This window comes from Salvia miltiorrhiza, chromosome 8 (genome assembly GCF_028751815.1).
Source record: "Salvia miltiorrhiza cultivar Shanhuang (shh) chromosome 8, IMPLAD_Smil_shh, whole genome shotgun sequence".
Classification (NCBI taxonomy): Eukaryota; Viridiplantae; Streptophyta; class Magnoliopsida; order Lamiales; family Lamiaceae; genus Salvia; species Salvia miltiorrhiza.
In genome coordinates, this window is record NC_080394.1 from 8,078,973 (window position 1) to 8,151,061 (window position 72,089).

General features: G+C 31.9%; 4 protein-coding genes across 7 annotated transcripts in view; all 4 read right to left on the minus strand.

Annotated features, from left to right (window-relative positions):
- The window catches only part of LOC131000641 (homeobox-leucine zipper protein REVOLUTA-like), a 6,073-nt gene extending 3,790 nt beyond the window's left edge, over window positions 1–2,283 (minus strand). Inside the window, exons 1-4 of one of the 4 annotated variants that reach the window (XM_057926653.1) lie at window positions 1,312–2,283; window positions 728–1,027; window positions 290–443; window positions 1–23 (exon numbers count right to left, since the gene is read on the minus strand). The exon at window positions 1–23 is cut by the window's left edge and continues 63 nt beyond it. In XM_057926653.1, coding sequence (XP_057782636.1) covers window positions 1–23; window positions 290–443; window positions 728–957 — 407 coding nt within the window. In that variant the 5' untranslated portion in view covers window positions 958–1,027; window positions 1,312–2,283. Of the gene's footprint in view, window positions 24–289; window positions 444–727; window positions 1,046–1,129 lie in introns of those variants that run through there. The other 3 variants (XM_057926651.1, XM_057926652.1, XM_057926654.1) reach the window with 3 other exon arrangements.
- A 24,432-nt stretch (window positions 2,284–26,715) lies between these two features.
- LOC131000642 (double-stranded RNA-binding protein 6-like) lies at window positions 26,716–30,058 on the minus strand. Its single transcript, XM_057926655.1, has 3 exons — window positions 29,578–30,058; window positions 27,653–27,872; window positions 26,716–27,565 (listed from the first exon to the last, which is right to left on the minus strand). Exons 1-3 carry the CDS (start codon window positions 29,821–29,823, stop codon window positions 26,922–26,924), a joined length of 1,110 nt encoding a protein of 369 aa, XP_057782638.1. The 5' UTR covers window positions 29,824–30,058; the 3' UTR covers window positions 26,716–26,921.
- A 5,952-nt stretch (window positions 30,059–36,010) lies between these two features.
- On the minus strand, window positions 36,011–42,090 carry LOC131000643 (vacuolar fusion protein MON1 homolog). The gene is made up of 14 exons (XM_057926656.1): window positions 41,307–42,090; window positions 41,005–41,084; window positions 40,773–40,844; window positions 40,645–40,684; window positions 40,330–40,431; window positions 40,094–40,215; window positions 39,274–39,406; window positions 38,708–38,799; window positions 38,104–38,185; window positions 37,884–37,948; window positions 37,444–37,746; window positions 37,246–37,337; window positions 36,649–36,713; window positions 36,011–36,378 (listed from the first exon to the last, which is right to left on the minus strand). Exons 1-14 carry the CDS (start codon window positions 41,907–41,909, stop codon window positions 36,283–36,285), a joined length of 1,947 nt encoding a protein of 648 aa, XP_057782639.1. The 5' UTR covers window positions 41,910–42,090; the 3' UTR covers window positions 36,011–36,282.
- Window positions 42,091–58,650: 16,560 nt separating this feature from the next.
- Window positions 58,651–59,542, minus strand: LOC131000644 (protein S40-4). Its single transcript, XM_057926657.1, has one exon. It carries the CDS (start codon window positions 59,329–59,331, stop codon window positions 58,840–58,842), a length of 492 nt encoding a protein of 163 aa, XP_057782640.1. The 5' UTR covers window positions 59,332–59,542; the 3' UTR covers window positions 58,651–58,839.
- Between the last annotated feature and the right edge of the window lie 12,547 nt (window positions 59,543–72,089).

Genomic DNA, 72,089 nt, shown 5'->3' on the forward strand with positions numbered 1-72,089 from the left:
GCATCAGTGGTGGGAGCAGGCGTCTGCAGAAATTTTCAGAATTTATAAAGGTGATAGAGTAGCAACAGAAAAAGATTCAGAATCCATAAAACTTCATTTCCTATGTCTAGCATCTCAAGTGAGCTATAATAACCAATTTCTCAAAAGCATTAATACGCATTTAGTGCAGATAGAACATTCTATAAGATGCACAATACAGCATTAAACACATCTTCTGCCCAAACAATTGTAATGTAGAAACAGCAGTGAAGAGGAAAATAATAAAGCAAAAGCAGAGAAGACGACATACTAAGTGTTGCCGCATGTATCCATTCTCGCATACCAGCTGCGACACCTGCTTCTGAAGGCGATCATTTTCCTCCATCAGCAGCTTATTCATTGCAGTCAATTTTCTGTTCACGCTCTGAAGTCTAGTAGATTCCTTCCGCTGCTTCTCTCGACACCTACATTCGTTCACAAACACTTACCTCTCGCGCCACAACAAGTCAATACATTCCAACATTGCGCCGTTTATAATTACAATTCACCACACAATAAGACCTGAACCTCAACAGCTTCCTAGATTTCTACAATCAGCCTACATAATGACGTTCATTCACATTCACATTTAAAGTCATAACTACCAAATTCAGCCATTCTTAACAAGATACACAAGAATCAAAACCGCATAAAATAAAACACCTAAAAAATGTCCAAAAAAAATGAATATTAACCAAGACCAGTATACCTCCGATTTTGAAACCAGACTTTGATTTGCTTGGGTTCAATGTTTGAAAGAATAGGGCATTCCCGAATGAGCTGCTGGCGGCGTAGAGAGCTGGGCTTGGGACACTCGGCATACACCCTCTCCAACGCCTCCACCTGCTCCGCCGTGTAACGGACATACTTTCCGGCATCAAGATGCTTGCTAATGCTCCCACTGCTATCCTCCCGGTGATGATGCGCCACCATAGCCATTTTTGTAAAACTTGAAGATACTCCAAAGCTAGTATCTTGAATAAACTGAGCAGCTCTTGACAAAGATTCTCTGAAGCAGGGGAGAATTCTTGGATATTATTTAATAGTAATAAGAACTTTCCTAGTTATCTTGATTGAGGCAGAAATACTGTTAGCCACTTCTAGAGCTCACCTCACAAGAGAAAAAAGGTAAACAGCCAAAAATTGCTCAACGAAATCTAAGTAGCCTTGCGTGTATGAATCATATGCATAGTGACAAAATTAATCTGTTCTCTTCTCCTTTTTCACACAAGAAACCACCTTCTTATACGACTTGGGCGCAAAAAGCAGTTACAAATTACTATAATTGCTCACCACTAAAAGGCCCCGAATTTTCACCAAATGAAAGGTGAAACCACCAACTTCTGGCACGCAGAAACCCTGATTTCTTACAGAAAGCAACAAAATATATCCCTTCTTTTGCACTGCCTACTCACAGAATCCTCCACAATTTTTCCTTGCTTCAGAATAAGTAAGTCCCAAAACTGAAGAAGCAGCCGATGCTCAACCGAATAAATTTTCTCCTGAAATACCGAAAAAGAAATGATTTTTTTCCACAAGGGTCTCTAAATATCACACCATATCCAAAGGAATCTCTCTCTCTCCCTTTTCCAAGAAGAAGAAGAGAGGCAGGCGATTTTTGAAAGCGTTAAAAGATCTGCAGGAGTGAAAACTAAAAAGAGGGGATGAAACTGTAGACATGTCAAAAGGGCTCAAAGAGATACATGAAGAAACAAAAATGCCACACTAAACACAACATCTTCCTTTTTCCTTTCTTTCTTTTGGTATACAAACGCACAAGCACAACAAGAAACGGATGGAGGAGGGATTGCAAATTAGAGGAGATAAAAAATTTGGAAGAGAGGAAAAGGAAGAGAAACAGTGCGATCAGGTAGTAGTAGTAGTAGTAAGTTTGCACAGCTACGAGGGTGTGGTGCGTGTGTGGCTATGAAGAGAGAGAGAGAGAGAATGGAAAGGAATGGTTATAGCTCGGAAATCGGAAATGGGGCAGAAGTGTGTTTAAATTTATATGGTGATGATGGTGGCTACTGCAGAGTTTGCACACTGCTGCAGTGCCCCCCCCTGCGTCTGCCTGCTGCCTGCACCTGCACCTCTCCAATTCTTTTTCCTCTATTAATTCACTTTTTTATTTTTTAATTAGTATTTCTGTTTCTAAGCGTAGGCGTAGGCCACCAAATGAAATGAAATTCCATACTGTACGAGTACTATTGTTTAATTAAATAAAATGAAAAGGAAAACTGAATTATAAATAAAAGATTGAAATGACGTGTTAAGACGACCCACAGAAACGAACGAGACGAGATTTTCCTCCGATTGTCTGCCTTAAATGCTTTTGTCAAATCACACCTCACCAAATCTTCTGCCACCGGCTAACCCCCTTCCACATTATCCCACATCTTAAATTAATCAAAAACTTCATTTTAAAATACGCCTGTCAAACGTTGAACGATAGTTGTCAAATCGACCAAATATATAAGACTTTCACATTGAATCAAATAAACTAAAATAGATTCTTCACTTAATTTAAACATAAAATGCTTAAGTATATAAAGTATGTCATTTTTAACATACAACTTAAATAACAGGGCATTTTTGCCTATTACTCCCTCCGTCCACAAAGTATTGCCCCATTTACTGTTCGGCACAGGTTTTAAGAAAGCTGATAAAGTGGTTGTGAGTGAAATATAAGGGTAGTTGACTAAAGTGATAAAGGTAGTTGACTAAAGTGTTAAAGGTGTTGTGTGGTGGGTCCATTAGTAATAAAGTGTAATAAAGTAGAATATAAAAATGAAATAAGTTGTTGTATGGTGGGTCCATTAGTGGCAATTGATGGTAAATAAATGAAAGAAAAAAGGGTGTAGTGGTACAAAAAGCAGAGTAGGGCATTACTTTGTGGACAAGGAAAAATTGGTAAGTAGGGCAATATTTCGTGGACGGAGGGAGTAACACTTAACTAGCATTTGCAACCCGTGCGATGCACGGAAAACGTTTTTATATTTTTATATATATAAATTAATACCAACTCAATAATCATATTTATAAATATAAGAAAAAAAATAATTTTCACTTAATATATTTGTGTTGAATATTTAAAAAAATAAAAAAATAAAGAAAAGTTCACAATAATAAAAATTGATATTGTGAAAAGGCATAAATAATAAGTAAAAAGAATAAAATAGAAAAAATTGATTTATTCAAAAAAAGAGGAGAGATGAGAGAGAATTTTTAAAAATCATTAATCTTTAAATAAATATAACTCTCCGTTTTAAATCAAATATTTACATAAAATATATCAAATTAATGCTCTTATCATGATATTTAATTTGATATATTTTATAAACAATTTTAATTTCACAATTTTAGAAAGAAATAATATTAAAAAAATAAGAACACGAAGAAAAAATTATATTGTACAAATAAAACTTCAATTTTTTATAACTACAAAATTGTCACTTATTAATTTTGAAATCAATTTGAAATTGAAAATTATCTTCTTAATATATTATAAATTATTGTATAAATATAAATTTATAAATTATTTATAACCAATGCCTTATAAATTGTGTATATATACACATATAAACATATAATTCATTATGGAATTATAAACGTGGGTTATGCAATTTTTCTTTTTAAACGTGGGGTGGTGTGCATTTTTTTAAAAATTATGGGTTATGCAATTTTAATTGAGTTAGTTACTTAATTTTTGAATATATACAATAAGTCATTATTTTTGTAAGAAATCACAAAATTGCCATCTAAATCAATTTGAAATCAATTTTTAATTGAAAACTGCTGTTTTAATATAGTATAGATTTATTCTAAACTTGATATGCCTATCTTATATTTTTTCAATATTTGGGGAATTCACACATTACGTTTGCGCTTAATACTATCTGAATTGAAAGTGTTGAGATGCTGAAACAACACTTCGTTAATTTTGGCTTCATTTGGGCATGTCACTTTAATTTTACGGTGATAAGAAAAGCATTCCGGTATTAATTTTATTACACAAGTTTGAAATTGAAAAACAAAATTCAATTTTAAAATTTTATTGTTTAAATTATCTCTCATTATTATCAATTTCATCATTGTAAATTTGTTAACTAAAAAATTGAGATAGAATTGGCGCAAAAAAGTTATAACTATTTAATAATTTGAATTGTAATTTCAAACGTCCAACTATAAAATTGATTATGAGGAGGACAATTCAAGCAATAGATACAAAAGCTCCTAATGAAATTTGAGATTAAAATTGGATAGATGTCTAAATTTCAATGATGAACTTGCACAAAGTAATAAAAAAGGACAATGTTATTATAAGTTAAAAGATTTTTTTTAAACAAAACTATAAGAGATATTAATGCTATCAAGACGTTAAAGCTGAATTCGGACAATGGTGTGGATGTTTGCTACTGGAAATTTGATGAGAAAGGACGTTTTTCTGTGAAATCAGGTTATTTTTGCTGCATTAACTATTATTCTCCTCATGCTCATTTGACGTCGACGGCAAGGGGTAGTACCTTGGTGGAAACGGCTGTGGTCTCTTAAGCTCCCCCCCCAAAGTCAAGCACTTCGCGTGGCGTGCTGGAAATGATCTCTTGGCCACTGATTTGAATTTCCTTCGACATCATGTTCCAGGGAATGGTGTTTGTTCTTGGTGTAGAAGATGTTGGGGGTCGACTTCTCATTGCTTTCTCTTTTGCGAGACTGTTCGGGAAAGCTGGAAAAGCATGACGTACTGGCAGACCTTAAAGAATTTCGAAGTTATGACGATAGAGCAGATCGGTGTTCTGGTCTTTGAGAAGTGGGGCTCCAGCGGGCTTGAGGATTGGTTTTTTAAACTTTGGTTGAGTTGGAAGTACCTTTGTGAACTCAAGCATGGTGATTGTGCAAACGGTACTTCTTTTGATCTTCATCAAAGCAAGCATATGCTCCAGGGTTTTTGCGAAGCAAGGAGACAAACTCTGATCCAAAACAGGTCGTTACCACAGGAAGGTTTGAGTCGATAGCTTGCTCCGGCAGTTGGGGTGCTACGCCTGGACGTGGATGTTGCTTTTCTAATGGGGGACAAAGAGTGGGTGTTGGCATTTTGCTTCGGGATTATCTTGGTAAGGTGGTGGCAGCTGTTTGCCAGAGAGCCGAAGCGACGACGACGATGCTTTTGGGTGAGCTTCATGCTATGATCCTTGGGATTGGTTTTTGTTTGGAGCACGAGTACGGGCCTATTATTGTTTACATGGACTCTCTTCTTGCGGTTCACACTCTTCACGATACCTTTGGGGGAGCCGATTCATTATGTGATGATCTTTGGGAAGTGTTCGAGCATGCTCGGAATCACTTGGTGCTGGATTTCTGCCACGTGCGTAGAGTGGCAAACAAGGCGGCTCATGAGCTTGCTAAGTTCGCTTTTGTAGATCAGGATGTAATGATCTGGAAGTCCGATTTCCCGTCTTGGCTTCTTGATATTGTACATTCAGACTTGGTTTAATATATCTCTTCTCTCATTTCAAAAAAAAAATAGTGGATCTATGTGCAAGTTCCAATTTTTATTTTTATTTTTTTTATCTATGTATTATATTTACAATCTAAAAGAAATAAGAAATTAAAGCAATGTTATTGTGTTTGTAAAGTGTACGATGCGAGTGAAGAAATCAAACTGAATACTTCATCACGTTCTTCTTTATTTTCTCTATTAGACTCTTTTGATCACCTCAGTAACATTGATAACATCACCGATCGAGGTGTATATATTTGGGCTCAACCTAGTATCAAATATTGAACCTGTTCCTTAATGCCATTGAAACACTTTGAAAATTAGTATAGTTTACGACAAGGTTTAAAGTTTGAGATTTGAATTGTAATTATAGAGCCTGAGTTATTGATGCATACGTATATGCTTATGTTTGTTCAGTTCAGCCTATTTCTTTTGTTTGAATGTGATTGCTTGAAAAAATTTACAACTTTCAACACTACTAACTTCATCTTTCTGCTTTTGAATGTTTGCTCTAATTACGGTACTCATTTTTTGGACATTTTAGTGAAGTTATTTATGTAAATTATTTTCAACGCTAGAAAATAAAAATGTTGAGTGCCTGCCAGCCATAATTTTTTTTTTTTTTTTTGTGCATGGTACAACAATCCTGTCCTACACTAAGTTTTTCTTTTCTTTAAACCCCATCAATTTCAATGAAATCAAATTAAACTAACTTTGTGTTTAATAAAATCGACCTTGTTTGAGAATAGTGTCACACAATATTTTTCATCAAGGATTTTGACACTCCACATTTGAAGTTGTTGGATTTAGATCCAATAGTAGATTTTAATTCAACGTCATAATTGAGAATTAAATTGATAATTTCCAAGGGTCCGGACATTTTATAAAATAGATACTGTATTAAAAATCATGCTAGAAAGATGTATTTACAAATTATTTTTTAAAATAATTTGTCTTTTCCTTTTCTCGAGTGGCTCACTATTCAAATTACAATATCTGGCTATATATATATCACTAGTTTAATTCATCCAGTTCGCTGAAATCTCAATACGGATCATTAAATAAATTGTTCTGATTGGCAGTAGTACTCTTTTAATTAAGACCATTAATGACAATGCTAGTCCTATTGTACTACATTAGTATCGATTGCATGTATACAATACATTTGATCTATCAATTAATAGAGAGCAATCACATGAAACATAATTACTTCCCCCGTCTTGCGAAGCTTGATCAGTATTTATTTTCGGGTTGTCCTGCAAAGCTTGGGCACTTTTCTTATATGATAATTTTTTTTCCTTTATTCACCTTTTCATTTTTCTATATATCACACTTAACACACAAAATATTAATTCCTTAAAATTCGTGTCAAAAAGAAATTGTTCAAACTTCGCGGGACGGAGGAAGTACCTTTTTTAGTTTTTGTTACAAATTCACTCAATTTTGACCATTTTTTTAGGGTTTCATTTGATATGAATATTGGGAGCGCGCGGCCGGATTAATTGCACAACATTTTGACTAAATGAATATAATGTATTCCCTCTCTCAAAATATATACCTAAGATGAACAACTTGAACATAACATAAAGAGTAGTGAAATGTGTCAAAATCATATCCCACATAAAAAATGAGGTTAATGAGACTAAGCACTTACTAAGAAAAAGAAAAATAGTAGAAAGTAAGTTTTCATCCACGACGATTGATCGTGTAATGACATACTCCCTCCGTCCCGGCCAAGACGCTACATTTACCTTTCGGCACGGGATTTAAGGAGTTGTAGATTAATGTTTTAAGTGTGTAATAATAAAGTGATAAAGTAGGAGAGAGAAAGTGATATAGTAAGAAATAGAAGGTAATAAAGTGATAAAGTAGGAGAGAGAAAGTGATAAAGTAAGAAAGAGAAGATAATAAAGTGATAAAGTAGGAGAGAGAATGTAATAAAGAAATACTTAATTAGTGTTAATTAAGTGTTTAAAATTCCTTATTTTTGCCAAATATAGAAATGTAGCATCTTCGTTGGGACGGCCCAAAAAGGAATATGTAGCATCTTGGGCGGGACGGAGGGAGTAGTTGTTAGGAGTTCAATTTCACCTAAGTTTATTAACATTAATAATGTAGTAATATGATATGGTAAAAGAAAAAAATGGAGTAGTACTTCGCCTAAGTTTGACTAATCTTTGGTACATGAATTGTAGTGTGAATTCAACAGTACATAATCTTGCAAGATAGTATGTTGCACTGTCGTCTACTAGTATCAAACGGTCTTTTGATTTTCTAATATGAATATAATAATTAATAATTATAATTTGTTTTTTTTTTCCCTAAAACAGAAAAGAACTTGAACTAGCTGATCGGAGTTACTGCAACTCTTTTCCATGCAGAAATTCTTTTACATTCTTTCTTTACTTCTAAATATATATACATATATATGCTGTTATTAATTGACTAAACATACACAAATTGACTTATTTAATGAAGTACTACATAGATTATCCATCACTAAGCCAAAAATATTTGGGGAAGAGCAAGAAAATTTATTACTAGGTGAATAGCGATAGTGGCCTCATGTCTAGTTAGTTAGCGAGCGATTATTAATTAATTTGCTGTACCAATCTTTGTTTTTATTTACTTGATGATATGACTTATCAACACACACACACACACACACACACACACATAATTATATGTATGTATATATTGAAAGTCTTTCATACATAGCAACCTCAACTTAATCTCTGCAGCTGATATTATGTGCAGAGAATTTTGCACAAATGGCTGAAACTTTTTTGGCTTTGTATGCTTGTACCTTTCTCCCTTTTTTCTTTCACTTTTTACTCGTGTAAAGTCTCAATCACATTCAAGAATGCATGCCCATCTCAACCATTTATTTAAATACCATTTTTTACTGCTAACATGAAATTGGGGTTAACTCAAACTCTGGCTACCCCTGGATGTTTTTTTGCCTTTAGCATTGTTTAAGCTTAATTCAGTTGTACCTCATTGCCATTGCCATTTGCCAACGCTGCTTTTGTTGAATTTGGGTGTTTATTCCCTTTTATTACATTGTTTGGGTGCTTATGAATTTATAGTCCCCATTTCTTTTCATGGTAACTTCATTTAATGCGAGGAACGGTATTGTCCTCATCGGCATTAATTGCACAATACTAAATATTCTCCAAACATTTACACACTTGATCCTTTTTTCTATGTATTTTATTTGTATGTCATATTGCTTTCATTTGAAACAATTCACATAATGTTTCCCTTTTGGTGGAGATAAATTTACGCCTCTATTTACTAACTGTCTTCTAAATTGATTAACTTAACTTGTGATATCCTATCCCTTTGAAGCACACCATATTCATTACTTATAATGAGCGTGCATTGATGTTATGGATTTCTACATTCATTCAACTTTTAAATGTATTGATGTTGTGAAATAGTACTGTATTTTTTCCTTTTAACACTTTCTCAAACTTATAATTCTACATTTTTTCTTTCAATTATAACAACACCTTAGGTGTCTCGTGCTATTTCCGATCAATTTTTTTTCCGGGGCTCTTAATCAAAACCTCTTGCATTTTCTTTTACCCATTTTTCAGCTCAAAAGCAAATAATAAAAAAGGAAAAATAGTTCCAATAGTTGAGGTTGTCAGAGATGCATGAAAGCATAATAAACATAAAATAGTTGCTACAAATAGTGTGGATAGTGGTACGAGAAAGATATTTAATAATTGAGGATGACAATAATAGAGAGATAACTGTATTAATGTAGTCAGATAATGGAGATAACTTGAGTGCGCCGCTTGTTGCAATACCGTTTTCATGTCATTCAAATTACAATGAAAATATATACACGGAATAAATATTTGGGCATTTGAATTATATGCATTTTTGTACTTTCATTCATTACTAATGTACCACACTTGCGACGCACAAACATTATCGTAGAGTTGTACAATACATGTAAAACATATTTTTTTTAATTTAATATAACAATATTAAAATTTATAAATCTTTGTACTTTTCTTTTCATCCTGTAACATAATAAATAAAAATTATACTACTATATTTGATTATATATATATATATAGACTATACATATTTTTGAAAAAATGTACATATAAATAATAAATAAAGGAATGGGCTCAATTAATAATATTAAAAATTCTAGTGTGCAAAACCAATATAGACCTACTATTTATTAAAAAGTTTAAATAAGTATACTCCAACGTCCCAAAAAAATGGGTCACGTACATTAAGAAAATATAGATAAAATAGGAGATAAGAGAGAGATTGAGAGAGAGAATAGATAAAGTAAACTATCCCAAAAACAAAATTTGGGACGAAGGGAGTATAAATTTGTATCTTTATTTAGTAAACAGATAAGTTGAAAATAATTCATTATCTTTTAATATTTATGAAATTTGTAAAATGGCTCTTTAAAAAAATGATTCACTATTATATTTTTAAATAGAGTAAGATGTTATAAATATATGCATCTTATATATTATATACACATTATATATCGAGTGTAGTTTTCTCTTAATTATGAACAAAAAGTTTTAGACTATCATTTATAATTGGGTTATTGGTGCCTAAATACACCAACTTTGGGGGTAGTTTGGTTTTGCACATGAACTTTGAAAGGTGTAAAAAAATACATGAACTTTAATGTTGTAGCAATTTTATCACAAATTCAAATATTAGATATTCAAACTCCATAAAAAACTTACGATTTACGAATTTAAAGATATCTTATACGATATCTTTTAGAGATGTCCTATACGGTGTCATTTTTTAAAACGTCCAATAAATACACGTTGATATTTTGATTTGTCACGTTAGCTTTAATTTGAGTATAAATTGAATTTGTGACATCGTATTGGACACCTCTAAAAGATATCGTATAATACATCACTAAACTCGTAAATCGTAAGATTTTTATGGAGTTCGAATATCTTATATTTGAATTTGTGATAAAATTGCTACAACATTAAAGTTCATGTATTTTTTTACACCTTTCAAAGTTTATGTGCAAAACCAAACTACCCCCAAAGTTGGTGTATTTAGGTGCTAATAACCCTTTATAATTCATAATACTCTTGGTTGTGAACAAGGACGGAGGGAGACAATGGGGTGATCACTGGATCCCTCGGGACTTTGTAATTTTCGTAGATGTATTTTGGTAATTTACATATATATATATATATATATATATATATATATATATATATATATATATATATATATATTGAAGTAGAAAATAGAAAATATAAATTTTGAATTAGTTTCTAACGGAAAATGAGATAGAATAAAAATGCCAAATATAAAAGTTGGGAGATGATGTCAATTGATATTTTTAAGTTTTGTAGTATAAATGAGATAGAAATGTCACATTCGAGAAATAGGAAGATGTAGAGTTAAGAAAACCAAAATCTTCACCATTGTCGAGTTGACGTATTTTACCCTGTGATTGACATACAAATTTTAGAGTTTAATCAATATTTTAATTAAGTCAATACATAATTAGTTTTATGCTTGTCATGCTTGAATTTTAAAGGCTTAATTTTTGGAATGATATTAAAAATATTCATTTGTCTTTTAGAATTTTATCCGTTTGAATTTTCATAAATTATTTTGTATAAACTTGAAAATCAGTTTGAGAACTTTATTATTAATGTGCGCATAGATGAAATTTTTTTAGAACTATCAGGAATTGAACATCTTGCCGAGAAGATGGTGTTTATTTGACAATTTGTTAGCTAAGTTGTCGTTGACTTTATCAGAGATAATATTTTGATTGATGACTTAGTACCTTACATCGAAAATATATAATGTATTTGTAAATGTTACTAACAAAGCTATTATGTAGATGTTTCATAATATGAAAAATACGAGAGAAATATTGTGATTTATGAAACAATCGTGTTTATTTATTTTTAATTTATTATGTAATTAAAATGACAATACTCAATTTAATGATTATTACTTATTTTTATTTAATTATTAAGTCTATTAAAAAAAATTGAAAGTTTGGCTCCCTCACTTTTTACTAATTTGGGTATTTTTGATTTCCCGCATCTGCAATTTTTTTTCCAATTTTTGCTTCAAGGTTTGACGTTCCTATATCTAAATCTGAAAGTAGAGCAAACTAGAGGAACTCCGATCTAAAACTCGTGACTCATTTTTTTGATTTATTGTTCTAATATTTCAATTGATTTTGATTTATTTCCAATAAATCACAGCATAACAAGTTTAATAAATGTGTTCAACTTAACTCTACTAATTTGACAACGAAACTCGACTGAATTAATCAATTATAGGTTCGAGCCATCATAAAAAAAATACAAAACTATTAATTATATTTCTTAAAAAATTAATTATTTTATTCTTCTTTTATCAATAAGATGAAAAATACAACAATTGAGTGTCATGTATGTGTTCGGGTAGCTTTCATATAATACGATAATATTTATTTATATTAGAGAATCCACAATGGGGTGACCCGATAAAGGGGGGACCACATTAGGTCAGGGAAGCTGCAGTGGGATGACATGATAGCTGACTTGATTTTTTTAGTTTAGATTTTTGTATTTTTCATTTAATTTTAATTGCACACATTTAAATAACACAATTTACTTAAAATTAAACTTCATTAATTTTAAAAATCCTAAAAATTACATTAAAAAAAAAACCTAAAGACATAATTTAAAATTACTTAATTAAAACCTAAAAACATAATTAAAAATTACATAATTAAAATCTATCTAGTCTCCACCGCCCCTTCGCCGTGTTAGGGTCTCTGCCACCCCTTGTTTGTGCCATTCTAGCTGCTCCGGAGTCATGTCGGAAGTCTTCATGAATAAGATCCAATCGTCGTGGGTCTCCCTCTTCAGCACGTTCTTCTTGGCGTACTTGCTGATCATTTTTTCCAGCTTGTCGTCTGATCTATCCAACCTCTCCGTTTATTGCGGTGGAGGCTCCGAGCTTTGCGACGCCTTCCCATTCCCCTTCGCCGCTCTCGCCGCCTTGTTTCCAACTGACCGGGAAGACGTGATCTCCTCGCTCGACGCCGAGGTGGTGAAGTCGCTCGTTTCCGACGTCTTCATCCGCTTGGAGGAATGGACGTCGCCCTCAAGGTACATGGACTTGAACCTCCGGTTGATTCGGAGAGTCCTCCATGCATTCTAGTAGTTGAAGGGGCCTGAAGTGGGGCTCCTACCTTGGAAGATGACTTGGGCCTTCTGTTGGAGCACTTCGCGCAAACCTCCACCCAAATATTCTCCCACAACTTCACCTCCGCAGCCACTCGGGTGAAGTGTCCCTTTATTTGGCGGGGTTTGAAGGCAACGCCGAAGAGGGAGTTCACCCGCTCTAGAATACAGCCCCAATAGGCCTCTCCCTTTTGATCGACACCCCTAACGGCATCGTTGGTCTCCTCTGCCCAAACACGGACAATAAGGTCCGTCTCCTCCAAGGTGTAGGTGTGCCGAGTGGTTCTTCCTTCCTCCGGCATAGGAGCCGGCGCCTTCTCTTTGAAGGCCATTGCCTTCCGCCGCCCTCATTTTTTGAGCTTTGACGTGAAATGGGCGGCTGACATCTCCTCCTCGCCGCTTGGACGAGGTTCCTTCTCCAAGTTGGTACCCGTCAAATCGAAATGATAATCGTCTTCGCCGGAGAGGTCGGGAACCCAATTTGAATCGTACCAATTGGGATTGTGTGGATCCATTTTTTTCTTGAGAGAATGTGTGAAGAAAAAGAAGAAGATAGAAGAAAGAAAAAGAAGATATGAGAATATGTGTGAAGAAGAAGAAGAAAAAGATAGAAGTATTTATAGAAGAGAGAAAGAAAAAAAATAAAAAAAGGAAAAGGAATAACGGTCAAATGACCGAATTAAAAAAAAATTAAATTTAATAGACAACAATCGAATTTTTTGAAAATTTTGTTTTTTTTTTTAAATTCACGCGTGTTGAGCACGCACGCATGCCAACAACCATAAGGCCAAGCCTGATAGAATAGGTCAGCCTCGAGTCCCCCAAACCTGCAGTGGGTGACCCGATTTTGGGGGTGACTCGAGTTCCCCCATCGGATTCCACTATAGATGCTCTTAGATCTATTATTAATAATTGATTTCATAATTATAATTTGTGCCGTGTAAATTTTTTTTTAATCATGTTATATCGTTATATCGTGAAAGGTCGGTTTCAGATGTTTTGTACCGTTCTCATATCGTAGTTGCATCTATTATATAATAGGATTAAGCCTTAACCTATGTGGCATATCTAAAATCTCACCATTTCAAAATTTACCATATATAATCTTCATCATTTATTAATTAATTAACTATTACATTCTATATAAAGATTCATTAATCATTAATAAATATAATTAATAATAAATGTGTGTGTATATATATATATATATTAACATTACATATATATAATCTAAATTAATAAATTTTATTATTTATTTTTTCTAGATAAAAATTAGATTTACATGTCTGATAAGAAAAAAATTATAATCTATATACGATAAATTATTTTAATTGAATGTTAGTGATTAGATGTATATTTGATATTAATTTTATATTTCTCAATAGCGTACATATTATATGTATATGTTGCAATATATTATATTGTATGAATATATATATATATATATATATAATATTTATATTCTTAATTTTCAATAAAATTAATTTTGAATTAAGTTTGAATTGAGACATGCACGTATATGTAAATTATAAACGGGTCCGGTCATTGATTTACATGTTTGCATAATAAGGCAGAAATTCTATAAACTGATGACTTTAAAACAAAATCTTATTTTATGTCTATCAAAATAATTAAAATTTTATTTTTATTTTTTATAAAATAAATCCATACATTTTATTTATATAGGGAAGAAAAATATATTTTTCATTTATGCAAACTTTATTTGTTTCTGTTCATCCATTACTACAACAACAACAACAACAACAACAACAACAACAACAACAACAATAATAATAATAATAATAATAATAATAATAATAATAATAATAATAATAATAATAATAATAATAATAATAATATCTATTCTATAATACGATTAGGCCTTAGCCTACGTGGCAGGCCTCAAATTCTTTCTTTTCAATCTCAATCTCCCACGTGGTATTTGAGAATCCAATCTATATATTCTCATTCTCACTTTTAAAACAAAAGTCACGCCTCCCTCTTCCTCACGCCTCCCTCTTCCTCGCCCCATCGCCGCCGTCTGTAATGCCTATAAATACCTATGATGATGAAATAAAGCACACGCTCTCTCTTTACCCCGACTGTAATGCCTATAAATACCTACGATGATGAAATAAAGCACACGCTCTCTCTTTTACTGCTTTAAGAACTCTTCTCTTTCCTTTATCTCTAGAGTTTGAACTAATAAAATTACATATATAAATAAAATATCTAAATTGTTAGAGTTATGTTTGTTAGATAGTTGACAATTGGAGTCATGGTTAAATATAATTTCATATTTGATGATGCTCTCTCAAACTCTAGATGAGATGATGCTCAAAACTCCAAACGAGATGATGCTCTTTCCAGTTTTAGACGAGATAATTCTTTTTCAAGTTTTAGACAAGATGATGCTCAGAAGTTAGAGATCTGATCTGTCAAGTTTGCGACGAGATGATACCCACAACTTGGTTGGTCTTAAAACTCCAAATGATACGATGTTCGATAAATCAGTTATGTCTTTTAAATATCAGGCGATATTATTTTCATAATTAGTTATGCTTTTAGAAGTTCAGAATTATATGATACTCACAATTCAATTATGATTTTCAAACTCCATATAAAATTATGGTCGAATAGCAAAATAAAAAAAAATTAAACAAAATTAATAAATCTTGTAACAACAAATGCAGCAAATCAATCCTCCATCATACCAATGTCAAATTTATATGTATGTATTTCTACTCTCTTTTTTTTTCTTACGCGTCAACTTTTTATAAAATTTCATATGAAAACTAATGGGTATTTTTATGATCTCAACAAAATTAATAATTTAATTGCTAAAAGTTGTCGAGATTAATATAATTTAAAATGTATGACTAATTTAATTTAATGTAATTAATTATATAAATAATTTACATAAAAATTACTATTTTATATAATTATCATAAGAATAACATAAAATATATAAATTACACGAAAATATGTACCCGTCGAATTTCGACGGGTAATACACTAGTTGTGTTAATATGGACAAAATCATGTCATCTTTGTGCTCTAATCACGTCTACACTTGTATGAATACAATGGTACAAACTTTTAATGGATCATGTGATATTTATATTTGATCTTATTATGTTGGATAGTCGTTGTATATGACACATGAATTGTTAGTTTAGACAATTCAGTGCTTTGGGTTAAGGAGACCTAATTTAAGAGGTAAAGTTGAGGCATTAAATTTTTTTTTTAAATAAATTATTAATTCAAATCCTATCAATAACGCGTGAATATTAATAAAATAAGAGTCAAACCAACAAAATTTTCCTAGCATATGAACGAGTTACAAGAACTAAAATAAGTATAATATGGAATAAGTTGGTAAAAATATCCACTTCAAAAAAAGTTAGTACACAAATATATTAAGGGTTAATACCGTAAAAAACCATGAACTTTGGGCCGATTTCCAAACTTTCCATGAACTATTTTTTTTATCCAATTTTCCATGAACTTAAGGACTTGAACAATTTTTCCATGATTTCTAAAATTCCCAAATTCAAAGCTGACATGGCACATTTTAAGTTACTGGAAAAATGACGTGGAATTGCCGGACGATTAATAAAACGACGCCGTTTAGGTGTGATAAAACGACGTCGTTTTTCATGTGTGTTGTCTCTCTCGCTCTTCTCTCTCTCTCCACTTTCTCTCTCCTGGAATTGACGCCGCCGCCGCCGCCGCGAATCGGAGCTGCTGCTGCTTGAAGATGAGACGCAGCTATTGCCGCTGCCTACCGCGAATCGGAGCAAGGGATGGGCCAGAGTTCATCTATTAATTGCTTTGATTTCCTCCGTCTCCTCCGCGACTAAATCGTCTGCTTAAATTGGGGGCAGGGACGCTGCGAATCTTGTGTGGTGGTGGGGAAAGGCAGCGTAGGGGTGGTGGATCTGGTGCCTTCGCACCCCTTTTCCTTCTCGCCGGCCCCTTCACGCCCTCGTCTCTCACCACCGGCGAGGAATTCTATGGAACCAGCAGACGTTTGGTGCCGGAGGCGGTGGTGAAGGAGGCGGCGGATCTGCAGGGTTGGTGTGGTGGTGGATCTGGTGTGGTGGTGGTAAAGGTCGCGAATCGGAGCAGAGCGGAGAGGGCGGCGACTGGCGTGGCGGCGGGAGGGGCGCCGTATCTGGTGCGGCGGCAGGTGGGCGGCGACTGAAATTAGGGTTTGGCCGGTGGGGAAAATGGAGGAAGGAAAGAGGGAGAAGAAAAGGCGCCGGCCTCGCGGCGCTGGAGGCGGCGAAAACCGGCGAAGTCCGTCGGAGGAGAGCGAGAGAGAGATAAGAGAGAAGAGAGGGAACGTAGGGAGAGAGAGAAGGGTGAGGAAGAAGAAGAATTAGCTTTTTTTGTTTTTTTTTTATATATTATTTTCCATGTGGCAATTTTTGGTCCACATAAGCGCCATATCAGCTCGTATTGCCAAATCATTGCCATGTCAGCCCGGAGTTTCACCGGAGGAAAAATTCGTGAAAAAATTGTTCAGGCGTTTAAGTTCATGGAAAATTGGATAAAAAAAATAGTTCATGGAAAGTTTTGAAATCGGCCCAAAGTTCATGGTTTTTTACGGTATTAACCCATATATTAATAATTCACAAAATATTTTTTTTGGGGGAGGGGGGGACCAGTATATTTGAAAATAGGAAATGCAAGTCTGGATGCGGTTCCTTAATTCCAGACCAACATTTTATTACATTACAAAAAGATAAAAGCTAAGTGCGCATGATAGTGCAGTGGACCTTAATTTAATCAAATCACCTGTCCTAACTATTTTCGGCGCACATTAGTTCTCGGTCGGTGCCGCATCGGGATTCGATAACGTACGCCACCTATGTATTTCACTTTATATATTTATATTACTATATTATATGCGTACAAACATATCCTACATATTTTAGTGACGATAAAAAAAGAGAGATATAGATATATACTATAGTATGTGGTGATTGAAATAAATAATTTGATAGCGTAGCGTTTTCATATGCCTTTTGGCATGCGCAAAAAGGGCCATCACGTGCTTGCCACGAAAATCGCTCTGCAAAAAATGAATTTCAGCGGGACTGGATCTTTTAGGGTCTGTTTGGGGAACCTTATTTCTGGAATTTCATTTATCAGCTTCAGTTTTCTTTGGCGCCAACGAATTCCACATAAATTTTGTTTCTGATTTAGGGCTAATCAATGGACAATAGCTGAAGCAAATTGTGAAAATTAAGCCAATGAGCAAGTAACAAAGAACAACACATGTACGCTTAGAAAAAATAAAATTAATTAACAACACATCACTTCAAATTGTGAAGAATACGTGTTAGGGGAGTTATTTGAGTTATTATTAAATATTTTTAATTATTATGCAAGACATTAGGACATATTGATATTTGCTTGACCTTAGTAGTTCACATCAAAAGAGATCTATTTATTGTTGTTACATAGTATAAAGTTATATACAATAATTTTAGAATAACGAAAAAATATACATGGAAGAAAAATGTTGTGATAGTCATTTTTATTTATTTTTTTGATGGTGCAATATTAAAAAAATATACTTATGGAGAAATTGATTTTTTTTTTCTTCTGAAAGTTAGGAACGTTGAATATGTCAATAGTTTTTTTTATGAACATAGCAATAGTTTTATTGAACGTTTGGGGATCGAATCTTGAAGTGCGAAATTTTAAGCAAATACATATTTTCAACAAATACGTCCGTTCATAAAAAATTACTGACATGTTCATCACAATTATAGATATATTCATCAAAATCTGGACATGAGATTTATTCTTAATTCTGAACCGATTGATTGATCATGATCAATGGATGAGATTGTTTCTCACTTCTTTAAATATTTATCTTTCTCAATAGAACTTTTCCCTATATATATATATATATATATATATAATGGGGTGGGCTATCATGAAAACAATTTTAAGTGTATAAAATAGGAACAAATCCTATCCATTAGATCATAGTGAATTAATGGCTCATATCAAATTATATGGAGATTCGAAATTCGTAACTGTTTCCCTTGCAATTCATACATTTTTCTTATTACGAATTGAAAGTACTTTTGTTACGAATTATATTTTATGCACGAATTTGAAGTTCTTTTGTCATGAATTATGTTCCGATTAGGTAAATTTCAAGCCACAAGATCAACCAAGACTAATGGACATGATTTGTTCCTATTTTATACACTTAAAAATGTTTTTATTTTAGCTCATCCCTAAAATGATTATAAATTGGATCTCCTCGATGTGAAATCTTAGTTACGTCATTAACTATAATAGCCGTTAGTGTCTTTGATAACCTTATAATACTATCATCAATTATTTTATAATAACATTCATGAGATACAACTTATATAAATTAAATATCTACACATTATTATATATTTTTGAATATTTCACAAACAATCAAACACAATTTGCATGATTATCTCGCACATGGATGGACCTACTACGAGGGGGGCTTAATCTCCCAATAAGTAATTCTTCATCTTATAAAATTGTCAAATTATCATATTTTTCACAAATTGATGTTCTAAAACTTTTATCATCAAATTATATTATAGAAAAAATTAGTACTTTCTCAAAATTAAAAAGTTCAGCCTCCACCACTGATTTTTGTGTGTATACCATACCCCCTACTATCACATACTCGGCCATCAACTTGGAATGCAAATCATAATTCCTTTTTTATATGTTAGCATACAATCGTCATAATTAATTTAGATTTTTCAAGACATATTTGTTGATTAATTAAATACTACTACTACTGAATGTGGGCAAGTGCGATCGTAGTTCCAGCCCACGAGCTCCCCAAACACGGTCTTAAACAGGAAATTCAGTCAGAAATTATATGTATATTTTTAAACACAGCTTCTGCTTTTTTAAAGCAGCAGAATAGTATAATAAGTCACGATTGTTTATCTTTTGTTTGGCAATGGCATTGCATCCTAAGCAATGAAATAAAATAAATAAATAAAAAACACAAAAATGCAGAAAATAAAGTTGGAGATAATAATCTAAAAGCACTACTTTTAAGCGCATCGGGTTAAATTGCATCTTTGAGGTGCAATCATTGATTAATTTTTTATTAACTAAATCTCTGCAGATTATATTAATCCACACCACCATTATTTAATTTAAGAGTGTGATTATACTGAACCGCTTGTTGGACCGGCCAATTTACTATTGGGTTTGACCTCTGTCAACCACTGCTCCAATATATGACATCATATGACGTCATAACTTATGTTTGTACAGATTAGGGCATACGACAAACTATTAGTAATTATCACTATTAGATAACTTTTTCCCATTTTCATCAATTTATACAATTCATAATTTTTAAAATATGGCCTGCTTCATTTGGTGGAGGGATATGGAATTTGAATATCTATTTATTTTGACGAATTTGGAGTTGCGAGTCTTTTTCTGTCCACAATAAGAAATTCTCTAAGCTGCATTTTATGATCTGATTTCTAATAGTTTCACATTAATTTCTCAAGTATCTAATTCAAATTGTTTCATCCGAATGCAATAAGAAAATTTAAATGTTAAATTAGAATTCCCAAGAAAAATTAAATACCAAAACACAAGTCAACATCTGAAAAGTATTTGCACTATAAAAGTTACTAATCTCATAAACATGAAAGATTCTTGTTGGCATGAGATGAAAGAAATTTCATCGGCATGATAATTCTTTAACAACTTTTGGGTTTCACCTTTTTCACCCTCCAACCTTTTTAAAGAATTTAATAGTTAATTAGGAATATTATGCACTATTAGTGGGTAAAAGCAACATGCTATCATTGAAATTGAAAAATGTTCCTTTTGATAGAGGATTCCATATTATGAAAATTTTGGATTTAACTCAAATGTCAAAAGGAAAGATATTATCCAATCTCCCCAATATTGTCTCCCACTCTCTCTCCCTAAGACTCTCTCTCCCTAAGGGGAGAAAAGGAAGCCAATAGTCCTACGTGGAAATTTCACGTATTAGTATTCCCTTCGTCCCATGAAACATGATCTAGTTCTTTTTGGTACGAGAATTAAGAAATTGAGTATTTTGTATGTTAAGTGTGGTAGATGAAAAAGTGAAAATGTGAATAAAGGGTAAATTTTTTGCCACTTTTAGAAATAGGTCAAGTTTCGTGGGACAAATCAAAAAGTAAATATATTGTGTCATGCTTTATGGGACGGAGGGAGTAATATATTAACTGTAGTTGTTTTCGTTATTGGAGTTACTCAGTTACTCCATTTAGTAGATACGTACAAAATATGAAAGTGGATTATATATATATAAGCTTTTTTTAGTTTATGAACTTGGATCTGAATTATTGAATCTACATACGATATAAGGTTATTATAGAACAAACAGAATTCCTAATTTACATGCGTACACACGCGGCTGAGTATGTGTCGTATATTGCACCCAATACGATTTTATAATTACAATGGAATTTCCCATGTCTTTTTTTTTTATTTCTTTCTCTACATGGTCTTGGATCCTGTATTTCAATAGTTTTTTTTTGAATAAATTAACAATTACTCCCTCCGTCCCACTTCAATTGGCACTTTTGAAGTGGGCACGGAGATTAAGAATAAAGGATAAAGAGTGTAAAGTAGGTAGGGTCCATTTCTTTTATGTGTGTAGAAAAAGTGAAAGTGTCAATTGTAGTGGGACAAAGAAAAAAGGCAAATGTGCCAATTGAAGTGGGACGGAGGGAGTAATAATTAATAATTAAATAAATACGCATTAAATTATAGTGAGAATGCTATTTTCTGTGAGAAATGAGAATAATGCATAAGTCAGTATATATATAGTGTTGCATAAGCTGTTTGTAATGGATAAATAACGGTATTCAATTAATTGATAAAAATTTTGCTCCCACCATAATTTGTACCCAGGTAAATTTTCGTCTCCCTTATATAAATATCAGCCATAGGACTTGAAAATCTAACATTACAAATTCATTGTCATTTCTCCTCATATCTGTCCTTGTCATTTGATCTTATCCTTAAACAAATAAATTTAAATATCGCACCATGATGGATTCGAACCCAATACTTTCCACTTTATTGTTAGACCACCAGACAATATATTTCTATATTTTGTATCGTATAGAAATAATTCTTTTAATAATATTTTTTACAAATATAATAATACTATAATGTACTATAATTAACATTCAACACTATAAATTAATGCTTAATAAGTTATATACTCTAGTTATGAAATAATTAGCCTCATAATCAGTTACTAAATTAAAAGTTGAAATTACGTGCTAATAATTAAATGTACACTCTAATTGGATAATTATAAAATTAAACTAAAACACAAGAAATTGAAATTGAAGAAAAATGGAGAGGAAAATGATTACATGGTCAAGTTAAATGAGACTAAAGAGAAATAATAGGTAAGACACATGTGTACAATACCGAAGACCCTGGACAGATGATTCCAAGTGAGTCATATTGCCATTATTTATGTCGCAAGAAACTCAAAATTTTACATGTTTAAGTTTAGTTTATCTTACGTCTCAACAAAAAATAGTTAAGTTCAACTTACTATATATATTTGTGTTCACTGTTAACTGTTCACATACACAGTTAAAAGGGATAATTAAGGGAAATGCTTGACATGAAAAATCTATGTTATGTTTGAATATGTTATCTTAGTTGCTATTTAAGTCAATTTACTAATTTAATAAAAGTTCCATGATATGAGAAATGATATATTTTTTTCAATCATCATATGAATTTCAATTAATAGTAATTTGACTCAAAATATTGTGAAAAAACAAGCAGAAAAGAACACCCCCCAAAAGACCAAAAGTTAAGAAACAAAGATTGAAAAAAGAAAAACACACAAAGATTGAGCAGTATGGATGAGCATGACACAGACAACATTAGGTACAATCTAATATAGTACAATCAGTGGTCCATTATGAGCTTTCTTACATATAAACCAACTCAAATTTCTTCCCATTTTTCTCAATTCCCTTTTGTTCTTTTGGGATCATGCAATTTAACATTCCTCCACTTTGTCCCCCCTAACCCTATTCACTCCCTACTTTTCTTTTCTTCTTCTTTTTCATTTTCAACGCATATATTTTTCCAATCAAATTGTTCTTTCACCACATTTATTTTGAAACTAAATTCTCTAATTTCTAACTCTCGAGAAAAAAAAAATAATTTTATTTCGAAAAGTAAATTTGTTTCCTTCTGTTTTTACTACCTTGTTCTTTTTCTAGTATTTTCAACGTACTTGATATAGTAGTTGTTTGGATCGAGTTATTTCAAATTGGTGTTGATCTCATATGATATTCGATTATTTCAAATTGGAGTTATTTCTAAATCTCTCAATGAAAATTCGAATTAAAGCTCTCCCGAAAACAATTTGAGCACTCTTTTTATTTATTTATTTATTTGTGTTGGATGTGTGTGTTCCTATAATGGGTGGAGGGTTCCATCTCTGTGTCTGTGTGTTGCTTTTTTGAGTGAAGGAAGGATAGCCTAGGGGAAGGGAATAAATCTGGCAGTTACTTCTTAAATCCCAAGTGAGGCGGCCCTACTCTAGTTGTGGGCCCGATATGTCTGTATGGACTTGGGCCCACCTGAAATATTTGTTTGCGTAAATCAATAGAATAGTGACGTGGACATGCTTTGATGGGTTGGTGGTAGTGGAGTGTGAGGCCCACCACCTTTCAGCCCATTTACACATAGTAATTCAACAACTCTCTCTCTCTCTCTAACTTTGCTTGTCCAGCAGACTTGCTATTGTAGAGCATGGCAAACAAACCCACCACAGAATCCCCATTTGCATGCCCTATTCTTTTCACCATAAAAGTTTATACCCACAAATGGCATGCCACTCCGCTACTATTGTCTCTTGCTATTGCTGCTGCTCAACTAAACAATTTTTTTCTTAATTCCAAATGGAAAATGACAAAATGTGTTTTTCGTCATTTTATAATTTTAGCCGAGTGAAAAAGGGAAAGCCAATTCAATAGTTCCGAGTTTACGAAGAGGCCCAACTAGCTTAACAGTATACCCCCAGAATAGATCAAATATGCATACACCCTTTATCATACTCATAATTGCCTTTTCTAAAACTAAATCTCAGATTTTCTTTTTTTTTCTTTTTAAGGCGACCATGTCACACTTATTAGGACAATAATATATGTGATTGTTAATTATGTCAATTGAGAAAAATTCAAGATAGCCAAAATAATTATTTTTCGTCGGATAAAATCGAAACACTGCTAAATTACAGTGTCAATCATTTATAAGCTGACAAAATCTTCCTTAAAATTGAACAAAGGAAACATGATGCAATAAAACATTCATTGACTATGTGAATATTTGAGACTTTATTATTGGACTATAATTCTCAAGAGCTGGATATGAACCTCAGTTGTAAATTGAATGAAGATAGTGACTTGTGGAGTTGATTTATTTGGAAATTTAAGCACAAGAAAAATATATTCAAAGCTCATCATGATATACAAGAGCATTATGTTTCATGTTTTCCTTGCTACGTGGACATGCTATAGTAAAAACACAAAATCTTAGGTACACTTGGGTGTACCGTACAATCAGGTTGACTCGTATCCATAATAGTATTATTTATATGGGTTGGGTCAGTATATGGATTCAAATAAAGATATGGGTCAAAATTTAAGTAAAAAAGCCGCATTCAACCGGATATTTTTAGATTTTTATTTTGTAATCTGTAAATTTTATGTTAATAGGTATTGAATCTTACTATATCTTAAACAAACTTGATAGTATATATTTATAATACGAAAGAAAATACCAATTAGATTTTTATTTATACTGTTTTCGGTATACGCTTTAGTTCTTTACATAACATTTTGCAGTAGAACCTATTTATTTTACGTAATATTTTTCCACTATATAGATTTATATTCCCCGTCCCTTATATGAGAATGATACATATTTTAATAAATTGATTGAGTGTGTATGAGTTAAATAAGAGTTTTATTTTTAGTGTGAGTAAATTGTGTGGGGTATACTTACTAAAAAAAAAAAATATAACGTTTCGATTGAATAAGCCACTTCTTAAAATGGAAGTCAATACATAACAAATATGCTTACATAACTCATTATTTACACCAAATGTTATTGTAGCTCACACATAATTATATTTTTCTTATTTCTTTTATATCCTCAACAAAAGTTACTTCATTTCTTCTATTTTATTATAAACTAGCACACGCCCACTCGTGCGATGCACGATCAATATCGAAATTGAACGATATTTTAAATAAATAAATATGCATATTAAATATATAGTATAATTTAAATATAAATATAAATCTAAATAAAAAATTTAAATTATCCACGATATAATTTCAATAAAAAATACGAATTTGAAAATATATAAATTTTCAATTTTGTATTTTCAATTACCAATTAAATGATTTTTATTGATAATTAAAAGAAATTATAAAAGAGAAAGGAGAGATAAAAGATGAGAGAGAAAAAAAATAATTTTGTAACTTTAATTGATAATAACTTATTCGTTTTAAATTTATTTTTTATAATTTTTATATCAAATTAAAGATCTTTTCGTTATCTTTAATTTAACATCCATGTTGAATATCTTTTTATTAATCAAAGTTGACGATTTTTATAAAAGAATCAAAATAAAAAAAAGAAAAATGAGGAGAGATAAATTTTGGTGGAAAAAAGTAGCCGTTATACTGCTCTTTTATATAATATATAGATTATTCATTTCTTAAACATCTGTGTCCAAGACTTGTGGCCTATTGAATTGAAATGGAGAGAGTATATTCTAAAAAAACACAAACGTATAATATATAGACGCAACAAACTATTAAAAACATTATCATTAAGAAATACTTTATTCATTCAACAATTTGGCAAATAACAGATGGGCCAGAAATTAAGTTCTCGGTTAGTAGTTTTTCTTTCTTTCAAAAAATAATACTCCCTCCATCTCACTCCAATAGGCTCATTTTCTTTTTTGAGTATAACAGTTGTACTTAATTGGTGTGTACCACACCACTTTACTACCACTTTCCTACTAAAAAGTAAGTTTTCTTAATCTCCGTGCCCAAAAGAAGTGAGTTTATTGGAGTGAGACGGAGGGAATAGTAATTATATTTTAGTATAAAATTTATTAAATGAATTTTCATGTAAATTACTTTGCAATTTTAAAAGTTTATAAATAATTAGTGCACGTCCTACAATTGACTGTTCCTCAAAAAAAAAAAAAAACAAGAAAAAAAGAAGAGAAAAATTGAGAGGAGTTTCGCCTTTTGCTTTGGAGGTTGGGTTTTAGATCCAACAGGCCATAATGAGAAATATGGCCTTCTGAAACTTTCTGAAAACCAGACCCATTGCCACTATAGCAAATACAATATCTATGATATCACTTATAAACTTATAATAGTAATATCTAAAATCACTTGGATTGGATCTTTGAAATTGTGCAAACCAATAAAGGATCTCATGTCAAGATTTGTCAGGTGATACCTAAATTTAGATACAAAATACTAATAACATCATATATACCATCAAATGAATTTGAACATTATTTTGAATGACAATGCACGGGAAGACATTTCAAAGTTTATAGTGATATTTTTTTCCGAAAAGGTGTCTTGACATGTTTTGAACATGATTGACAAGTGAAGTATAAGCGAAAGAATGTTGTATGGTCTGGGTTAAACTATTTACACTACTTTGTTGTTTAGTTACTTATGATTTAATCAATATATATACTTCACAATTCACATGTATGCAGATTAGGTACTATTATGAGGTAGCAGGTTTGTTTACAGTGCAGAGCAGGATAACGGAGATTCAAATTCACATTTACACCATATAAAACAGCAACATTCCCACCAGAAAAAAGAGGATAGTTCTTGCTATTAATCATGTGATGATATATAATATATATATATATATATATAATATATGCTACAAAAACCAGGCTTTCTAATATATAGTTCTTAAACTTGAACAAGCTAAATGTGGAGCTGCCCACCGCTGCCAGCAACAACAGTACAGAATATCTTGAATACAGAGATCAGAAAAGAAAATTACCACTTACACCATGAAGACGCGGAACAGAATATCTTTGCGCGCCATTATCATATCTCGAGCTGCTCCAGACACCTGACGGCTGTGGACTCATCTACATCGCAGGTTCCAATTACCTCGGCCTCAGCTGCAGGCGCCGTCTGTAATGGCGATGAACAGGTTGTAGCGGCCTGCCTGATGCATACTGGTGGAGCAAGTCGTGCAGGCCGAGGTTGCATGGCTTGAGGGGGTGGTGGTGATGAGAAAACAGGCACTGCAGTTCGTATTGTTACAGGTGGAGCAATGCCTTGGTATGGCGATCTACATGATCTGAACGGAACGTAAGGAGCTGCCTCGACAGCAGGAAACCTCTGAAAAACGTGTGGCGCTGTCCTAATTTCTGGTGATGGCTGCAGTTGTGGTAAGGTGGTGCTATGGCTGCTGTTTACCGGAGATGGTGGTCTAGTTTGTGAAGCACTTCTCTGGCAGAAGAAGGGGAGGATTTTGGATGTTGGCACGGTGGGACGCTGTGGTCTCGAGGGACGAGGGGTTGGAGCCAAGAATTTCTTTTGGAATGGTATGGAGGCATTGTGTAGGTTGGGCATCATCAACTTCTCCTTCAAACGGTAGTTCTGTAATGCCCTTGCTATCCGTATCTGTTCCTGCTCGTCGCTGCATTCGTGCTCAGACGGAGAGCTCGCTTCTTGCTGTGCCACTGATGAAGGAAAAACATAAGCTCACATAGCAACATAAAAGAATATATATATATATAGATGCAGTGAGAAAGGAAAGCAGCACTCACATAGTTTGAGCGACAGCCAAGCTGCCAGTGCAGCATTCTTTTCAGCTTGCTTCTTGCTCTTTGCAGGCTCTCCGGTGAATATGATTCCGGCCAGCTCCACAGTTCCAGTGAACACGGGCAGGTGCCCTAAACCGGACCTGAAAGTTGTGTACTGTGGCAATGGAGATCCCACTCTCTGTGCAATCTCCTGCAGCAGGTTCTTATAAACCCCCGTCTCATCCTGAACACGAATTTACACGACAATCATCAACACAACCATCACTGAAACTGCAAATGACCGCAATGTAGATAACATCCGGTAATCTTTGGCTAAGACTTTCACCTTAAGATGGCTGTAATATTAAGATAATTTGCACACACACACACACACTGTCCATCCAAAATTTCTTTTGTTTTGATCACAAATAAGTCTTAAATAACCATCATCCATGCCAAGAACCATAATCCTCTCTATTTGACAACTTAATATGATACAATGAGGGGAAGTAAATAAATCTCTTGTCCAGCTAAGTATATAAACATAATTAGAGGGCAAATCACGGTATTGAATGTTCGGTTTCGTGCTTATAGAATTTATGCATAAAAGTAGAACTAATTAGAGCAAATACCACATATTAGCACAACGTTTCACTATTTTTGTGATAATGTCACAAACCAAAAAAAGAAGTTCTTGAGGTAAAGAAGAAAGATGATTTCTTCAGCTTCCAACTATAGTGTTGTTACTATTTAATACTATATTGATGAAGATGGATGAAATATAATAAAGATTTGGGTTAGAGAGTAAGTCATAGTCAGCCCATGGAGGTGGACAGGCACATGCATGATGCAGAGCGCTCTAGTTAACCACATTAAATTGAGGGAGACAACACCATAAATTGTACCCTTTGCAAACGCATTTATTTCTTCCATGTGCTATGATAACATGTAGTATTTTATTTTTTATTTCTAAAATATATTAATATGTAGTTATGTTCTGATTGCCGACCCCTCAACAGTTGATTTAATATCTAACCACGCATGAATTAAATGAAATATGCAAATGAGAGTGTGTTTGATTCATCATGTAGCATTACTATACATAATGGTATACTGATGAAATTAAAATGTAGGATGAATTTTATATGATAGTCAGTAGTCAACAATGTCAATCAATCATGGCCTAAACAAATAGAAAACTTGCATACTAAAGAATTGAACTCCCCCACAAGAGCCTAACACCCTACTGGTCCTAAATATAAAATTCAACCCTATGTTATTAAAATAAAATATATTAGGTGCACAGAATAAATTTAGTAATGACTATCAGTCATAAACCACCTTTTGAAATGATTTATAAATACTATAGAAGACAATAATAATAACTTGAAAATGAATCATACACGATGGTCCAACCCACATTTATTTCTGCATGATATTATCGCTGAATTTCAAACCAAGCAGGCTGCAAATATACACATTGTATGCTTACCAAATATTAATAGTATATGATATAAATGCAAGATTCAATAACACGATAATATAAGTTAAAAATGAAGAATTTGATGTTGAATGACGAAACTGCCCTCTAATTAATACTCCTAGTAGAAGTGATTCCAAAGACAGCTGTGGCCTGTGACTGTGAGTGAAAGGAAGGGAAGAGCAAACTGATGGGTTTGGTTTCCACACAATTCGTTTTACCCATAATACCCCTGGCGGTCTTTCTACTTTTCCCACCGCGCTTCATTCATCTTAACTTCTCAAGTCTGAACTCTAGACTTTAATTAAATACAAAAAGAAATAATAACCACCGCCACAGGGGCAATCCGGTCATTTCACCAGTCCCACCAATTTGACCGGCGATTAGACTCACCGGAGAAACGCACACACACGAAATAGCAGATGAATGACTACACAATCATTATATCCGGAAATGAGAGAGAGATTACGAGGATGCGGGCGGCGAGGGAATGGGAGGGGCCGCGGGAGGAGAGGGAGGCGAGGGCGGCCTCGGCAGCGGAGTGCTCGGCCTGGCGGAGGGTGGAGCAGTAGTTGGGGCTCTCGAAGTTGTCGCCGTTGAAGTTGACGATAGCCTTGAAGCGCGGCGCGTGGTCGGGACCCTCTCTGATGCAGGTGTAGGAGGGCAGATTGAAGCAGCTCCTCTGCGCTAGCTCCTGGAGCTGGTTCTTATACATCTCTCGAAGAATAGAGAATTGGATTTGATGGAATTAGGAGGGGAGATGGGTGGTTTTTTCAGAGAGAAATGCAGCTGAGATCATATTTGCAGAATGGTTCGTTGGTTATGACACTCCACATTTCCCCTTTCTTCTTTTCTATTATCTCCTTTTCTTATATACTGTATCTATTTTCTACACCCAATTTTTCCTATTTATTCATTATTATTCGTACCTTCAAATATACTAGTATTATTTAATTAATTTTGTGTGTCTGTCTATTTATTTACTAATTTACTTATTCAAAAATTTAATTGGACGCCATCTTTACCTTTCATCGTTACATTAAGAAGTAATGTGGTATTGAGCTACAAAGTCTAGTTATTTATGAGTAATTCTGTAAGTCCTAAATAATTCTGGAATAAATTGTCTCAATGCAAATATATTTATTTTATATAGAGTCTCTACTTAAAAGAAAAATAAAATAAGAAATAAGGTAAAAGTAGTTTTTTTTTTATGGTAAAGTACATGCTTCTAAAAGGGAGGAAATTTAATATGCCCATATAGCTATATCAAAAATTAAAAATACTCACTATTATAAAAATTTGATTCATAAAAATACCTTTTTAATAATATTAAACAAACGTCCTCAAATGGAACATCAAAGCGGTGCAAACTTTTATCTGTAAATAATGAGGTCTAGAGTTCAAATCTTAACGCTCTCATTCTCTCAATTTTTCTTAAAAAAATACTTCATTTTATTCCAATAAAAGTACTTTTTTCGTTTGAACGAGCCTAGCAAATACCAACCAATAAGTGTGTCTTTAATCTTTATGTTTATTAGAGATGAAAATATTGTAAATATTGAAAAAATATTTTTACACTATTACCTAAAGATAATATTATCCAATATTGAAGAAGTGAAAAGGAGTTGCTCGAAAAAATATTTTATTTTGTCGAAAGAAAATTTTATATACTATAAATATATGAAAATGACAAGAAAATAATAAAAATATACTGTGTTTGCTTATTTTTCATCAAAGTAAATGGACCGTCAGGAATTTTAACTTTTTTTCTTATACTTCTTTAGCTATATGTTAGAAAAGTGATGCTCGTAAATTTCTGTTCATTTGAAAATTAATTAAATTATGCTAAGCTTGCGAATGAATTTCCAATTAATTATTGTGAGTTTCCATGTAATTTTTTACGCTCATAAGTCATAACACAATTTGAATAAGATGTAGTATATAATATTAAATAATAATATTTTAAAAATTAATAAAATTTTCGTTTTTTCAAAATTCGAACTTAAGTAAAAAAAATTAATCTCAAATAAATTTGAGCCATTGAATACACTAAATCAGCACCTACAAATCAATCTAAAATCTCATCATATATCAAAGATCTCATTGAAACCATTCCATAAAATTAATGCACTCGAAAAAAAATAAATTTTTTATTTTCTCTAAAATTTGAACTCAAGTGATGCATTCATCCAGAAAGATGATGAATTTTATCGTCCATGTATATTATGAAAAGATAAAATACATCATCTTAGGAGATCAAAGCTCAACTTATGTCTTTATTGGGACAACCCAAATGGCATGATCTTTTTTTCTGCTTTGTAAATAATGAACGTAGAAGACGTTTATTTTGAAGGATTGACTTTAATAGATAAAAATAATTAATTATACAAAATATACGCCCCTTAAGATTCAAATTTGATTATTCTCTTCCTTCAAGCCCCCCCACCCCCCTCACACACACACGAGCATACCGGTTAATTGGATATTACTTTTTTTGATATTGAAATAATAATAAATCTTATGTAAAATTCAACGATGGGACACGAACATGATATTTTATTTTCACGTTTTTGTTATGAATTTATGATAAATACTAGATCGATGTATACAATAAACTCTTTATATAATGGTGTACTATTTTTTTCTACTTTATTTAACAACATTCTCAAGATTTTTCTCTCTTTGGAATAAATTCCACCAATACATATCACTAACGATAATTGTCAGTAAATATAGTTGTCTATAAAATAAATTTTAAGATAAAAAAGAACGTGAAATTGGATCGAATTGGAGGTTTAAGGTACAACAAAGACATAAATAATGCATCAATTATTGGAACGCTAACCATCTCACATTAATCAAATGGCATAGTTGATTGCTGTAACAAAGTCGAAGATAATTAAGGTTAATTACTCATAATTCATAATTGCATCATTAAATCCATAAATATTTTGGAATAGACGACATCTTGGTATGCTACTTTCAGTCGTGAGATGAGATCCAGTGTCCCACAATTTTATGTGTGTCACTGTGTCCCATTCTTATATCTATTATTTTATAAATATTTTTTATAAAAATAAAATTTATTATGATACTATGAATTATATTTAATTTTTATTTTAAAAAATTAAAATTTTTAAAAAATATATACCATGACTTTGAATTTATCAACCTATTATTAACTAATAAAAGTGAAATTAAATGATAAAAAATAATTATATACCCTAGATTGATGGAATAAACCCTAGTTAATAATCACAAAATTAAACTAAAGCATATGAAGTTGAAATTGAAGAAAAAATATATAAGAAAATAAATAAAATTGAAAGTGGAACACAAAGTGGGACATAAAGTGTGGTACACTGAATCTCATTCCTTTCAGTCGTAGATGATTTTCCATCATTAATATCAATAATTGATAACTTGAATATGCTCCCTCCGTCCCATTATTCATGGCTCGTATTCCTTTTTGGGCCGTCCCAAGCTACTTGACTCGTTTCCTTTTTGGGCAATAATTAGGGCTAGATTAATTGCTTAATTAAAGAAAAAGTTCACTGCTCAGTTCGCTCATCTCTTTCTCTCTTTCCAGTTCGCTTCTCTATCTCTCTCTCTCTCTCTTATTTCATCGATTTTTTCACCGCCTTTGTCTCTCTACACTCTCTCTTTGACGCTCTCTCTACACAATCTAGCAACGGCGAGACGGTTCACGAGCTTCGTGCCTTACAGCCACAGATCTCTTCACTCGTGGCGCCTTTGACGAGGAGCTTTGGCGGCGGTGCAGAGGTGAACCGCGACGCCGACCTCCCTCCACCGCGACGCCGAGGTTGCTGCAGATCTCGGATGCCAAGGGCGGTGTACGAAAAGGGTGCAGCAAATCTCTGAAATCATTATCTCTTTTAGGTGTTGCTGTTGAGTTTTCTGTTGTTGGGTTTGTGGGCGAAGGGAGGCGGCGTTAGGTGGGTGGCGTCGCCGTTGGCGAGAATTAGAGGAGGGAGATGAGACGAAGGGTGGTGTCGATGGATTTGGTGATATAGAGCTCTGGCGGCGGCTCTGTTGCTATAAATCGGAGCAAGAGGGGGGCGGGTTTCAGGATCCGGTAAAGAGAGAAAAGAGACGGTGGTGCGGTGGTTTTTGCCGGTTGTTTCGCCGGTCGGACTGTGGAAGGATATTAGGGGAAGGAGCTGACTGTGGAAGGAGATTAGGGAGGGAGAGAGAACAGTGGCAGCAATTCCTAACTAAAATTAACACTAAATTAAGTTTGTGGGATATACACTTTACTTCTTAATTTTACTCTCCTAAATACCCGTGCCGAAAAGTTTTGAGCCATGATTAACGGGACGGAGGGAGTAATTCATTTACATGACAACACATGCTTTTCTCGTATATGATAGTATTTCTTTATATAGTATTTCTCGCAGTATAATATATGATACTAGTATTTAGGTACTAATAATTAATAAATCCAGATTTTAACTTTTACGTGAATTCCATTTTGTGTGTAGTCTATTTATGAAATTCGGGTACGTAATTAAAGTTTAGTGCGCATTGAGCCAAAATTGTACTCCTTGATTACAGAAAACTACAACGATAATAATAATAATAATAATAATAATAATAATAATAATAATAATAATAATAATAATAATAATAATAATAATAATAATAATAATAATAGTCAACGGTTTGCGAAACCAAGTTTGCATAAAATATGATTGTAAATTAATCACGTGACTTTCTAAGATATGGTCCATCAGCAGGCCAATATTTTTGCGAATCAAAGATTTATTTTCCATTCATCCATAATAATGTATTCTTTTAGTTAGTCAGTTTTACACGCGCGACCTTTTTACTCGAATAAATTTAATAATAATGTGAAATACTATCTAATTATCCATTTCACCAATACCACGTCGTTTTATAGTATGTTTAGATTTTCTTTTCCCAATTTATTAGGCGTATTATTTTAAATAGTTACTTATTGAGTGGTTTGAAAATTCAATATATTACTAGATTAATATTGTATGTTTACCCTATTTCAATCAATAACTTGATTAATAGTAATTTGCAATTTATATAACCACTACAAACTACAAAGTGCCAAAATGTTATCAATAATATTATTGAGATAATTACTTTTTTATTTCACTGGACCAGACAAACGATTGCTGTCACCTTTTCCATACATGGATAAATTATGACATTTTTTTTAAATTTTATTGTTTCATGGGAATTCACATCTTTTATCTTAGATGCGCATTAAGTAAATTCATTTTTTCCTTAATAATTTGCAAATCACATGGGACGAATTGACCAAATTTGACAAATCAAATATAAGAGGCTCAAGTCCATAGTGGCGTTGGTGAATAAATAATGTTCATATTGTATTAGGGCTTGGTTGATACGGAAGATTAGAGTGTATAATATATTTATGACATGTTAATATCTTGTTTGAAAAGAAGTAATACGAGACACATGACACTTTATAAATTGAAAGTCTGAATGTATACCACCTACGAAGGTGGTATACGTAATACATATCTTAATTATAACTATTGTTGATTTTATATAATCTTAATACATCATATGGAACAACATATTATATTTTACATATATTTTAATGCATTATATTATAGCAAACATGATAGTAATGTGACATATAGTAAAAAACATCTTAATCAAACATATCATACTTTATCCCATACCGCGTACCAAACAAGCCCTAAGAGACTCATTTGATACGAGTTATTAGAATGTATAGTATATTTATGACATCATGATATCTTGTTCAAAGCCCGAAAATATTATACAAATTTAAGGAATTATGTATGCCGCCTATGGAAGTAGTATATGTAATACAAATCATAATTATAACTATTATTAACTTCATATAATCTTAATACATCATATCAAACAACATATTATATTATATACTCCCTCCGTCCGCCAAAAGTAGACTACTTTGGTTGGGCACGGGATTTAATAAAATTGGTGATGATTTTGATGTAGTAGAGAAAGGGTCCCACCACTTTATTAGATGTGTGGTTGAGAATGAATTTGGGGTGAGTTTTTTTGTAAATAAAGAGTGTTTGTAAGGATAAAAGATTAAAGTGGGTGGTGGGATCATTTCCATAAAAGGAAAGTGGTATACTTTTGCGGACGCCCAATATAATAAAAATGGTCTACTCTTGGCGGACGGAGGGAGTATATTTTTTAATATATTTTATCAAACATAATATTAATATGACATTAAGTAAAGGACATTTTAGTCAAAAATATCACACTTTATACCATACCGTGTGCTAAAAAAACTCTAATGATATGATAATTATTGAACAGCAATATTGTGTAATATAAAAATCAGATGGAATAAACGAAAAAAGAAATTCGAACTTTTTTTCATCGTCGTCGTCTTGTTCTTTTCTTTTTTTGGCAGCTGTGAATAGTATATGAAAGAGGTTTGATTTTAAATTTTCGCTTCCAATCACAATATTTTGAAAAATCATCTTTTTCATTTGTGCTAGGGGTTATACTAGCACAACACTGCGATGAAATTCCAAAATTTGGCCCCAAAAATCACTATTAATAGTGGGAGAGCCATCATTTTGTGGGGAAAAAAGCCGCACCACTGATGGAATCTTTTTTCCAATTATAAAAAGGGAGATACGTCTTTTCAATTGATAGTGAGGTAGTAATAATACTGATTAATCTAAGGAAGGAAGAGGTGTATATTATTTACATCCATTTTAATTATATAATAGTATGATATTGTTATAATGTGCACAACACTCAATTAAAAAAATAATACAAAGATTGAAATACATCGACAAACAAAGAAGTTGCTTGCTGCCATGTGAAAGATAAAAGAAACTCTAAAACAGAAACCCTATTTCAAGTCCAGAAACTCTGCAGAATTCACAATAATAATTAACAAAGTAAAAAAATTAAAATAACCCTACACCGATAATTGGTATAAGTGCTCGTTACATGATGGGTCTGCAAATCAAAATCCTACAATTTTTTGCCTTTTTTGCTTAACAATCGGTATACAACCATGCATAAATAATTTAGGCCAAGAAAAAAAATAGGCAAAATTTGATAGGGGAGGCGCAAGTATAGTAACAATAGAGCAATAGGACTAGAATACATGCCAGTGTACAGAATATATATGCGAGAATCACCACGAAAACGGGCTTGCTCCCAATAAGAAGATTTCATTTTCCACGTCTTTCACCCATTGACAAACCCGGTTGCATACTTTTATTGCAAGAGCCTGCAAAATGGAGTTACCGTATTCAGCAAAGAAGCGAACACTAGAAGAAAATAGCGAACCAGAGGAAATTATTACAAACATAATGAAAATTTGGTTACCAAATTGTTGTAATTGTATTTTAACAAGAGAAACACAACACACAAATAGCACAAAATAAGGGTAGCTTAGGATGACAAGTGAGTTGACTGCAACATATATGGTGAACAAAAGTATTGTATCGTACAAGTTTGGCATGTAGGATAGCGAAATTGGATGTTTGCTTGATCATACCTTGTCTGCGAGGGGATCAAAAGCTGCATAAAGTTCGAAATCTTGTGTGACCCAGCAAAGTAGCACTGTGATAACAGAGGACTAGTTAGGCGCTTCACAGCCAGGGGAAACAGAGCAATTTTACTGTGAGTGACGCGTATTAAAACTCAAAATAAACAAGATCATTTATATTCTATCCATCTTTAATATTTAAGCAAACTAGTCCAAATACTTATCCTATGAAAGGACAGACCCAATGATCCCCTAGAAACTAAAGAATGGGAATCCTTTCCCCGTTTCTAACAACAACAGCTACATTCTTCAAGAGCAATACTTGGGATTTGGGAATCTGTATCTAATTAGTCATCTTGTACAGATCTATAAAAGGTTAAACATAACTTTTTGTTACACAATTATTTCAACAAAACACTGTCACAGAATGGAATCTGCTACTAAAATTGCATGTTGCACAGTATTAGATGATTTGCAAAGAATCAGATTGTTCTCTTCACTAGTTATTACTTAGTAGTGGGTGCGAAGGTCAATAAACAATTAAGTAGTCAAAAGCTCTCATGCAATGTATGCGGAGAACAACATGATAGAATGAGGAAGATGTACCATAATTTTCATCTCTTCTGAACTGGGTTTTGTGAGGTCCTATTCCTTTTTCATGCATGGATACATAAAGTCTCTGATACGCCCTATATAATCTGCAAAAGAATGAGTGCAGTTCTGTATTAATATCATCCTGCAAAATTCGATGGCGGAGGAAAATAGCATGGAGTATAGAGGTGCGATTTAAATTGCTATCTTTACCTTTTTTGCTGTCTCAAGCTGTTGATTGGCGTCGAAAACTCAGATGACACGTATTGGTCAAGATAAATACTTTTGTATATGAAATGCCATAGTCCAGCTGGACCACCAATCCCTAGAAAGCCGTCTGCCGTTCTCCCTGGGGAACCTACACCAGGTCTTGGTTGACCTAAATGAGAAGAAACGGCGCCAGCATGAGAAGTGGGTTCCACAAGCAAATCCTCAATATGCATGCCACCATCAACCAATGACCTTTGAACTTCACTCAGTACATTTGAGTTCGAGAGTACAATCTCAATCCGAATCCTATAAGATGCAACAATTGTTTCCATTATACAAAGACCAGATCATGCAGTAGCCATGGACACGATATGTCGATATTCATATAAACATTGCTGAGCCATCTGAATGACTATGATTAGACATTAAGATTGAAACTTTACCTGCAATCTTTTAAATGATAGAAGGCATCGGAACTTGTGGTGAGCAATACCAGGTATGTATCAATCTGCAATTAGATTCAACATTTCATCACCATTTTAACAAATACAAATTGCCAATGTATAAAGTAAACCAAAACTCAAATCAGGATTCTGACTCGTTGAGCTCACAATCTAACAAGTCTAGTGTTCAGACATTCTGTACAAATAAAGTATAACTTACGTCAAAATAATGCACGTAAGCATAAAGAAATGCCATGGGATTGTATCTTGGCAGGCAAATTGGTGAGAAAGACTCCGATGTCCTGCATAAAATTGAGAAGCATGAATATCCTCAAAACAGTTCATTGTGATAAACGAAATCCATCAAACTTTGGATCTGGAAGAATGATAAAGCTATGTGAAAGAATGAATATATTCAATATGGAGAAATATATCAAACGCTAAATGCAGATTTCAGAACTGGAACAACTTTTTGGTGAAAGATAATATTTGACCTTAGTTTGTTCAACACATTATCCTGGCAGGAGATAAAAGGACTTGCTAGTACTCTCTTCACAAGATTCACCTCTTTTGGACATGGCATCTGGAGTTCAGCTCTAATATACTCCATTTTTTAACATTTTTTGGGTTTAGCACATGCAGATTGTTCCTCCTCTTTTTAACCATGTGGATTGAATCTTCTTTACCATTAAAGCCCATGCCTTTCATGCAGACTCAATAAACAGTTTCCCAAGTGCACATGTGTGTACTTGTGACATAATTAAATAAACCTAATCAAATCACATTTCTATATCTAGATTCATGGATTGCAGAAGCAAACATACCTGAAAGATTCAGAGGACATGATAAAGTTGGAGAGTAACAATATATCATCAGGATGAAGAGATGCTTTTTGGGCGCTAACAAGACTGATGACCTGCATTGCATTTCAATCTGTGATGGCAGTATTTCTGTAACTTAGTTACAGCCAAAAGAATATACAGCTTATTGCATGTCTTCACTGCCTAGGGAAAAAAAAAAAAAAAAAAACTCTTTATATTTTCCTTTTATTGGTTTAATTACAGGAATTACTCTTTAAAACCAACAGAAAAGGTTGAGTCGTGATGAACAAAGGCTCTGAGGAGTTGACAGAAAATTTATTTGATGATAAATGTTCACCCCCCACACACACACAACCCAAAAAAAGGTTACGAAGTTACGCCACAGGTCTTGTCTTAGGACAAGTAATTGAACGAGTAGAGACAGCATACTGAAGGCTGATATTAGGTAATGTGCAAGTGAGGTTCAGGGAAACAAATCATCAACACCATCATCTAAAATATCCCATATGCAGTTGCCCTATTTTGTGCAATAAGACCACCCTAAAGAAAGTCAAAGATATAACAGTTACCTTGTGTTTGCACATCAAGAGTGCAAATAAGACTCCTGAGCCAGCAACATCTTGTAAGATGGAAGCTGCAGCTTGACGAGTAGCATAAGCAAGGGGAAGACATGAGTAGGCATGAAGAAAAGTGGCAGGATTCCTACAATCAGAAAAGCAAGCACACTTTACTAAAAATTATGCTTGAACCAGGGGTTTAGTAATTGGTTATACAAGCCTCACTACATGATAATTGGATCATAATCTTTATTCACTGAACTTCAAAAAATATATCATATGAATCAGTTCATCTAAACACACAAATTTTCCCACAGTTGAAACGAACAACTTTAATTCTACTAATAATGTAAAAATATGTAAATAAAAAACTAACTTCGATAAATAATAATTAGAACAGCTTGTTATCAATTTCAAAATTTCAACTTGGCAAGATGATTCTAGTGGCTTTCCAGAAATGCATACATCATGAGTCTCTAACCACTGTAACCATCAGCAAGTTATGTGCCCAAAAAATGCAAATCCAATATCATTTGGATAAAAAGTATAGTATTGGGATTTATTTTTTCTCTGCTTGTCAAAAAAGTGGCATTTGGCATGGACAACACAGGTTGGGAGTTTTGACATTCATGACAATGTTCAAATATCAGGAGTCCCATGCACTTACTTTCCATTAGAATGGCTACAATTATGGTCTTTTACTAACACCTTACTTTCAGAAAGGAAAGTAAATCACAAGGTGCACATTGATATTACGAAATGCCAAAATCAGATGGGGAGGCTTTATGAGACTCTAAATCACTTAAACAGACTGTACAGTTTAAAGAAGTACCAGCTCAAAGAATGGATAAGAGACGAGAAGACAGCGTCAGTTCCCCCAAGCAGTGATGTCATATCAAATTTTGGGTTCTTCTCAAAACAACGATTCACGGACTTAGTCAGGATTAATATCATCTGCATGCACAAATTAATATATGACAAGGGACCCTCACAGAAGTTACTGATTAGCAATGGAAATCCATTTCGTTCAAGAAATATCAAGAGTTTCTGTGTATATGGGCTAGGTACCTGACCATACAGTAACTCCAGCTGACCCTTCAATGATTCATAAGGTTCTTCTGTGCAACTTATGCAGACCAAGTAAATTGGTCCTTTCACAAGAAAAACAACCTGATATATAAAATCTCCCATCAGTTGATATGAATTCATCAAAGAGGAGATTCAATCTACATTACCAGCTTATTCCTCTAGTTCAGATAAGCTATCAAACTGCGTCTCTAAAATGTTTCTTGGAAGACACAATAACCAACTAGTACCGAGTGGAAAATAAATAAATCAATGCAACTTCATGAAGTCCTCGTTCAACGAGAATGTGACATTAACCTGGTGTTTACCAGCTCTAACCAAATTGACCCGATCTCCCCTGAAAAGTAGTCAACAAATAAAGATATCAAATCAATGAGCTGCTAAACAATAATACAAACAAGGAAACACTGTCACAAGTAGCACACCCATTTTCAACGAAGGAAATAATGGCTTGCAAAGTTGCAGAGAAACCAGCTAGCTTGTGTTCATCCCCATATCTACAAGTCAAAGCACGACCAGACAGGAAAATGTTATCCAAGTGACACTACATACTGTATGAGCAAAGTAGGACAGAAACAAAATGAACTGATTTTCGAACAATTTAGTATCGACAGAAGTACATTGTTTTGTTTCACACCTATACAAATAGACACAAACCTTGAATAAATGGGTTTCCCAGAATGACTCAATATAAAGAAGTGTTTCTTCCTTTTCCTCCAAGAAACCGAAGCATCATCCTGGGGTTCATTAATTATTCAAACATTATGAGCACATATCATAAACCATGCAGTTCATTAATTAATCATACATAACAAGAGCATTCATCATTAAACCTCTCGTAACAGGCTATCTAATACGTTAGCAACTAGAGCTTGTAAATTTTCCTAAATGAAGTGCTTGCACAAATTCCAAAACAGAAAATTCATAATCAATAAGAAATGCAGGAAACTGCAACTAACCTCATCGGCATGCCGTTTCCCGGATACCCACTGACTATGGGACCCTGAAACCCCATCATTTTCGGCCCCTCGAATCTCACTATCATCTTCGTCATCATCAATGATTTCATCGCCTCCGCTGGTGCTCCCCATCTCACCAGCATAGCCACTGCTTCCCGGACTCAGCGGCCGCTCAACCTCATCTACCTCCGGAACATCCCGCCACATGAAGGAAATTTTCTCCTCATTAACTCCCGAAGACTCCGCCTTCGAATCACTCTCGAAATGCGGATCCTCAACGAAATCAGCATCTCCTTCAGCTCCAATTTCTTCACTCAACGATCCATTTATGGTCGTTGGCTGCTCCCGTGACTCCGCCTCCTCTTCCACTTCCTCTTCCTCTTCTTCTTCATCTTCACCGTCAAACGTCGCCGTCGGGGAACGCGAGGACATTGAGATTGAGGCCAATTGATTCTCAAGGGCATCAAGCGATTGGTCAATCAAGTGGGGATTCTTATTAGGCTCCACCTCCGGCTCCGGTTCCGAACTCGGATCAGTATTAGGGTTCCCATCATCTCTGTCGGAGGAGGGATTCGATGATGAGGAATTCGAATCCGAGGGCATTGCGTATCACAAAGTGAAATCACAATCCAATTACAAAACAGATTTGATGATTGTTCCGAAAGCTCGGAGTGTAATGAGCGAAAACCCTACTCCGAAGAGGAGAAAATTTGAAGCTCAGTAGTGGTGGTCGCATCAGGGATGGCGGTGAAGGCGAGAGAAAACATTAAACGACGACGTAGTTTGACCAGTAGGTGGTGGGCTTGGAGCTCGGGGATTAGGTGGCCTCTTTCATGGGCTTTTGAATTTGGATCATATTTATTCGGGCCATTGTGATTCTCATATTATTTGGGCGGCCGAGATCACACACTGACACTGATACAAGTGGGAAGTGAAAATATGAATTTAAAGGGTCAATAGATGAAACTATAATTTTGAGCGGGAATTACTCTCTCGGTCTCATTATAAATGTCTCATTACTTTTGAATACGAAAATTAAAAAATATATAGAAAGTAGATTAAGTGAGTTGATGAAAATTATTTAAATATTAGATATAGAGAAAGAATATATTACCAAAAAAAATAAAAAAATGAGACATTTATAATGAAACATCTCATTATGGAAAGTGAGACATTTATAATGGGACAAATGGAGTATAATATTAGAGATGAGTGATATGCTACCCACTTAACGTGACTAATGATGATATATATAACCCACATTAGTATTTTTCTTTTTCTCTTACGTCTCATAAATTACAATCAGAGTCGTCAAATTTATAAATTACATGCATGTGTTGGTATAATGCTTAATGTCTGATGTCAAAAGTCTTAATTCAAATTCGTCGTGTGACTTTCTATTAAGAAACCCTCCTTAGAGTTAGAAGTTGGAATAAATCTACTCATTTGATTAATTTGTAATAGACGGTTCAGATTAAATCATATTTGTGATTTAATAATTAATAGTATCAGCCATAAATTGTATTTTCCGTTTGTATGAAAAGAGAGAAAAATCCGCGATCTGATTATTCTTCATTCTCTGGCGGAAATAAATCAGATGAATTTAACTATGCTCAATGAAATTTTCAATATATTTTAATAACTTATAGTTATTTGTGTCGAATTTAGTATGTATGGGAGAATGTCTAGACGACTTTATATGGAACTTATAGTTATTTTGAACTTTATTTTAATGAACTTATAGTTCTTTTGATGAGACTCATAAAAATTTGTTTTGAACTTATGTTGAACATAAGAATATACCTCACAGTCATAATAATTCTATTGAACATGATAAATACTTTTAATGGACTTTATTCAGAAACGTAAAGAACGTAATATAGAAGAAATAATTGCTTATGAGTTCCTACCGTATTTTCCATAAACGTATACAGAAACGATCACCTGCCCACCGTGGGCATGCATAACGTGCCCACCATGATGTGGCAATTGTAATTATGGTAAGATAATTTTAATTAGAGTAAGATTTATTAATTCTCTTTCCTAATTAAAATTGCTACATCAATGGTGGACACGTTATGCTTGCCCACGGTGGGTAGGTGATCGGTTCTGTAAACGTATATACCATAAACATGTCTTCCAAAATTATGCAGATTTGATAATATGATATGGTCTGATGGCCATTATATTGCATCAAATAAATGGCTAGGAATTCTACGAACATTTGTCTTTCTCAATTGAACATTTATATATATATATATATATATATATATATATATATATATATATATAGGGTTAGGTTCAATGAAAAAATGCCTAAATGTAAGAAAGAAGAGAGAAGTAATCTCATCCGTTGATCTTATTTTAATCTAACGGACATGATATATTCACGCCATGTTCAACGGTATTTTCGTTGAACATTCGTGAACATATATAATATTTTTGGAGGTTCTGAGTTTTGACCCCCATATGTTCAACAAAAAAATCCATTGAACATGGCGTGAATAAATCATGTCCGTTAAATTAGATAAGATCAACAGATGAGATTACTTCTCTCTTCTTTCTTACATATAGGCCTTCTTCATTGAACCTTGGCCTATATATATATATATATATATATATATATATATATATATAAACACCTCTTAGAATATAAAATAGGAACCATTTTCAGCCTTTAGATCATCAAGATCTATGGTTGATTCATCACCTTGTTGAATGAATTCATGGTTTCGGGTTTCAATCTCATAGGTAGGAAAAAAAATATTTTTCGCAATTCATATATTTACACAGCGAATTCATACGTGTTCTACATATGATTCATACATAATAGCTAGTTCGTATTTTATATGTTAAGAGGTGTTTATACCCTAACACTTCCTTGTATATATATATATAGATATAGATATTACATATTGATCAAAGCCTAGTTTTAGATTGTATCTCTAAATTCGAAGTTAAAGAGAAATAACAAATTAAGTTTTGATCTACATGTAATTTATAAATTAGATTATCTAATTTAAGACATAATAAAAAATAAAATGAAAATAGAAAAGAAAAATATTAAAGTGGATTATATGTCAGTAGATTGTGACAAGTATTGTAACATATCCCCCTTCTAAGATACTATATGATAAATTAATTTTTTATATATATAATTTATACTTGGATATTTTTTTTGTATTTGGAGTGGAGTGTAGTACTTTGTTGCATTGCATTAGTCACATTCCACCATTGTAGATCGCCCATTTTGAAACCATTATGTATAAAATGTATTGTATCCTACAGCTTCAAATTCGAAGCGGAAGTGCAGCAATTGTATTCTAAATTATCAACCAAACTAAGATTATAGTTATGAGCAAGCATTGGTAAAATACAGTGCACGATAAAGTTTATAATCTTTTATTTATTTTGAGAAAGTTATATTTAATTTTCATTTTTTTTATTGCAATTTGATCATTTGATTATTACCTTAGATCAGCACCAAAATTAAATAAAAGAAGGCAATGTCCCAAAACGACCTTTTGGATCCCTAACAGTCACAATTACATTTTCATTAATTTTTTCTTTTTATTTGATTTCGAACTTCTGAGAAAAAATCACAATATTTTACACAAATGACTAACGCATTAAAACACAATTATTTTCCAAAAAAAAAAAAAAAGAGTCCAAAGTCCAAACATATTTCACTATCTACCTGTGTACATATTAATTGATTGATGGATGGATTGATTAATTATTCATCTATTTTTGTAGTGATATTGTCCACACTACGCTCAGCCACATATAAAATTACTTCTCTAATTATGTATCTCCAGCATACAATACTATATTTCCAGCTTATCATAAAATAATTCCAAATTGAATTAACTTTGAAATTATAGCCCCTAACTGAATTGTTGAAATTTCATCATCGAACATGATCAAGATGCTATACCTCTATTGGCCCACCGTCACATGATATTAACTATGTAGGGTTTTTTTTGTAATGATTCCAATTATTATATTAGTAATGAATAAGAAATTTCAGTGGATCTTATCCGCGAAATATATATAGAAACGAACAGTTGCAGGTCGATATATTATCCCATATAAAGCAAGTAGAAATGTTATGCAATATACTTTACGTGAATTTTGTACGTAAGTACCGTTCATATTTAACATTTGTTAATGTTATTTTTTTATTTTAGATACTTATTTTTATAAATTACATAAAAATCAAATATTGTTTTATCCATATTCCCTTTAACTTCAAATAATTAATAAAAAGAACAATTTGATCTTTAATTTTTATATATGTAATTACAATAAATTAATGATCTTAATAATAATTTATGAATTATTAAAAAAAATATTAGAGAATGCTAAACGTGAGTTGTGCTCACATAAGATACATAAGTTATAACATCACATTTCTCATAAAATATAGTAGTAATTACTAATTCAGGCTGCCATTTTAGCATAGATTTTGACACCATTATTAATTTCCATCAAATGGCGCAAATTTATTTATCAATATCATAAAAAATGAAGATTTAGTTTATCGAAATATGTTTATTCTCAAAATACATTTAATAGATTTACTCTTTATCAAAATTAAATTTACTCTTCTCGCGACGCACAACAATAATTATATTATTATTATTATTGTCTCTAATGGGACACCAAGCGGTGCGATCTCCTGTGTGTGAACAGTGAGGTCCCGGGTTCAAACCCCCACTGCTTCTCCTCCCCAACTCCCCCAAGTAAAAAAAAAAAAAACAATAATTATATTTAAGAGAATATATGTAATTAAAAAAATAAAGATGACACATAAATATTAGAAGGGTTCTCTAAGGTAGTCAAAATCAATAGTTGTCCACAAAATAGTTTCAATAAATTGTAACTAAAATTAAATGTTTTGGACAAAAATACCCTGTATTTTCTCTATGAGGCACTCTCCCGTGCAACCGGTTTCTGAATGACTCTTCAAGTGTCATTTGTATGTTGAAGTAGTGTCATTCGCAAATGTTCAAGTGTCATTTCCCGAATAAAGTAGTGTCATTCTGGCAACCAGTTGCACGGTGCAACTGGCTGCACATGAGTATTTGTGTTTTTCTATTGCACATACAAAAAACATTGACTCTCTCTTTCAATTACTTTCGCATTCCATCTCGCTAAAATCCTAGTTTGTCACTGCACCACCACAAGTGCTCTCTCTCTCTCTCTATCGTTGGCTCGCTACTATTCTCGAGTAGCCCTCTCTCTCCAATGAGTTCCAGTAGTTTAAGGAGTTGCAAATTTACAAGAATTATGAGATGCCAACCTAGATCTAAGAAGATCTGGAATGAAATGGTACGAATTTGTACCATCTGTTCTAAGATCTGTCGTATCAAAGCGCCAACTAAGTCATAAGCACCACCATCGGTATAAAAATGGAGAAGAAAATACTCTCACACCATCCCAGGGTTTACCTCCGTCGTCGAGTGATGCCTTCATTTTGTACAAAAAGACCAATTTGTACCATTGGTAACAAGAGGATAAAGAAAACATAGGGAAAACATTTTTAGCCGGAATTATGAGATGCCAATCTAGATCTAAGAAGATTTGGAACGAAAAGGTACGAATTCGTACTATCCATTCCAAGATTTGTCATATCAAAACGCCAATTCGATCATAAGCACCACCATCAGTACCAAAAGGGAGAAGAAAATACTCTCACACTACCCCAGGGTTTATCTCCGTCGTCGAGTGATGCCTCTTGTTGGTACGAAAAGACTTTCGTACCATTCATAACAAGAGGGTAAAGAAAACATTTTTAACCGAATGAGGATTTACCTGCGCCGTTGAACCAATTCGTACCGTTCGTAACAGGGATTTAGCTAGATTTACAAATTCCGTGTTATTTTGTGTTAATTTTCTCATATGATTATTAATGGTAATGTTTTGAAAATGGATGAAATGATTATTCAAATTTTGTTTATCAATTATAATTGGATTTGTTAATGTTATGTAATTATAGACAATTTTTGTAATTAGCAATATATAAATAATCTATTAATTTATGCTAAAATTAAATATGATATTTGTTAAAATTATAGATTCATTATTGATTTAAAATGAACCAATTATAAAGCTATATAATAATATAACATTGAATTAAATTTAATTAATAAAATTAAATATAATTAAAAAAATCGAGATTATCATTAACAAATATCATTCTAAATAATAAAAAAATCAAAATTCAATCAACTAACCTACATAATCGCCAAAATAAAATAATGTAATTTTATAATCTCCACATAATCATTATATATAAAAATGTGTTTTACAAAAATTCGTCATTTTTGTAATCAAGTTCTAATTGTATACATGAATTATTTAATATATGAATAATTCATCAATATATTCAACATATGGATAATCTAATGATGTTTCTCTACTTATATTTATCTTAAACTTCTCAACTTATGCATTAATTTCTTATTCCCACTATTTAAAAAATGGGTATATGTGATAATTGCCACTATTTAAAAGTCTTAAATTTCATATCAAATTTTTAGTAATCATAGTTAATTGGAACATAGTATATAAAATGATTAGAAATAATGTTAAACAAATTATATTTAATTGACGGAGTAATCGAGGTTAAAACCTAAATAAAAAGATACTTGAATCTCACAACGACTTTTCATGGGATTTCAATTTCATCATTTAAAAACCTAAATAAAAGGATATATCATCCCAACCAATAATCCACATTTATTTGGTGGAGTGGTCTAAGAGCCTAGAAATTAATATCTTTCAAACTGTATCACCAATTTAATTACGTAATATAAACACTTTTTAATATTATTTGACCAAATATATATATATATATATATATAGGGAGAGGTTCAAGAAAGAACCATAAATAAAAGAAGACCGGAGAACCATTTTCAGTCATTCGATCATCAAGATCTACGGTGGATGTATCATCTTGTTGGATGAATGCAGATCCTGGGTTCGAATCTTGAAGGGAGCATTTTTTTAAAAAAAAAAAATTAGTGCATTAATTTTAACAGCAAATGCATTAATTTTTACAGTGGATGCATTAGATTTGATGGTTCTCTCGTTCTCACAAACAATGTAGTTCTCTCTAGAACCACACCATATATATATATATATATATATATATATATATATATATATATATATATATATAGACATACACATAGGGGTGCGCTCTAGTGGGATTCTCTATTTTTCGTGAGACACTGAGTACAATGAATAACATATACTCCCTCCGTCCCACTTCAATTGGCACTTTTGAGTTAGACACGGAGATTAAGAATAAAGAGTGTAAAGTAGGTAGAGTCCACTTATTTTATGTGAGTAGAGAAAGTAAGGACCACATACTATTTTGAGAAAGTGCCAATTGAAATGGGACAAACCAAAAAGACAAGTGTGCCAATTGAAGTGGGATGGAGGGAGTATGTACTAATGAACAAGGTATAGTATAGGCAGTATATACTGATGAATAACGAAATTTTAAAAAATTGGTAATGAATAAGACATATATACTGATGAACAAGGCAGTATATATATACTGATGAATAACGAAATTTAAAATATTTTGCTCCCTCCAAGATTCGAACCATGAGAAAAAAATTCGCCCTCTAGGCACAATATCAACCATAGGATTGATAAAATAAACGCACGAGATTGTGTCTAAGATCTCACTAAAAATAGGGGGTCTCATTGGAGCGCTTTCCTATATATATATATATATATATATATATATATATATATATATATATATATATATATATATATATACAAGTCTTTAGGTCCGAATATTATTCAATATAAATAATTTGGAATTTTTCATTGTTTCTTATATTTGTATGGATGGTGAAATAATTTTTTAAATCAAGTTTGTGATATGTGAAAATATATAAATGCTAAATAGATTCGAGCATTTATCGACATGTCTGTGTGATTTTAGTTAATTTTTAAGCTTTTGTTATTTATTAAATTTGTTTACAGTCATTTTTTAAATTGCCTTTTAGTTATTTATTCTATTTATAATAAATATTTTGTATGTAATGATCGAGTTTTTATTGTGATGGATAATCAATTATTTGTAATAAATCAAATGTACAAATTCAAATGTTTGGATGGTTACTGAGTATTGTTATATGTGTTTGAGAATATATTAATAAAATAGCTATATATTTAATTGGATTTGCAATGAGTACATATGTATATTTAATTTTAAAATGTGTTTTTATTTTAGTTTATATATATATAGGGGTGAACTAAAATAAAAACACACTTTAGAATATAAAATAAGAATCATTTTCTGTTCTTAAATCATCAAAATCTACGGTTGATTCATCATCTTGTTGGATGAATTCATGGTCCTGAGTTCGAATATCATAGGTAATAAAAAAATTATTTTTCGCAATTCATACAGTTACACGACGAATTCATACGTCTTCTACATAGAATTCATACATTTTACCTAATTCGTATTTTATATGTTAAAAAGTGTTTATACTGTAGCCTTCCCCTATATATATATATAATAATTTATATATATATATATAGTGTATACTGTATTTTCGGTGGTTGAACCGTACTATCCTCATCGCTTTGGATTAATAATTTATTGACTCTTACTAAATTCTAGTTTCATTATTTCTATAACTAATTTTTGCAACAACTTATATTAAAAATCTTGAATTCAACATCGATTTTTTCAATGATCATCAATGACTGGATAAGCTATATAAAAGCATTAGATATACATAAAATGTTTCACATTGAACTTATAATAGTCTCCACCAAGTGGAGAGCTTAAAAATATTACATTTGCCAATGAGATCTAACTCAAAAGGTAAAGTTGAGACTTGAGGCACTCGAAGACTCTCCTTTTGTGAGAGTTCTTTGGTTTAATCTCATCTGCGTGTAGTGTAGTTTTTTCACCTTCGTATGAGTAATGGTCCGATTATTTTTTCATCTTTGTGAAGTGTAAAAGTTACGCCTGCATGTGAATGATTCATTTGATTATATAATGAATACCTCTTGTAATTAAAAAAAAAAATAACATTACATTTAATAGTTATTCCTCCAATGGGTATTTATGCGAGTATGAATCTAAAATGAGTAATTTTTTTTGAGAAATATGAGTGTGAGTAATCAGAGGGTATTTATACTATGTATTATTAATATATTTTTTTAAAGAAATTACATTATTAATATCTACTCCATATAGAATGTTCGAGTTTTATTGAGATAAATAATCAATTATATCTGCTTATCTTTAACTAATTAGATATTCTATAAATTCAAATGAGTTTGGTAAATTAGCATTTACTATTATATGAACTTGGAACGAGAACAGGCAGTAAAACTAATTTTGAAAACAGATTCGAACATTAGTCAACATGTCTTTGTAAATTATTCTTTGATTGTTAATATTTTGTTATTTATTAAATTTGTTATTGCGGTGGACATATTGTAACGGCTCGGGTAATTATCGATTATTGTTATATGTTTTTGAAACTAGAGCAATAATAAAATCTATATAATATATAAAAGCACAGTTTTAACGGCTATATTTTGCCGCCATTTTTTAAAATTTCAATTTTTTTTTTCTTTTCAGTTGGACTATCCTACTTCTTCGCACATACCGTGAATTCAGTTTTCATATTTTTCTTTCCATTACTTTTCTTAATTTTTAATATTCTCTCTCTCTAATATTTGTTCCTAATTACTATTCTCTCTCTCTAATATCTATGGCTAACACCTAACAAGCCCACGATCCTCCACCTTCCAACATTTTCCTCCACCTTCCAACATTTTCTTTTCATTAATTTAGAAACGAGATTTCTTTTTCACCTAGCTTAATTTCAAAAACATTGTAAAATGCCAATAAAAAAAATAAAAAAATGCCATGCTCTCTGAAATTCATAGAATGATAACGGAAAAATCAATTCACATTCACATCCGGAAATTCGGAAATATCGTGAACATAAAAGAAATCTCCATCGATAACAATAACAAAAATTAACATATTTGTTATTATTATTTATTAATTTAATTTAATATTAGATTGACAATTACTTATCTATTAAGCAAAAAAAAATGATTAATTGGACAATAATTATTGATTCTCTTTAAATTATAAAATAAAAGTAAATTGAAGAGTTTAATTTTGTAGTAGCATGTCTATTCAAATTTAGTTAAATCAATTCCACATTTTATTTTTGAAAATGAATGCCCTTTATTTTTTTTGCTAACTCATTGATAAAAAATATTTGTCAATAAAATACACAATAAAAGTTTTGATGCATAGAAAATTAATTGATGTCATGTTTATTCAAATTACATAGCATGTATGCATTTATGACTCACCGATGAAACCATTTTTCAGATAAATTTTTTCTTATTAAAATCGAAACCCCAACTAAAATAATGCAACATCATTATTCAATATTATAAAATTAAACTTTATAAATTGACCATTTTTATTATGAAAACGAATCACGTCTTTTCGCAAAATCAATTCTTTGGATGTTGTATAGAAACTTTATTTTATAATTTATATTTAAACAAAATGACCACATAAATATGATTAAATATACAATCCAAAAATATACTATTAAACTATATGCAATAAATAGTTTTGAATATGTTAGAATATTATATGATATATAATGATACTCATTATCATTTATACTTATTTTTGATGGTGCATTTATATATTTATACACATTATCAATGAAAATCATAATTGGTAATTGAAAATTTATATATTTTTGAATTCGTGTTTTTTATTGAAATTATGTCGTAGATAATTTAATTTTTTTTATTTAGATTTATAATTACATTTATTTATATTTAAATTATATATATTTAATATGCATATTTATTTATTTAAAATATCTTTCATTTTCGAAACTGATCGTGCATCGCACGTGTGGGCATGTGCTAGTTACTATTTAATTGCGACTGAGTCGTGTGTGAATGCATCTATTTTACATAGATTTGGGTGACTAATTATATATTAACTTCATTATTTTAATTCGTCGCCATGCTCCTTCACTATGACGGAACCTATCAATATAAAATTAATTTTATAATTTTTAATTATAAATTACCGTAATGTAATTACCGTTTCATTAAAAAAAGGGGTTAATTGCCTATAAATATACAAATTATACTCAAATTTTAGTTTTTAATCAGATCTATTTTTTATTAAAAAATACATAAATTTTTAATTTTTGAAATTTGACATGACTCCAAAAGTTCGTTGGCCAATAACTTGATTGTCTGAATTCTGATGGGCAATCTAAAGGTACCGTTGGAAAGCGCTATATTTCTAATGACACTTATGTTGTTGGATTTTGGTCACCAAAAGTGGTCGAAAAAAGAAAAAATATAGAGTTTTGTGACCTTAACTTTCATGCCATTTTTTTTTACCACTTTCGATTATCAAAATCCAAAAATATAAGTATAATTAGAAATATTACGTTAAGAGCTTTCCAACGATACATTCGAATTGTCTATCGGAATTCTGACAATCAATTTATTAGACGACGAACTTTCGACTCAGATCAAACTCCAAAAATATAAAAGATTATGTATTTTTTGACCAAAAAAATAGATTTGGTCAAAAACTAAAATTTGGGTATAATTCGTCTATTTAAAGACAATTAGCCCTTAAAAAATCGATACCCTTTCATTAAAAGCTGTCCTATTATTATTAATTTTGAAATAGCTACCCTTTCATTAAAAAAGATTACTATAATTTGCAGAAGCGGACAAGCGGTATTATCATATGCTCATGAACCCATCCAAATCACAGAAAAGGATTATAAACAAAACGTACTTCGTTTCAACTTTAAAGAGCATTTTGACTTCTAATTTAATACTTTCTGCTAGCAATTCAATCGAAAAAAAACTTAACAGTGTTTTAAACAGACTAGTTATCAGATTGATCATAGCATATCCAAAGTATAAAATAAATAAATAGACATGTAGTTATATTATATAATCAATTAAATGGAAATAATATTGTGTTCATGTGAACTAGAGACCCTTACCAATTTTTCACTGAAAGGAACGACGAACAAATATTTTTAATATCTAAAGATCCTTTGACGGTGAAATCGAATTTAAAATTTTTGATGTTAAGCACTAATTATGTTATTACTAGATCAATACACGGATGCAGTATGAGTTCATTTTTTAATTGTTGAACAAATAATTATAAAGATCATACGATAATGGATTCGACCCGAGATATTTGATAATTACTAATATTAACCATTGTGTCATTAAACCAACATATGAACACACATATGATCTCTTTACTTTTTACCTGATGAATGAGTAAATTTAAACTATCGTTATCAATAATTATTTGATCATTTGGATCATCCAATCATCCAATATCTTCAATATTTAATGGATTCTCTCTCTTGCACATCACAAATATTGATCACAATTCGACCACACCTATTTTGATAGATTTATCCATGATCACTCCAACTATTCAACCACAACATTTTATATTATTATTATTATTATTATTATTATTATTATTATTATTATTATTATTATTATTATTATTATTTTGATGAATTATATACTCCCTCCATCCCAACTAACTTGATCAATATTTCTTTTTAGGCCGTCCCAACTAACTTGATCAATTTGCTTTTATGGAATAAATATAAGAAAAGAAACATCTAATCACTTTCACTTTATTACCAAACACATTCAAAACATTAGTTTCTTAAATCTAGTGTCGAAAAGAAGATAATCAACTTAGTTGGGACGGAGAAGAGTAATAAAAAAAATTATAATGAAAATTTTTGAAATACCAAAAAAATAAAATTGAGCAATAAATAAAAAATATATCATTATCAAGAAATAAGAAATTAAATTAATAACATAGCAATACGAAATTACAAACAAACTGATTGTGCTTCAAACAAATCTTCAAAATATTACACATTCAATTTAGTGTGTATAAAAATATAACAATTGTGGTCTCATTTATAGAGAAAAAAAATAGTAGTAGTAAATTTTAATACTCCCTCCGTCCATGAAAGAATTTCCTAGGAGGGAGTGACACGGGTTTTAAGAAAAAAATATTATTGAGTTTATTGAGAGTGGATAAAAGGTAGTTGAGTGTATTGGAAGTGGTGAAAATGTGTTATACTTAATTAATATTGGGAGTTGTGAAAAGTGAAAAGTAAAAGGATTATAAGTGGTGGGGTATAGTATAAAAATAGGTAGGAAGTTCTTTTGTGGACGTCCCAAAAAAGAAAGATAGGAAGTTCTTTCGTGGACGGAGAGAGTATTTTTTTATTAAAATATATATTGATTTTTTTTCTTAATACCTAAATAAAGTATGTACAATCAATAAGTCCTACTTTTTATCTAAAAAAAATGAAGAGACCACAAGGGTCTCATCTCCATTGGCAGAAGACCAACGGTCGGTCTCTTCCAACACTTAAACAACACTATTTTTAATTACTAGTAATTATCTATGTGGATAGTCGATCTCTTACTTTCAAGTTGCTATTATAGATGGCCTTAAAAACCGTGTGATGATAAATTTGAACTTTGAGACTTTTAATCTCATATATTATCCACACTATCATTCGAGGATGAAAGGATACACATATTATATTAAAGGTCTGTAAATCCAATTTTTTAAAAAGAAAACATCAAAGCTCAAGTATTTTGAAAATTTTCTAGGATTCGACTCGAAAATAATTAAAAGAAAGTCATATATTTCTTCTGTTCATAAAAAGTAGTTATTTTTTGTCACTTTAGAATGATCACAAAAATTAATTATTTCTTCATTTTTGAAAACTATCTAAACACATGGTGGATCTTATTTTTCACTCACAATATAATTAATTATCATTATAAATACTATTTCCTCCGTCCTTCAAACATCTTTCTCTCTTTTTGTTTTGGGTCGTCCTCAAAACATCTTCATAATTTACTTTTAGAAATAATTGCATTTACTATTACTTTTCCGATCTTCATTTTTTTTCCGGACTTATTTTTCACTCATTAAATACACAATTAATTTTTATTAAAATCTGCATTTTCCTCTCTTAAAAAGATGTTTGGATAATGGATAGAGTATTTTTTAAATGGAATTATTTATCCACTAATAATTCAATTATATTTTTTATTAAAATTTGTGTGGTCTTTATTAAGTTTATTTTTATGGACGGAGGGTGTATTTTACGATATTTATTTCACAATTGACGATTTAGCCTGGCTCTGTGTGTCCTGTAATAACGTTGCATTCCGTAGCTTGTGGCTCATCCTAAATGAACACAAAACAAAGTAGTTGACGTCAAGAGTGACGGCGTTAATGTCAGACACTCAAATTCCCTCTCACAATAAAGCGTGATGGCGACGCCCGAACCCATACAAAACGCCACCTCCTTTAACCCGCGATAATTACAGTCAACTAAACGTCCCGTTCGTGGGCCCCACACTCCATTTTACCATCCAACGGCTCCGATCATCTCATCACTCAATCTTGCTCCAGATGACTGATTGGCCCTTTTAATTTGTTTTCTTTTTTTCAATTTTGCTTTATTTATTTTTGAGATTAAGTTTTTTTTCTCATTGGCGGACACGTTATCATCACGAGGTGTCTCTTTTTGTTTTATTTCAGTTCTAAAAATCCAATAATTGGAGATCATTTCTGGCAGTAGAAGATGTGAGAATCATATATGTTGCGAGATTCAAAGTTAATAAAATGGACGAATAATTTGAGATCAAATTTAACTAGTCAATAATATTTTGCGTCCGACAGAGACAGTTATTTCTACCACAGACAAAATGTTTCTTGGGGAGAAATTCTTATCACCTGGAAATTTTTAATTTTGTAATTAAAATATTTTGAACAATTGTTCTATGTATGTTTTATGATTATCGTAAACTGGTATATTATGCAGTAAGAAATAACTATTTTTGGACTATACTTCGCCACTATAAATATTTCATTTATCCTTATTTTTTACCTTTTCACAACTATCGATACTAATTAAAATACTTTCATCCTTCTCAATACACTCAACAATATTTCCTTCACGCTTCATTCTAGGAAGTTCTTTCGTGGACGGATGGAGTATTATTTTAAAAAATCACTCATAATTATTTTATTTAATTAAGATACGTGAATTATATTAATTCATACGTTATCCGCATATACTCCATCCGTCCCGCGAGTCTTGACACGTTTGGGTTCGGCACATGAATTAAGGAGTTGTAAATTAGTGTTTTAAGTGTGTAATTAATAAAGTATAAAATTGATAAAGTAGGAGAGAGAAGGTAATAAAAGTGATAAAGTAGGGGAGAGAATATAATAAAGGTGATAGAGTAGGAGAGAGAAGGTAATAATTATTACCCAAAAAGGAAACGCGTTAGGATTTGTGGGACGGCCCAAAAAAGAAAACGTGTCAAGATTCGTCGGACGGAGGGAGTAATAGTTAAAAAAAATGGAATTGCGTCTCTAATGGCTTCTTTACGGTATAGTGAGATGATGCTATTACGTTAAAAAAAATATTACTTTTAAGATTGTATGAAATTATTTAAAAATGAAGGCATTATAAAAGTAGTGCAAGGGAGGGCATGCTTACTTTCCTGGAAACCAGCATTTGATTAGATGTCTTTACTCGATTTTAATACATTTAAGAAGAATAATAAGATGACTTTAGATTAAATCATTTGAAGTCTTAATAATTTGGCGTGAGTTTACTTTAAAAAAGGGTTGACCGTACAAGCTGAGTAAGGATCATGCTCAATCTAGTATACAAAATTTTCTTGAAAATGTTTGCAATATGATTTGAATATATGAGACGAATGGAAGCACCGAAATAGTATACAAAATTTACTCATTTGATAGAAAGCGTAATTGATTTGTTTTTGGTTTTTAGAAAGCGAAATATATATATACTTGTCAGGGAAGTGAAACCAAAACATAAAAATAAAAGATAAAAAATACTTTGAGCACAGTATAATTCAACCATGGATTATTTTAGTTTTTAAAGGTTGAGTTTAGCACCGAGAATCGCTCTTGCATTATAGTGGTGGATTCAATTGCATAAGCATTGCAAAATCATTATTAAACAATAAATAAGTTGTTTAATGGTTGTTTATTATCTTTACACACAAATCAATTATGAATCAAAATATTATTCATGACTATTTATTTCGATGTGTACCAAACATATATATCTAACAATTTAATACATATATTAAATAAATTCCTTTTTCTATAAGTCATCATATACGGAGATCTATTTTATTGCTCTCTTCGTCCTACTGTAAGTGGCTCAAATTTTTTTGACACGAAAATTAAGAATAAAGTATAAATTAGTTAATTAAAAGTGAAAAGGTTTATATTTTTTAAAAGTTAAAATTTCTATTTATAAACATAAGTCATTTATAATGAAATACAAACAATTTTTAGTTTTTAGTGAGAATGAGGAAGTATTTGTTTAGTTGAAAATAAGATAAGGATTGAACACGGTTTCTTTTCCATATTTGTGACACTCCAAAAAGACTTCCACATTTAATAGATGAGGCATTATATGCATGGAGTAACGTGCCAATGTTACTACCGTACGAAAATGTCCATAAATTTATTTTATGTGATGGAGAGTAAAGACTCAAGAGGATCGAATGAGTAGCATCACCCTTTAAATTTTATTTTCAATCCATCCAGATTTTAAATTTTAAAATAAGATTATAATGTGAAATTAACGAATTAAAAATTAGTTTTTCCATCCACAAAAGTATACAATTTCTGTCATTTTGAAACATTCTAGTATAAAGAATATATTTATTTATTTATTTTTAGACACAATTTCATCAAAAACTCTTTATTTTTCATCATTACTTTGTCAATTTATTCATAATTAATTATATATAGTTCACTACAAAATTGAGTTATATGTTTGATTTTAAAATAGGATTATAATTTGAAATTAACGTAATATATTAACCCTATAAATAAAAAGATAAAAAATGTGACAACACAGATATAGTACATAAAATGCCTGCTACCAATCTGTGGACACGGACTTTGTCTTTCATTTGGGAAGCCAACGACTTTTTATTTAAAAAAAAAAAAGTAAATAACTTAGAAACACGGCAATAATGTGGCATCTTTTTATCTTTTTACAAAGAAACGCGCTTTAAGATTAGCCCCTCTTTTTCCCAAATTCTACTCATTTTTCTACTTGCACCTGTCCCACCATTTTGTCCTAAACTTATCAATCTATACTCAAAATTCACATATATAAATATAATATATCTTTAAATATTCATATTTGAATCCAAAAATCGGATTTTTTTTTCCTTTTCCCAATCTCAAAGTGTTAGAATTACATTCCCTAGCCAGCAGCAATCCTCCCATCGCCTCCGTCAGGTCAAAATGAGGCTTTTTTCCGGAATAAAAACCGTAAAAAGGGCAAAATAAAAATAAAAATAAAAATAAAAATGAAAATGAAAAATTGAATCAATCCTCGAAACCAGTTTTCTGCCAAATCGCATTTCTGACCCTGCTGAGATCTCTGCCCTTGAGAGTCCTCCCGATCCCTTCGTGCACCGAGAAGGAGGAGATCCTAGTCCTCGCCATTTGACGCGCCAGAAACTCGTGCGGCGGAATCCGATCGCCGCTCTCCTCGCAGTCGTCCTCGTCGTAATAGTCGTCGCTCTCTCTCCGGCGATTATCCATGTACTCGTCCTTCAGAATCTTCGACCAGTCGGGGACGTTCACCGGCAGCGACGACGGACCGCCGACGCGTCCGTTGCCCCCCGCCACTGACGACGGTTTCCGTGAGAGTCTGGAATTACTCGTCTTGCGAATCTCCGGCGACTGCGATCGCACCGCCGCGTTCCAGACGTCCGACTCGTCGAGCTCGAAGATCATCGGATCGTTACTGAGAGCCTGATCGTTCGGGAGGAATCTGTAGTTTGCTCTGGCGCAGTAGCTTTTGGATGCAGCCATATAACTCAGAAAGAAAGGTTTGATGAATAAATCCTCTCTCTCTCTCTTTTTTGTGTGTATTGTTTGGGCTGACTATTTCCTCTCTCTATAAGCGTGTGGTTGTTGAACTGTGAAATGATGAGAGAGAATTTGTTCTGCCAAGTTGATAGTTTAAGATGGAGGTTTTGATCTGCTTTTATAAAGGGTTGGAACGGATAAGGTTCCCCCAACTCTCTTCTATTTTTTCACTTACAGGTGGATGCCAAATACCAGTTTTGACCCCGCCCCACAAAACCAAATAAAATGCCACGTCGCTTTATCATTTTATCCAAACCACACTGCTTTAATTAATTACTCGTAATTACCAAATTAGTTACTTTATCGCCAAGTGGTAATTCTTTTCCAACTTACTCAAGGTGGTAATAGGTAAATATTCACAATTTTATTAAATGTGTATGTATGAAAATGCTCATTTTATAAATATATGTATTCTATGTTTAAATTAAATAAATGGATTTAAATACTCTTATATATTGATGGTATTATTTGATAAGTCAAATCAATGCAGCACTTGACTCATAAGTAATCTCGCAGCATGGATGAGTTAAGGCTTCACTCCATTAATGTGGATGCTCTTAGATACTAATTCATAATTGCAAGAAGCGTTTATTTTATAATTTATAAAATATACAATATGATTTAATATTTTATTTTTAAGAGTAAATATTTTTTTATTACCATTCATTTAATGGAGATAAATCAAGTATAACTAGCTCAAATAATTGAAATAGTTAAAAAAAATTAGGATACTTTAAAGTTTCAATTTATCTAAGTAACTAGGAAATTAAATTATCTACCAAAATTTATCCTTAAAACTTGATAAAAATATGTAATTTCTTCAATAGCACCCTTTTAATGGGATATAAATTAAACAAAAATAGCTCATACAATTGAAATAATTAAAATTTTAAGATTTTCTAAATTTCAATTCATCTAAATCATTAAAAAAATTACTTATCAAATTTAATCCTTAAAAAATAAACACATTCTAATACAATTTGTAAAATAAGCTCTTCAAATTTATTTACTCGATTGCACAAATAAGCTCTTCGAATGTTTTATAGGAGTACAATATTTTTAGAGAAAGTACAAGTACATCTTTAATATTTATATTTGTACATTTCGAAAACATCGTGGGGCCCATTAGATAATTGTTTTTGTACTAGTTTCAATTTACTACTTGAGCACCCATAGTGTTTGAACTATTTGAGAGCTCTAAGGATTTGTGGACCCTACTTAAGAGTCCATTGTAAAGGACTTAAAAAATTTTACTCCCTCCGTCCACCAATTCAAGGCCTACTTGCCTTTTTGGGACGTCCACAAAACAAGGCCTGCCTATTTTTGGTAAGTTTTTATTCATTATTTAATCAAAAAAGTCAAAGATTCTTTACAAAAAAGTAGGACCCTTTCTCCACTCAACTAATAAAAATACACTTCTTCTTAAAAAGTGGGACCCTTTCTCCACTCAACTAATAAAAATACACTTTTTCTTAAAACCCGTGTTTTTTCCCCTAGGCCTTTAATTGGTGGACGGAGGGAGTATTTTCAATTCTTCTAATTTAAATATATTTTGAAATTAAAACAAATATTGAAATTTAAAATTGTGACGTCCGGGAACAAAGTGTGGAATATTCGCCGATGCAAAAAAGGCACGAACAAGGAGCGACTCCGATTAATACTTTCAAGCGGAGGGGCTTAGGGATGAATAGGAACACACCCGAACTAGAGGAATTCTGAGAATATGTTGAAATGAGACAACATATTCAAGGTTAGCTTAAAGGATTTGATTGAGTTACTCATATCAACATGATGCATCTTTTTTTCTGGTGGCCACGTGGAATAAACTCCAAGGTTAAGCATGCTTGGCTTGCAGTAATTTCAGAATGGGTGATCCCCTGGGAAGTTTCTCAGGAAGGGTGCGAGTGAGGGCAAAACATGCTGGAAAATACTCGTGTTGGTCTGTGTGGACAACCGTCAAGTCTGGAGCCAGGCTGTTACAAAAATATTTTTTATTGAATTAAAATTTTTTGGAATTACAAAAATTAGAATAAAATTTGTATTACAAATTTAAAATTAGTAAAAAAATTAAAAAATTTGAAAATAAATAAAATAAAATAAAAAATTGAAATTAAAAAAAGGTTAAAAAATAAGCTACATTAAGTTTATTTTGTATTGGATCTCACATCGAAAAGTGTATGCTCCTTTACAATTTGTAGTGCACTATAAAAAAGAAGCTACATTAAGTTGATTTTGTATTGAATCTCACATCGAAAAGTGTATGTACATCTACAATTTGCAGTGTACAATAAAAAGAGAAGCTATATTAAATTGATTTTGTATTGAATCACACAAAGGAAAGTGTAAACTTTCAACAATAATAGTACATTATAAAAATGAAGTTACATTTAATTAAAATAAAAATTTTTTTAACAGGGCAACTGCATAGCACGCGCCCCATATAACAGCCTTCGGCGCAAGCGTGAGGGAAAGAGCCCAACATCTAGCTGGTGGGCGCAACAGCGCGTCAGCACATGGAGGGCGTGAATATCGAGGCTCGAGTAGGGCGCAAGAATCCCATTGTGGATGTTTTTTATATAATAATGAATAATCATTGTCACTAGGGATGACAATTGGGGTCCGAAAGGCACGAATAGTGGCTATCCATATCAATACCCGCAAACTAAATGAATAGTAAATTTTAAGCACGAAACTATCCATGGATATCAAATGCTATCCAAACCCGTCACCCGTCGGGTATCCGTCAATTGCTACCGGCCGAATACCCGCCACCCGCTATTCATCGAATACCCGTGAAATAAAATTTAAATATAAATTAATACTCCCACCGTCCACGAAATGAGTACTCATTTCGGGACGGCATGAGTTTTAATAAATGTATTGAGTGTGGTGTAAGTGGAATAAGGGTTCCATTTTTTGAGGGTATTAATTAAAGGGTTATGTGGGGTACACTTGCCAAAAAGGGAAATGAGTACTTATTTCGTGAACGGATTAAAAAGAAAATATGAGTACACATTTCGTGGACAGAAGGAGTAACAAATTTAATACAAAAAAAAACACCATAAATCACATAAATCAAATCCACATCTTTCATCCACATTCAAATCTATAAATGACAAAGTTTAAATTCAAATTTAATATCCAAAATCTTGGGTATTTCGTAAATATTTTAGACATTTAGTTTCATTCTAATACTTCATAAATTGTTATTGAGATCATTAATTTTATAAATTACATAAAATTAAAGTTATTTGCAAATATTAATAAAATGAACAAAACAAGACTTTGATTTTTATGTAACTTATACTCCCTTCGTCCCAATATAAATGGCACCTTTCTTTTCGGCACAGAGATTAAGAAATTGATTGTTATGATTTAATTGAGTGTGGTCCACCAAAATTAGTGAGTTAATTAAGAATTTCTCCAACAATATATACAACACAAAACACAAACATTTCACAGCTTCAACAAAAAAATTCTCAATATATACCACTCGCAACAATTTTTCAAATTCATTCAGACACATTTACACAAATCGTTTTCCCATCGAAAAACCACACATAGCCAGCTAAAAGCCGCAATGAAAAATCACACATAGTCAGCTAAAAACCTACACAACTGCAGTACCACAATGAAAAAACGATTCTCACTGCGCGATTTCGACGGCACAACGGCTGATTCAGACAGGGAAAGAAGAGGACCTGCGCGACCCATCGGATTTTCAGTATTTGAGGACGACGGTGGATTATCAGACGGGGAAGGAGAGGACTGACGCAACTTGCCGGATTCTCACTAGGCGATTCCAACGGCACAACGGTTGATTCAGACACGAATAAGAGGACCAGCGGCGCAACAACCCCCAAAATCATGACCCCCCAAACCACACCGCCGCCAACCACCCTCAGATCTAGATCTAAGCGTCCACGCCGCTGACCACCTTTTGATTTGTGTGTGTGTGCGCAGCAGCGTGCAACGACGTTTTCGGGGTGTGTGTGTTTGAGCGCAAGAGAGAGAGAGATAGAGCAGAGGCGAGTGAGAGGGAGGTCAGGGGGCGGGGCTGCGGCCGGTGCTGCTGTCATAACACCGAGAAGAAGAGAGCTAGAGAAAGAAAGCAGGGGGGGCGGACCATCGGCCAACGTGTTGTGTATTTATTTAAAGAGGGTTTAAGTTTAGTTAGAAGCTTTAATTAAATTAATTAATTTTACTTAGATTAAAGTAAATATTTTCATTTTAGAAAGTGGTCACTTTTAGTGAGACAAATAAAAATGGAAATGTGGCCACTTTTATTGAGCCAGAGAAAGTAAAATTAATGACCTCAATAACAATTTATGATATATTAGAATAAAATAAATATCTAAAACAAAAAATATAATGTTAATAAGGACTAAAGTGGTGCTCACATAAGCTATGTAACATAATATATATATATATATATATATATATATATATATGGTTAAGTTCAATGAAAAAGGCCTAAATGTAAGAAGAAGAGAGAAGTAATCTCATCCGTTGATCTTATCTAATCTAACGGACATGATTTATTCACGCCATGTTCGACGGATTTTTCGTTGAACATTCGTGAACATATACAATATTTTTGGGGGTTCTGGGTTTCGACCCCCCATATGTTCAACGAAAAAATCCGATGAACATGGCGTGAACAAATCATGTCCGTTAGATTAGATAAGATCAACGGATGAGATTACTTCTCTCTTCTTCTTACATTTAGGCCTTCTTCATTGAACCTTGGCCTATATATATATATATATATATATATATATATATATATATATATATATATATAGGGTGTGGTTCTAGAGAGAACTACATTATTTGTGAGAACGGGAGAACCATTAAATCTAATGCATGCACTGTAAAAATTAAATGCATTCGCTGTTAAAATTAATGTACTAAAAAAATTTTAAAAAAAAATGCTCCCTTCAGGATTCGAACTCAGGATCTGCATTCATCCAACAAGATTATGCATCCACCGTAGATCTTGATGATCGAATGGCTGAAAATGGTTCTCCGGTCTTCTTTTATTTATGGTTCTTTCTTGAACCTCTCCCTAGATATATATATATATATATATATATATAATTTAGTGTACATGATGAAAGTTATAGTATATAAAGTACTAACTCCCACTCACTTTAGAATATGTTTTCAACACAAATTACACAAATCTGGATTTTGGGGCCAACATGGCTTTCCTTATTTAGTAAAATTGCATCCTTAAGGGCGAAGGCATAAAAAAATCATGCATCTTATTTGACTTAATATGTAAAATTGTTCAAAATATTTCAAAACACGCTTTCAACAATCACACTGGAGTAGGACCTCTGCACGAATACGAAACAAATTGTGGAGATAAAACATGAACCTTTAACTAGAAATTAATTGCAAAATTGTGTTTGTAAATAAAATGTCACTAAAACTAAGCATACATATATATGAAATTGATGAAAATAAACTCTAAAAAATTATATATATAAACAATTATTACTATTGCATACTATATTATAGTGAGATCTTGATTGAAGGTCAATCAATATTGAAGTTAATGTATTAATTATTTAATAATTAAAAGGAATAATAGAATTATAAAAATATTTATATGCACTTCTATAATTTTTTATATTGTTTATGAAAAACACACAAATGTATATTTATTTTATTATTATCATGGTTTTAATAATACAAACACATATCCTTTGTTGTAATATTGTATAAATCAAAATTTATATGTTAAAAATATAAGTATCACTTATTTAAGTTAGTAAAATTAACCAAAATAAATATAAACTGAAAATATATTATGTGTACATATATATAAGTAAAAATGTTAAAAAAAGGTCATCCATCAAAAAATGTAATTAATATATGACTTTAAGTTATTTAAAATATCCAAATAATAAAATATGATATATATATATATAGATATATATATTATATATATATATATATATAATATATAGGAGGGGCGCGCTCCAGTGAGACCCCCTATTTTTCGTGAAACACTAGGACAATGAATAAGACATATAATACTAATGAACAAAAACGTATATCTAATAAACAAGATGTATATACTGATGAAAAATAAAATTGAAAATCGTATGAATAAGACATATATACTGATGAACATGGCCGTATATACTGATGAACAATGCAGTATACAATGATGAATACAAATTAAAATATTCTGTTGCTCCCTCCAGGATTCGAACCCTGCGAAAAAAAAATCACCCTCCAGATACAATATCAGCCATAGGATTGATAAAATAACGCACCAGATCGTGCCCCTAGATCTCACTAAAATTAGGGGGTCTCATTGGAGCGGCCCCCTATATATATTATATATATATATATAATTATAATATATATATATATATATATATATAGGGGAGGGCTAGAATAAAAACACTCTTAAGTGTATAAAATATAAATGATTTTCAGCCCTTAGATCATCAAGATCTACGGTTGATTCGGAACCCTGTTGGATGAATTCCGTGGTCCTGAGTTCGAATCCTAAAGGTAACAAAAAATTATTTTTCGCAATTCGTAACTCTATTGGATGAATTCGTAACCCTGTTGGATAAATTCGTACATTAAAAAACGTTATATTTATATTTTAAGAAGTGTTTTCACTGTAGCCCTCCCATATATATATATATATATATATATATATATATATATATATATATATATATATATATATTATAGGGTGTGGTTCTAGAGAGAACTATATTAATTGTGAGAACGGGAGAACCATCAAATCTAATGCATCCACTGTAAAAATTAATTGCATTCGCTGTTAAATTAATGCACTAAAAAAATTAAAAAAAAATGCTCCCTTCAGGATTCGAACCCAGGATCTGCATTCATCCAACAAGATGATGCATCCACCGTAGATCTTGATGATCGAATGGCTGAAAATGGTTCTCCGGTCTTCTTTTATTTATGGTTCTTTCTTGAACCTCTCCCTATATATATATATATATATATATATATATATATATATATAGGGCGGTTATTCAATAAACCACCCTTATTTTAAGAATTACGAATCAGCAAAAATGCATGAATTTTTATGTATAAACACGCATGAATAAACTGTATAAAGGCATGAATTGCGAAAAATAATTTTTTGCGACCTTTGGGATTCGAACTCAGGACCATGAATTTATCCAACAAGGTGATGAATCAACCGTAGATCTTGATGATCTAAGGGCTGAAAATGGTTCCTAATTTATATTTTAAGAAGCGTTCTTATTTTAGTCTTCCCCTATATATATATATATATATATATATATATATATATATATAGGGGTGGGCTACCGTGAGAGCACATTTTAAAATAAGAAATAAGAGCAATTTTTAATGTATGAATTTTATGTAGAACATGTGTGAATTCGCTGCATAAAGGTATGAATTGTGAAAAATAAATTTTTGTTACCTTTGGGATTCGAACTCAGGACCATAAATCCATCTAACATGATTACGAATCAACCGTAGATCTTGATGATCTAAGGGCTGAAAATGATTCTTATTTTATATCTTAATAAATGCTCTTATTTTAGCACTTCCCTATATATATATATATATATACACATATATATATATAGGGTTGAGATCTATAAAGAATCCCCTTGGAGTAGAGATTAAAGAATATATCTTAACCGTTGAATTAGTAGAGATATACGGTCAAGATTAATTTTGTAGTGTCAATAATTTCTCATTTTAATTTAAATAACAGACCAAAATATTAGATGAAAATTCGTTGAGGGGCATAAATGGTATCATTATTTTACTGAATAACCGTCCAAAAATAGCTCCCGAAAATTACTCCATTTACAAACCATCACCACCACGTCTCTAACCCTAGGAATACATGAACGTTGACTCCCCATCTATAGAGCAGTGGCGACTGCACTCTAGTAGTTTTCGATGGCGGCTTGAATCGTATAAACAGCATCGTCGGAGTCGGAGGTAAGGCTACAAGGATTCCCATCCAACACCGGCGAGGATGCAGGCCTCGGCGTTGAAGCTGATTGACCCATTCGCCTCTTCTTCCTGCAGAAACTTGGTGACTTCCTCTGGTAGGGGAAACGGACTTGACGAAGTCGGCAAAACAAGAAATCAGGTGAGAAACACGAAACCTTATTTTGGGATTTCTAAAATTTGGATTAATCTTTTTATTAGGAGCAATCAAATTTGGAAATTGCTCTTGTTTGAGTATTTGCGTACACATTCTGTGTATCACTAATATTGATATTATATAAAGTTATTCATTATATTTATGAGGATATTCAAAAATATTTGTAGTTATTCATATTAAATATGTTAAGTTTATTCAGTATATATTGCTTTTTGTCCAGTTTGTTTGTTGCTTTATTCGTAAGCTATTTTCAGTAGTTGGGTATAAGAAAATTATTCAGAATATTTGTAAGTTTATTCAGGAAATGTCGCTTGTTGTTCTGTATATTTGATAAGTTATTCAGAGTCTTCCTTGTTTGAGTATTTGAGTATTTGCGTAAGCTATTTGTTCAGTTTGTTTGTCAAGTTATTCAGCGAAATAGTAGTTTATATTCAGAATATTAGAAATTTTATTCAGGAAATATCTTCTTGTTGTTCAGTATATTTGATAAGTTATTCAGAGTCTGTCTTATAACCTAATTAAGTACATATTAAAATGGATTCGTTGAATGTTAGGGTTTAAGGTAAACACTGGAAGGGTCGATGACAACGAGGGTGGAGAGGGATCATCGAAAAAAAATGATGGTGACTTGGCCAAGGAACAACACGTCGAGGATGTAAAATTCAAACTTTAGAGCGCCAACGGATTGGTCGTACCAAAATCAGAAGTATACATTCTTCGTAACATTATTGCAGTCTGCGGAGATACAAGAATACCATGTAGATCTAGATTTTGTAACAATATATTTTCATTTGATTTTTATTCGATAAATCTTGAACAAAATTCAGATACGATTATTCATGAAAAATGCTACTTTATTCAACAAAATAGTTTCCTTATTCACAATTTATGAGTATCATATAAATTATTCAGCAAACTTTATTCCTTATTCACATAAATATGATTTTTATTTGAAAACGATATATTCATGAATAATGTTACTTTATTCAACTAATATTTTTCTTATTCATAATTTATGAGTAACAGTTACGTTATTCATCAAATTAGTATCCCTATTCACAAAAATATAATTCTTATTTTGGTACGTTTTGAACAATATTCAAATACAATATAATTATTTATTATCATACAAATAACCAAATTAATATGTATAGGTTTTGAAATAATGAAAAAAATAAAATGCTACATGAATTACTAACCACAATAACAAACCAAATAAAATTTCATAAACAAAAAAAACAAACCAAATAAAATAAATGAAAACGAGAAAACAGAAACAAACACTACAACTAGTTAAGCACATACAATAAAATCATAAAAAAAAAAAATAATTCGAAACATACAACAAGTTCAAGAAAAATCAATAAATATATCAAAAACAGAAAAAATTAAAATATATATATAATTCGAAAAAAAGGACGAATGATTAAGAAATAAATACTATATAGAAGTAATGATGGATATCTTCATAATTAAATCCAAAAAACAATGAGATTCGGTCAACCTAAATTTACGGGAGACGGTTAATTAAAAAAAAAAAAAATTACACAAATGGCCCTTAATAGAAAAAACGGATGACATTAAAAGGAATTGATATTGACCGTGAGATCTAATAAATCTGATGGATCACATTCATTCTTCATTCTCTCTACATTTAGCATTCTTTTTTGATCCATTCCCTATATATATATATATATATATATATATATAGCACTTTTGAAATAGCCATTTTGAAGAAGGAAATACAATATTTGACCACTAATTGAAAAAACACAAAATCTGGCCCTTTATTACATGTAAAGACTGTTTTGCCCTTAATTAGGGCGGACCGAATTCGAGTCGAATTCGGGTTTGCGCGCGGGGTAGGCACATATGACACTATTAGTACCATATGTGCCAACTGAAAAAAAAATCCAAGTATATGACACTAATGACACTAATATGACCATAAGCACCATTTGTGTAACACTACATAAGAGAGTATATGGCACTAATGACACTAATATGACCATAAGTACCATTCTTGCAACATACTAATTGAAGAATCTAAACCCTATGAGGAAGTGTTCAAAATGGTTATATAACTATACCCAGGTATATGACACTAATGACACTACTATGGCCATAAGTATCATTCGTATGACACTAATGACACTAATATTGTCATAAGTACCATTCGTGCAACATTGAGTATATGGCACTAATAGTGTCATGTGTGCCTAATCCACGCGCAAACCCGAATCCGACCCAAATTTGATCTTTCCTAATTAAGGGCAAAACTGTCATAAAACGTAAAAAAAATGGTCAAATTTTGTCTTTTTTCAATTAGTGGCCAAATATTGTGTTTCCTTCTTCAAATTGATCATGCGAGTATATTGTTTCTATATATATATAGAAAGATAGACATATACAAGTGTGTGTGCGTATCAGTAAATTTACATGTATATTAAAGTAGTCACAACAAAATTAAAGGGTTATTTATTTTTGTAGTTGAAATGTATTTGTAGAATTTTATTTTAAATCGATTATCAATTGAAAAAATAATAACTTAAATTGTATATTTATTGTACTCCATATATACATAATTAAATATGTTAGTTACGCATCTTGTTGCAATAATTGCAACAAACTAACGAACTATACTTATTATTCATATATGTATTTAAATCAAGGAATTATGAGATAATTATTTAACTAATTATTATAAAAATATATTTTTATATATATTTATAATGTTTATATGATAATTGTGTTATTATTTATTTTAGACATAAAAAATCTTAAAATATTTTTCATCAATAAAAAAAATCAAATTTTAAGATTAAAAATCTTTAAATATTACTCTCTCTGTCTACAAAGAATGTGTGGTGAAGTACTCCTAAAAAAATTGAAAAATGTGATTTTATTGTTAAAGGGTAGTATTGTGTCCACCAAATTATAAAAGTAAAAGGTTCGCATTTTATAAATATTGAGTGTGGATGTTGTTTAAAGTATAAAATAGATTTCTAAAAAAAGAAAACATACAATCTTTATGGATGGACGAAAATAATATTAAATATACAATCTTTGTGGACGGATGAAATATTTATTTTATACAGCTTCCGTCCACAAAATATTGTCATAATTTGTCATTTCGATTCATTCTCAAAAAAAATTCTTAATCTATTTTTAATTATAATTTGTGGATTTCTTTCTTCACTCGCTAACATGTGAGTCTCATTCTACACTTATTAACTTAATTATCTTTTTTCACTTTTTTTTTATTTGTGACCCCCTTTTTTTCGCTCAATAAAAAAATAATACTCTCTCCGTCCCACTCGTAATGTCCAATTTTCTATTTTGAGTTGTCTCTGTTCAAATGTCTCATTCTTTTTTTAGCAATACACACTCTCTCTATACTTAATATTTAAATAATTTCCATCAACTCAGTTTATCTACTTTATACATATTTCTTAATTTTCATGCCCAAAATAAAGGAAATATTTGGAGCGGGACGGAGGGACTATAGTTTTTTAAAAATTTGTATATACTCCCTCCGTCCCATGAAGCATGACACACTTCTTTTCGGCACGGGAATTAAGAAATTAGTATTTTGTGTGTTAAGTGTGTTAGGTGAAAAAGTAAAAATGTGAATAAAGGGTAAATTTTTTGCCATTTTTATAAACGTGTCATGCTTCGTGGGACAGACCAAAAAGGAAACTGTGTCATGCTTCGTGGGACGGAGGGAGTATTTTCTTTAGGACAACATTTTATCTACGGTGAAAAGATACACATATAAAGGTTTTGTCTGTTTTAGAGGAGCCCAGCCCTTGTTATTCTTGTACACGCAACGCTAATCAAATTCCTCCATAAATAACGTACACTCAACTACCATCCCAGGAAAGAAGCGCGAGGGGCATTTTGGGGAAATAAGAATTTGTCTTATTACGAGAGGGTTTGAGTTTGTCGCGACGTTGAGAGGGAAGGGAAATGCGATTCACCTGGTACAGGTCCCAAGTTGCGCCCTCCAAGAAAATCCGACACGTGTGTACTATCGCCACGTGGCCTCACCACTGGAATGAGGCGTGATGGCACGTGAAGTGGGCCCTCTCTGTGGGGCTTTTGGATCTAGCGCTCTGCTCCTGCCAGCTGGCTTCTTACATTACTGCTCCAATTATCAAACGCGACAAACGCTGAGTTCCCCTTTTGTCGTTTTCATCGCCAATTTTAACGCTACTCGGAAATCTATGCTACTTCCCATTTTCGGATTTCATTTTCTACCTATTAATATTTCGCCCCTACCATATATTTGAGATATTCAACGTATTTTATATTTAGAGCTATATGTTATGTAGATATAATAATTTTTTAAATTAATTTACATAATTTTTAAATTAATTTACATAATTTAAAAAATATGGTAAATTATTACTCCCTCCGTCCCGCGAGTCTTGATACGTTTGGGTTCGGCACGAGAATTAAGAAGTTGTAGATTAGTGTTTTAAGTGTGTAATTAATAAAGTATAAAATTGATAAAGTAGGAGAGAGAATGTAATAAAAGTGA

Excerpts from the sequence above, each read along its gene's own strand:
- LOC131000643 (XM_057926656.1), bottom strand. The coding sequence starts at position 41,909 with ATGCCCTCGGATTCGAATTCCTCATCATCGAATCCCTCCTCCGACAGA. Across the intron at positions 41,085-41,306 it reads GGAAACGGCATGCCGATGAG|GATGATGCTTCGGTTTCTTG; the intron begins GTTAGTTGCAGT and ends AATGAACCCCAG. Across the intron at positions 37,949-38,103 it reads CTTACGTGCATTATTTTGAC|ATTGATACATACCTGGTATT; the intron begins GTAAGTTATACT and ends ATCTAATTGCAG.
- LOC131000642 (XM_057926655.1), bottom strand. The coding sequence starts at position 29,823 with ATGTATAAGAACCAGCTCCAGGAGCTAGCGCAGAGGAGCTGCTTCAAT. Across the intron at positions 27,873-29,577 it reads CCCTCGCCGCCCGCATCCTC|GATGAGACGGGGGTTTATAA; the intron begins GTAATCTCTCTC and ends ATTCGTGTTCAG. Across the intron at positions 27,566-27,652 it reads TTGGCTGTCGCTCAAACTAT|TGGCACAGCAAGAAGCGAGC; the intron begins GTGAGTGCTGCT and ends TTCCTTCATCAG.
- LOC131000644 (XM_057926657.1), bottom strand. The coding sequence starts at position 59,331 with ATGGCTGCATCCAAAAGCTACTGCGCCAGAGCAAACTACAGATTCCTC.